Genomic DNA, 72,089 nt, shown 5'->3' with positions numbered 1-72,089 from the left:
ATTAACCAGATAATTACCAAAATAATATCCTTTTCTTAAAAAATAGGAAAGTTGTCCTTGAATCTTTAAGAGAATGAATCTACTCACAATCCCCAACTTGTATAACTCTACTCCACATCACACAACTGTGAAGAAAAGGGCAAAACACCACTGAAATTGGAATATTATTTTTTAAAACAAGAAACATTTTCATTGAATTATGACTTGTAACAAAGGGAATCATACATTTATATAAAGGAAAACAAACCATACTGACATATTTTATGTTGTAAACATTATTCATTACTTGTAATCTATTGTACAGTCAGTAAAAATGACATAACTAATTCAATTCTTGCTATCCCCTAAACCTTATCCCTTCTCTTAAACATTATTCTGCATGTGTTGTTCCCCAAATTGCCATTTTTTCTATGTAATTTGCTTCTACCCTTTTCTACAGATCCCACTTCCAGTTCCTTTATCTCTATTACTATATTCAGTATTTCAGGTATGGTTGATTTAGACTTTGATTTCCATTTTCTAGTAATTGTTTTTTTGGCAGACACCAGAATTAAACTCAGAAAGGCCGTACTATGTCTAGACAATTCAGATCCTGTATCCCAGCTCAAAAAATCGTTTCCATAGTTACACATTTGCTCACCCAGTATTTCTGAAAGAGCAGTCTGCAGGGAATTTTTAAAGTCTAGCATCTCATTACACTCCCAAAAAATATGTTCCCAATTACCCCTTTCTTCCCCATCACACCCCCGACATTTACAATCTACCTGAGGAAACATTCTGTGGATTCTGCTTTGGGTATAAATACACCTATGCAAACACTTACAAGCAAAGATCATAAATCTTAAAGATTTTGTTTGCATATTTGGGAGACATACATATATCCTCCCATTGCTTCTTTGTGAACTATTGATCCAGTCTCTCTTACCAATGCTTTCTTACATCCTCTGATTGATTCATATAGTCATCATGCAATATTTTGTATGCCCTACTAATTATCCCTTTTTAACAGTGGCTTCTGTTTCAGAGTCTACTAAAACTTCTACCAGTGCTGGTGTTTCACGTAGGACCCCCTTTTTCTATTTGTTTGCCTATACTCTGATATCGATCCTTGATAGGGTATGTAATCACTAGCCTGCAGTCCAAATGAATTATTGGTTTCTTCCCATTCTATTACCTTTTCCTTTCTAAGTTTTTACTTCAAATACCTTGGTTACTTTGCCAGTTTTCTCAAGTAAATTCCAGCCCCTCTTGCATATTCTTTGTATCCCTAACTGCAGTCCTCCCTACTGGCAGAATCGCCTTTCTCTGTTCCTGTGTCAGCTTTGTTTTTAGAGTATTTTTGCTACTTTATGAATGTAATATTCTGTATGGTTATTGTTATTCTTCTTAAGGATCTACATCCAAAATCACAGTCTCTTCTTATTTCTTGATCTTTCTCATTTTGTCGCCATCCCTTTCCACATTGAATTATAGCTTTCTGATTCTGCTATGTAAAGGAACCTTTACTGTGTATCTCTGCAATTTAATTGCATCTCTTAATTTGCAATCATTTGCAGATTTAGTCAGCCAGAGGCCACTAACATTGACCTTGACTTCAAGGAAGTAAATACTAAAAAGGAGCAGTCCCAGGACTGATTCTTGAGAGAGCCTACTTGTGAATGTCCTCTTTGTGGAGGTGGACTCGTCAGTTCTAACCTCTCAAGTTTGTCAACAGCACGCAAGTGGGGTATTGTGTCACTTGCCTCAGCCAGGTCAAGGTGGGTAGTGTGAAACATTTTGCCCTCATCAATTGCTTTGGTGACCTTCTCAAAGAAATCCACTAGGTGAAGTAGGCATGGCCTGCCCTTGATGAAACCAAATTGGGTTGGATCCAGTGTATGGAGGTTTCTGATGTCATTATTGATCACTTCCATGATAATTCTTTCCATGGCTTTGCATATGAGACTATTGACACTTATGGGTCTGTAGTTTCCAGGGTCTGGTGATGGCCCATCTTTATGGAGAGGGCTGACTGCTGCTGTTCTCCATTCATGAGGAATGAAGACTGTTTGTAGGCTATAGTTAAAAATCCAGAGGGCCTGATAGGTCATGTTTCATGCTATTTAGAAGGCATCCTAGGATATTGTCTGGGCCCATCGATAAGGTGCTCCTGGCCTTTGTGAGAGCATTAAGAACTTCTTCCCTAGTGATAACAAGGGGAGTTCTATTTATATTTAGTATTTCCTGATGGAAGGTTGAGGGGGAGAGAGGGGTAAAGTTGTAGCTGAATTTGTTGGCCAGTAGGCTTGCTATATCATATGGCTCAGTATAGGTGACTCCATTTACAATGGGGTCTGCACACACATATGTATTGCCTTTGGGGTTGTGGACATAACTAAAAAATGCCTCGTGGTTGTCCTTGGCCTGGGAGACAAAATTTACCTCAGATTTGGCTTTGGTACATTTTATTTGTCATGTGAGTTGTTTGTTTAGTTTGATGAGAATGCTTTTTATCCTCCTGGGTGCTGCACCTCCTAATTTTTGACATGATTTTCTTCCTTCTGTTATATAGCCTACTGATGTCATTCCACCAGAGTGGCTTATTTTTTGTGTTAGTTCTGTACTTCTACCTAGTGGCTACAGCTGCCTCTGTCCAGCTATTAACATGCCTGTATAGGGTTTCTGTGAACAGTTCTGCACAGGCAGCAGTGTTCTTAGGGTTTATGTCGGCTTGAAAATTTGCCAGGTTATCACTTAACAGTAGATAGTAAGTCTTATAGTTCCAGAATATTTCAGGGTTAAATGGGGTTCCAGAATTTAGTTTTACTTCAAAGGAGACCATTTTGTGGTCTGACCTTACCTAGGGGTGTGCAGCACTCTCCCATATTAGTGAGGACTAGATCCAATATAGTTGCACCCTTGGTAGGTTTATCGACAATCTGGTCCAGGGAGTTTGTGTTTACAAAATCCAGAAATCTCTGTGCCTGTACATTTGGCATTGTATATGATTCCTAATTAATATTGGGTTAATTAAAGTCATCCATGAATATGGTATTGGGTCAGATAGCGAGCATCTCCAATAACTTTAAATGCATGGCATGGGTTTCCTGTGTCTCATACATAACAGAAACCATGTCACTGTCAAGAAGAATGACACAGAAGCTGTTTTTTCTGTAGATAAACCTATTTGAGTTTGTGAAGCATTACCTGAGACCTTATACATTGCTCATGGTTTAACAGTCTCATGATCACAGGTGAGGATAATGGTGATGTAAATATAGGTAGTGATCAAAAAATGAGGAGTGTGGCAGAAAGAGGTAGAAATTATGCTTATATGCATGGTCACATGATTTACTCTCCATGACACTGTGAGGAGCTTGCTGATTCAGACCAGAGTGAAGGCACAGTAGTGGCTGCTGTGTGTCAAGAACCATGAACTGAAGTTGTCCAGGCATGTTATAGTAATGCTCCCCAGATGGCTCGTATTGGAGTAATTTTAGGCCAGCCTTCTGGAATGATGCCCAAAAGCAGAGGAGGTTATGCTAAATAAATCATATCCCTCAGCTCTGCTGGAAATATTGTTTGAGTCAGAATCTGTGTTTGGCAAAAGAGAACCTTAGTCTGCTGATGCTATATTCCTCACTAGGAGAAGCAAAAAAAAGTGATGCATGTGAATGAGTTATTTAAGCATGATGTTTGCTAATTTCTGTCTGGTGTGCCTTTTTTCTGTCTATATGTCTGTATACAATGGGCTGGGATGTATGTATTGGTGTACTGTGTATTTATTCATAGGGTATGTATCTGGTCACATAACTGCTAAGTCACGCAGCACTTGTCACAAAACTAAATCACTCAGGTATACACTTCTTTGTAAGACAATCTACTTCTGTGTTTATGTTCTCATTAGTGAAGATGCATGGTTTAATACTGCTACATGGTGTATATCAGAATTCTGTGGGAAAACAGAACTCATATTATACCATCTGTCTTAATGCAGTCATGATATAGCCTTATCATGCAAGATATTGTCTGGGTACACAACAAATCAGAGTGCAGCATACAACTCTCTATGTTGCCTGTGATCTCCACTATCCGCTTGTATCTCACTACATCCTGTTCCCATTGTCAGCAGGATAATGGCAGCATGGTGCATGGAGAATTTTACTACATCATGTCTGTTCAGCAGCCTATACATTGCATGTCCGCATGTAGCCAATGGTACTAGCACAGGAGCTGTGTTCTTTTATATATTTTATTTTTCCATGGCACTGCACTGTTCTACCATCATATGTGCTTGACTTACGTACCTCAACTCTCCATTGCACTTTATGATGTGATATGCTCAAAGTTGCATTAGAGTGGTGGCACTATAGCTGTCAGTTTTTTGTATGCATGCACATTTTATGTATCCTCCTCCATACTATATGACATAAAACAGTCACAGCCTGAGACACTGCTGCACTACTGGGAGACATGCTTTGGAATAATGGTGGGGACTATGATGACCCACTACTGGACTAGTAATCAAGGAGCCTCAGTCCTCACCACTGGCACCAGTGGGGCACATACACTGGGAGGATAACAGGTACATACACAGTATTTCCAGATGCAGCTCTCTGCATCAAGTGCAATTTCCCTAAAGAGCACACAGGAACCACAGTCAGTCCAGTGCCATTTTTGCCCTTTCTCCAGATCCCCAATAAGACTCTCTAGTGGCACAGAAACAGAGTTGAGATTGCAGCTGAGTGGCCAAGCCAAGACCTCCAGCACCCTCTCTGTCCAACCAGTGCTTCGTGTCTCTGCCCAAGTAACTGACACACACACACACTCTTTCAGGTTTGATTTACACACACACACACACACACACACACACCTGGGAAAGGTTGGCATGGGTTTACTAGCTATGCCTCCTTTAGCCCAGACTATAAAGTAGTTATCACTGCCACCAGCCAACTCTTATCAGCTACTTTAAGGCTCTTAACAAAGGGTGTCAAATCTTACTGTGTAATATTAATATTAATATTAATATTAATATTAATTCAAATGGTAGTTTGACCAAGAGCAAGGGTATTAGGAGTGGCCCTGACAGTGTCACCAAATAAATATGCAAGTACTCTCAAAACTTAAATATCTCTAGACAGATCAGCCAGAATGACAGGTTTAAATATATTTAATAATAAATAATAAAAAAACAAGAAAATACTCTGTATATATTTACAGTGATATCAAAGTTCAAAATCAAAGGAAATATTTAAAACAACATTGCAGGACTGTCTCAAATAAATAAAGAAATATATCTAAACTAAGCTTTGCTATATTCCTGACTATATCTAAAAGAGTTACTGTACTCTAAAAACTTATATACAGAGCAAGGCAGATGTGTGGTGAATGGTTATTGTCAGGTCCAAGACAGAATACAGAATGTCCTGTCTTTCTAAGAGAATTTTTAAATTAATATCTCAAATATTACTGTTGGGATAGCTTGCAGAAGCTGGCAGTATTTAGCATCTACCTGTGGAAATGCATAGACCTCAGATCTTTGGCAGATGATAAAATTCATAAAACAATTACTTTCCTCCACATTTCAAGACTACTTATTAGTCCACCTTAGAGACAATACAGAAAGCTCTCTAGTACAGACATTATGTTTCCAGCTTAGTCTATAAAGTAATTTAATTTCCGCTATTTTTCTGAAGTTAACCTCCCATATTCCAGTTTCCACTGTTAAAATATATACATTTAAACAATTACAATAGTGCATGTACAGTTCTGTTCTCTTCCAGCAGGGCACACTGTGATTGCATTTTAAGCACAAACACTTTATAAAATACCTTTCTAACATACATGTCTGTACAGACCAGTTTGATATACAGTACATATACCATACAGTTCTAATACAGTTGTAGCACAAGCATCCTATATAAATCATGTTGATATTCACAAATGACATATAATTATTTACAAAATTCCAGATAGCTGTGCTGGCAGTATCTCCTTTCATGACTAAGGCAAGTGCGCTCCTTTGTAACCACCTATATTCTATGCTATGCTGCATCCAACTATAATATGTCCATGTCTACATGCACAAGTGTGTATCATCCAGCAGGTCTCGGCCTGCACATCTCATAAGTAAGGATGTCATATCCATATCTAAGGATGTTATAAGTCTCCTGTACTCATCCCTCATCAAACCACTAAGAGAGTACACTGTTCCCTTCAGTATGTACCTTACTAAACACCTGCAGCAACTGGACAGACCTCAAAGGTTTCTCATCAAGAAAATTCAGGGCCTTCAACACATGACCTACATGGATAGACTGAAGGCCCCTGTCACTGTACTCTGTATCTTATAGGCTGCTGAGAGGTGACTTGTACCTGCCCTACAGAGCAGTCTCGGACCTCCCTAATGGAAATGCTGCACATCGGCAAGTCAAATGGGACAAAATTCACTTGGTCTATTGATCTTAACCTAGCATGCGACATTAACAGGACATGCTGGAGAGACAGATATGTCTCCCAGAGATTGCCACTCCTCTGGAAAAAACTCCCAATTCACGTAAAACAGAGCTCGTCAATGACCCTATTTAAATGTAACTTCGACAACTGGATGGGAGACTGTAAATTTACCCTGGAGTGTCACCTATGTCCCTGTTGGATAACTGCAGTCAGTGCTGATCATAGACTCATCCTGCAAATATAGATGCTACGACTTGATCAAGGGTATAACATGGCTAGGCTTATAAAAGCCCTAGGGCCAATAGACTAGTAACTTCCTATGAACCTATATTACATATATCCTGTTATATTAACTTTGTGGAGTCTTAACCGGTACTGCATTCAGATATGGACACACACAGTCATGCTTGATATATACTTCTCCATGCAATGTGGCCTGCTAGAATGTTTTGCATATTTGCTAGTATACATTAAACATGTGCAGTGTGTTTTTACTATGCGTGTCTCTTTGCAAGGTGCAGTGTTCAGTTCTTGCTCAAGTTATTGCATGCCCTGCACATTTTAAAATCCTGCATTTACTTAGGTGTGTTTTAGTATGTTTTCCATCATGTCTTTGGCTGCAGTACAGACCATCGGACCATAGTCGCTCAGTCTTCTTTTCATTTCTGTACTCTGAGCCTGTTTGGATACAATGCTGTTGTTCTGAGTCATAGATTAATGTCCACAAACTGATATGATGTAATCACAGCAATTACAGTTTCACTTTTTCAAATTTAATGTCAGATGCAAGCCAGGGAGACCTCTCAGCTGTACAGATTTTCACAGAATGTCCAGATTTTTGGGTCATATTTTTAGTCCATTTTTCATAAAATTATGTTTTTCTGGCAAGTACTGGCAAATTGTTAAAGACAGAAGTTAGAAAATAATGACAGACATTTGAGTTTCAGACTTCATACCCTTCAGAAAATTCATGCTAATGCAAAACCTGTTATTCTATCAACTTTGTAAGTTTGTAAGAGGTATATTTAAAAATTGTCCCTATTTTTGGGCCTTTGTTTCACTTTCATTTATGGCTTTGTCCAGATTTCTTGATCTAAGAGGTTGAGAGGTATGAGAGCACCCCCTATGGATATGTTACCAGATTTACTGATTTTGCATTTAACTGTAAAGAGATTAAATGTCAGCAAAGACACCAGATGACCATTGTCACATCTGCAACAATACTTGCCATTTAAAGTTAATTTCCTCCCTACAAAATGAACTGACTGTTCTGTGGGGCAGGCATGTTGCATTAAAACTGTACAGTAAGTTTTCCATACAGTTTTAAAAATATAACTTATCTAGCTTAATTAGCCAAGTCTGGCAATTAGTTAAGTTAAAGTATTCCCACTAAAATCTTAACTTAGCCAGACTTACTGTTTCTTTTTCCATGGATGATGCATGTGGTCTACCCGGATTTAAAAAAAACAGTCCCAGCATAAAGTTAATTATATTCTCCCTGAATGGTTTTAAACAAATCTCAAAAAGCAAAAAAGAGCAATACTATATGGAAAAAAAATCTTTATTATTAACACATATTTCTGAGTACCAACAATGGTAGAGCAACTGGTTTCAGTCAAATGGCATCTTCATGCAGAAATGCATAACTTTATCTAAAACGACATAATAGCTGGATTGCTGAAAATGCATACTGTGCAGCAGCAGTCGTTTGCACATTTAGTGTTGATGCTCAGAGCAGGGGAGACTCGGCGTGCAGTAGGTTGCATTACCCAGTATACTGTGTATGCAAACACCTGCATACAGAGATATAAAATCATGCAACCAAATGAGACCACAGTGAGATGCAAATTTCGTCTGACAAAACAGTGTCATGATTCATAGCTTTAATTTCCATATATTTCGTTGTGAGTGCATAATTACACACAAAGCACATGGAAAATATGGATGACATTACAGATAAATACAGCAAACAGAACATTTTGTAATTGCATATTAGAAAAATGATTGGAGTGGCAGCAGTCTTTGGTCAGCAGCACTAGATTGCTTTAGCTACAGCTTATATGACCAGCAGATAGATGACCAGGGGCGGCTCGTGGCATCGGACTGCCGGACTGCAGCCCCCTCAGCTAAAAACAAGAAAATGTAAAAAAAAAGTACCTTTTCTTGTTTGACAGCAGCAGATGTAATTTTTTTTTTGTTTAAGCAAATTTGTCTCTCCGAGTCCACGACTGGGAAGTACGCGCATGCGCACTTTAACCACCTCGGGTTGCGGCAGTTTTAAATAGATTTTTTTTTTATTTTTATTGCAGCCCGGTGGAGTCATTAAGGCATCATTGTGATGCCCAGAAGTCTATGCGGTTCCAAACCGCATAGAATTGGAAGGGGCTCGGACTGCGACATCCGCAGGCACGTCATGACGTGCTTGCTGCTGCTGGGCTAAATGCTGCTGATTGGTTGTCGCTCTCTTCCCGGGCTTTATGTGCTGGGAAAAGAGCGAGAATCAATCAGATAGATAGTCAGTGGGCTTGTGGATTAATTCGTAATCGTGATTCGTGACACACGGGATTAAGGACCGATTGTTTTATTAATAATTTAATTTGCCATTGGATTTTATTTTTTTTTTATTGGGTGGTATAATATTTTGTCAGCTGTGCTGTGCAGCCTGTGCTGAGCCTGAACTTGAAGGAAGAACAGAAGAACAAGAACTGAAGAAAGAAGAAGAAAGAAAAGAAGTTAGAAGAAGAACAGAGTAAAAGTGCCGAACTAAAGTAAGTATAAGTATGTTCCTTTGTAAATAAAGAGATAGTGACAGTTGCTAGTCTACTTGCATTTAGTCAGTAAAGTAACTCAATGTCAGGGTAACTCTTAAAAGTAATATATGTAAGGATGATTATTTAATCCTGATTAATAAGTGTAACAAACAGAGATAGGGACATTTTGTTTGCAAAAAAATAATAATAATAATAATAATAATATTACAATAATAATAATAATAATTGTTGTAGAACATCATTGTAACGCTAGTTACGTGCAGTTTTGTCTTTAACATTGTTCTTGAGATGGCATAGATTTGTATTTCTTCCAGCAAAAAAAACTGAATAGATGTTTAGTATGTAATGAATATATTCTGCTCCATCCTATATGTGCTGCATTTTATACAGGAGTTTAAATTGCATTTGACATATGCCCTTTATCCTGGTTTCTATTTTGTCAGAGGATGGTGAGAGGGGATTTTTTAATGGTATCAACTGTCACTGATTTTAGTTAAAAAGCCTACTCTGCATCCCTTCTAATCTCTTCTAAAACTGGCGTTTTGTGTAGAGAAATTGATAGACCGCACTTAATAAATAAGATACTAATTAGAGTAATAGGCTTATTTTACTTTAAAAATGCATATTAATTCACATTATCTTATTCTGTGAATTTATCAAGTTAATATTAGCAATTTAGAAGTGTTTCTGATTGTTTATGGATGTGGACATGACTGGAGGAAAAGGGTTGAGAGCTATGTGCAGAGGTATAATCAGAAATTCATATTCTGTACTCAGACCTCATTTTGCTGCCACCACCACCTATCATTTAAAAAATGTACTCAACCCTTAAAATGTTGCCCCTGGCCTGTACACTTCCGAAAAGATCCATTATTTTCAGATGCTGCCTCTTATAAGTATAAAAACTATTTTAAGACGGGAAATCCTATCATATAATTCACGTATTTCTGCACTGTCATGAGATGCAATGGTTTAGCCAACAGTATTTTGTTTTGAGCTGCTGATCTTGCCTTTGCATAGTTTTATTTAGACCTTAAAATAAGATGTGGTTTTACTACCAGCTGATCTCTGGTGGTACATAATGGGTGTAATGTGGAACACTGTGTTTTTGTCAGGCATCTAAAACTGTGTATGAACTTGCAAAACAAGGTCAACAATTGACTTAAAAAAACAAGGCTTAGTTCAGTCATAGAAAAGAAAGCAGTGGTAATTAGACAATAAATGTTTAAGTTACTGCTGCAGAAATAAACTGAGACACTCATGGAAGACTGGCAATATAGCTGGTATCCAGCAGGAGATTTCAGTCTGGCACACCAGATCTATCTCACCTATCCATTAAAAATAAATAAATAAATGGAATGCTTTTGCAGGTAGAATATGTCAGGCCAGAATGATACAGTCATCTGAGCAGGTAACCACACCTTTTATTTATTTTTTTAATTATATAAAGATCTGCTGGAAAGTTATCTGCTCAGATTTTTTCTTTGCATAAAGCCGGTGCTGTTTTACAAGTTGGAAAACTAAGCAACAGTGATGAGCATTTCTGCAACATTCTGAGGTTCACTGGCAGGTGTTTTGAGTTTCAGATTTCATACCCTACAGAAAATTCATACTGATGCAAGACCTACTGAACTTTCTAAGTTTGTAAGAGCAGCATTTAAAAATTGTCTGTATTTTTTGGACCTTTGTCCTACTTTTATTTATGGCCTTATCCAGATTTCTTGCTGTGTGTGTGTGTGTGTGTGTGTGTGTGGAATGCCCCAGGTGCTACATGGTGGTGGGTAGAGAATAAGGCTTGAACCCTGTATCTTGAGCCCAGGTGGCAGGAGCCTGAATTCCCTACCCACCACCATTTGTAAAAACATTGCAGATTTTTCCCTCATACTTGTTCTATTCCTCATAAAATCTGTAGTTTCTGTATTTGTGTCCTTGCAAAGCTGGTAGTACACTGGTGCAGTGGTAGCATTGTTGCCTGACAGCTATAGGTTCTTTGGTTTGATTCTTGGCTGGGGTGCCTTACCTTTTCTGTGGAGTCTGTATGCCCTCCCTGTGCTTGTTTCCTCTAGTGTCCTCCCATCTTACAAAGACATGTGTCTTAGCTGGAGTGTTTCTCCCTGGGTCTCTGCTAAAAATTAGCTTTTGTTCCAAGTCAGACTTTCCTGGTTAATAAATGTTAAAAATGACATGCATTTGAATATCAGACTTCATATTCTTCAGAAAGTGCATGGTAACACAAAAGCTTTTATTCTAGCAATTTTCTAAGTGTATAAGATGGATATTTGAAATTTGTCCCTATTTTTGGGATTGTATTCCCACATTATTGGCTTCATCCAGATTTTTTGTGCTAAGGTTGAGAGCTATGGTAAGAACTGAATTCACTGAATATGTTTGGGGGCTATATTCCCCCATTACTGGCTTTGTCCGTGTGTTTTTTGCTAAGAGATTGAGAGCTATGGTGAGAACTGAATTCACTGAATGTTTGGGGGTGGTATTCACCCATTATTGGCTTTGTTCAGGTGTTTTGTGCTAAGAGGTTGACAGCTGTGCTATGGTGAGAACTGAATTTACTGAATGTTTGGGGGCTGTATTCACCCATTATTGGCTTTGTTCAGGTGTTTCGTGCTAAGAGGTTGACAGCTGTGCTATGGTGAAAACTGAATTCACTAAATGGTAGCCAATTAAGTTTCTGTCTTCCTCTTTCACAAAACAGCTGATTTAGCATAGTGGTATTTTGCTCTGACTGTTTTGCACAGGGTCCTGGGTTTAAGGCTTGGTAGTGAAATGTATGGTGGTAACACAGCATTTTATTCTAGCAACTTTCCAACATTATACAAGCAATGTTTAAAATGCGTCCCTGGTTTTTGGGCTTTTGCCCCCCCCCCCCACAATAAACTTTGGCTTTTTCCAGATTTCTTTGTGCTGCAAAGTTCAGAGATACAGCTGAGTGAGTAGATTTTATAAGAAGTCGAGAGCTGCAGGGGTGCAAAAGTTTAGTGCTGCTTATGCTGAGTCTGCCTGCCTTGTTAATAGCACAACAGGTAGTATACTTGCTTTTGATGCAGAAGGCTGTGGGTTCTACTCCCACAGTAGATAGATGCATTGCTGATACTGTACTGTGCAAAGGGGGTGGATGCTGCACTCCTTTTTGGCGAATCTACCTAGTAACTATGAACCTGTTATCAGTTTGCCATCCATTCCCTATTGCAATAATACTAGCTTATCATTTTTTTAGTGTAAGATAGGCAATTTATTCCTCAAGGGTAACGGGCACTTTATTTGTAGATGAAACAATGAAATACAAAGTTGTTTGCTAGCAGCAGCCTCTTCATTAGTTACAGATCTCTTTAATGTGGAATTATTTAGATGACTTTTACTTCAGAGATTGTGCATATGTACTGATACTGGTGGACTGTAGAAGTTTGAGTAGACTTTTATGATGGAAATCTTCTGAATTGGGCAGTTTTGTCATTACTGGTGCATGCTTTGTTTCATTGTTTACTGGACAAATTTCAAAACAAATTTAAAACACCCTCTAAAACTGTACTGTATTGTACAAGGAATATAATTTAATACAATCAGGAAGGTGTATGAAAGAGCATGTGTATGTTTCGTGTGCAAGGGGCCTGTGATTTGAAAACAGTCCAAACCCAAAGTTAATCTGCCACTGGCAAAATGTATTTTCTTTGAATGTGGGTTTCAATGCTGTTTCAGTGAATGTGAGTTTTCAAGGGCAGAGAAGTTTTAATGCTGTCTGTTTTCATTGTGAGACTGCATTGCTTTGTTTAGCAGATATGATATCTATTAGTGTTTGCGCTGTAAAATGCAAAATAAAACTTTCAAATGAAGTCCAAATCATTGCAGAAGTAAAGCAGTATGCACATGAGTGTTTATGGTTTTTGTTTTTCGGCTTTTTCCGGTTAGTGTTTATGGTAAATGGGGTGAAATAGCCAAGTAATGATTCATTGGAATGGCTATAGGGGGGAAGCTCCATTCGACCATGATTTTGTGAGGGGGGGAAGGGCATCAAACTCAGACAGCCCCGGCTGAACTATACCCCTCAACTGTCCAGATTTTTGCAGAGTGAAGAGATTTTTGCTTCTTATTTTTGGTTTGTTCCTCATAAAATTTGTGGTTTTCTGTCAAATCATTTAGGAATTAAGTCACTAAATAATGACAGACACTGAGTTTCAGACTTCATAACCTTCAGAAAAATGCATGCTAAAGCAAGACCTGTTATTCTATCAACTGTCACAGTTTATATAAGAGCAATTTTTAGTACTGTTTATAAGTTCCCCCAGTATATTTAGCCTTGTCCAGATTTCCTGCATTAACAGGTTGAGAGGTACATGCAAATAAATTGCTTTATAGAATTAGGCATATCCAAACCTCTCAACTGTACCTGATTTTGGCTCAAAATGTTGCTCTTCCCCTAATAATCTCTCCGCAAAATGGCAATTTTGGAAGAAAACATGGAGGGTTTACAATTAATAAATTACTGTAATAATCAGTTATAGATTGCTTTTATTTCAGAAATGCATGTAGATTCTTTTATTTTGTCAGCTGCTCAAGTTAGCAGTACTAATGTTAAAAAGTGTCCCTTCTTTGCAGGTTCCCAGCTGTATTGTGTGGCTATTTTATATTTTTGAATCACATTTTTGGTCCATTTTTCATAAAATTGTGTTTTTTTTGGCAAATTAGTGGCAAATCATTAAAGGCAAATTAGAAAATAATGACAGACATTTCAGTTTCAGATTTCATACCCTTCAGAAAATTCATACTAATGCAAGCTATTCTATTATCTTTCTAAGTTTATAAGAGCAATATTTAAAAAATGTCCTTATTTTTTGGCCTTTTTCCCACTTCTATGTATGGCTTTGTCCAGATTTATTGCTCTGAGGTTGAGAGGTATGACAAATGTGTCAGGGCCATCGCAGTCAGCCAGAGACATTTCAAATTGTGACACACTTGTTGCACCCCACTCCCCTATGTACTGACTCTGCATGTGTCCATGCAAGGCAAGGAACAGTATGCAGTGTAAATGTGGAGACTATCCCCCCACCCAAGGTAGACACAAGTACTACAATGGCTTTTCATCTGTCCTTGATTTTGCAGAATGTTCTAGTTTCTGTCATATTTTTATACTGTTGATTTATGCTTATTATCCAGAAAGTGCCTGTTGCTCTGTGTTTAAGTAACAATGCTTTAACGACCATCTGGTAAGCTTGTCTGAGATTGTAAGACGCAAGTAAGTTTTAATAAGCATACTGTTAACGAATTTCCAACATTGAAAGCCTTTCTATTGTTGCCATGCAGAGAATACTTACATAACTAGATAACATGTAAGCCTTGGGTATTGAAATGCATATGACAGTATTTGTAATAAAGGACAGGATTACATTATTTTAAGAGCTCATTACAGGCTTTACCTGCAAACTAAACAGAATGCCAATCTATCATGTGTGGTCCATATCCTATGCAGTAATCCTTTAAGCGATGTATGTTGAGCTTGTTTCTTGTTTGCTTTTCATTTTTTACTTTGATCATGTTTTCCCATGAAACAAGTAGATAGTTGTTGTCAGGCAGCAGGTCTTTTTTGGATAAGAAACATATTTACAAGTGGGGGTATCACAGAGATTGCTACTTTCAGCATGTTACTTGGTACTTTAATAAAGCTGAATATAAATTATAATTAGAACCGCAGTGCAAGGAGAAGTGGTTTGACTTGAGTGCTGCTTGTTTTTTTATACTTGATTTTAACTGGCATTCCAGTAATGTATTTAAAAAGTAATTTATTTTTTTATGCCTCACAACCTTTTTGTTTCCATCTAGATAATAAGTAAGCTGCCATGCAGCCAATGGATTGAAATATTTTTTTTCTTCTACACTTTCCTTTTTTCTTGATTGGACTCTCATAATGATAGTTTGGCACCCAGGGCAGCGTATTTAATTAAAGTTACAGTTTTTGTGGTTTTGATCATAGCCCCTCCACTTTCTAGTTGGTCACACCCATTCCCATTGACCCCACCCATTCAGCTGTCTCGTGCAGCCCCCCTTTGATTTGAAATCACCAGCCGCCACTGTAGATGACCACCTCCATGTAGATTAGAACATAATAATGAGTCTAGTAGACATGCATTGCCAGCATGTGGAGTCTATGGGAATGCATGGCATTCCTATCTTTGTGAAGACCAAGGTATGTTTAGCACTTACCATCCTAGCTACTGGGACCTTTCTTTGACCAACTAGATAGGTATATCACAGACATCTGCCAAATGAATACTTAACATGTTTCTCAACATTATGCTTCGCCTGATGTAATGTATATAGTTCTGTGGAACAGCAGAGGAGAGACTCACCACTATGTGTGGCTTCTATAGCACTGCATACCACCATGAGGTACTGGGTGTCACAGACTGCATGTTTGTAATAATAAAGCCACAGTCCTTCCCACTCAGACAGTTATGCGATCTATAAGGGCTAACTTTCCCTGAACTGCCTGGTAACTTAATGCAGAGCAGTGAGTGTGTGTGTGAGTGTCTGTATGTAAGCGTGTGCACTTGTGTGCGTGTGTGGGTGTGCATTACCCTCCCAGTTCCAATGATTCACATACCTTGTTTATAGTCTCCAACTTTTAGTACTTCTACCCACAGTGTTCCCAGAATCAACTCTTTCTTCTGGAAAGTGCATGGTCTGGTAACCTGTATTTTTGCTTCTGTTAAGATGATGTAGTCCAGGACATCCAATTGGTAAGAGCAACATTTTAGCAATTCAAAAAAAGTGCATGCAACCCAACACTAAGTCCCCCTAAAATATTCTGCTGTGAGTTACGTGTAGTGCCAGATACCTGCTTGAGCCTTGTCTCATGACTTCTATCTGCCATCCCAAAACTGTGGATGAAATGTCACACAATACCATCCATGCTGAGGCATGAAATATCACTGAACATGTTTTTTGTGTGCTGAAGGCATATTTCCACTGGAAATCACTGCACATCTTAGGGGAAGGGACAAGAAAGACTTTACAGAAAGACAAGAAAATAAATGGATATTAAAATTTAGAGCTGAACATTCATCTGGCCTGAATGATGCCTATACCCTTAAACCAGAGTTAATAGATCTTACAAATAAAGTATGATGTATGATTTTGTATATGTTCTTATGGGTCTACCTGATAACACCGACACGCCAAAACACCGACAACTAAATAACCGACACGACAAAACCGAAAGAAACTGAAAGTTCAAAAACACGAAACTTCACATGCCCGACAAACCACAATCCCGACAATCAACAAAACAAATACCTTTCCCGAAAAACATACACACAACATAAGCACACAAGAAACCTTACAAACCTACACTAAACCTTACCTACACAACTATCTATGCACTAACCTTAACCCAAACCCTAACCCTAAGGTCCATCACTATCGCACACTTACTTTACCCGCACCCTAACCCTAACTCACTTAATCCGCCCCTAACCATTAAGTCTGTCACTATCACACACTTACCTTACCCCAACCCTAACCCTAACTCACTTAATCCACCCATAACCCTCAAGTCCATCACTATCACACACTTACCTTACCCGCACCCTAACCCTAACTCACTTAACCTGCCCCTAAACCTAAAGTTCATCACTATCGCACACTTACCTTACCCGCACCCTCCTCTAATGTCCATCACTATCACACACTTACCTTACCCACACCCTGACCCTAACATCCGTCCCTATTGCACACTTACTTTAACATGTTGGTGTTCTCAGCGTCGGTATTCTCAACTTTCGATCATCTCCATTGTCGATCTTCCGGTGTCGGTGTTCTCGTTCTCGGCATTGTGGACTTTCGGCGTTTTCAGGTAGTCCCGTTCATATACAGGAATATACTGAGGCTTTTTAATATACATATAGGGAACTATTTGTTTGTATGTATACATGTAGAATATGATTGTATATAGATTTATATAGGTTGTTTTCTAAGTATATTTTAAAATATTTGGGCATTTAAATGTTTAATTGCATAATGGTTTAATTGATCATGTGACTTGTGCTATCTGCTTCTGTTGTATTATATAAGGATGAGCTTTTTACTTGTTTTTTACTCTATTTCATGCCTGAGGAAGCGGTTTTACTGTGAAAGTTTTTACTAGCAGAATAAACAGATTTATTACTACCAGTGGCTCTGGGATGCTCTGTTTTTTGATGTGTGCTACGTTTGTGGAAATGCCAGATTTGCTGCCAGTTTCCTTGTTTCTGCTGTGTATTAATTCATTTTGGAGGCTTGGCTGGACACTAGTAGTATGTTTTACTGGGTCAACTTCATATGTTCAAAATTCCAGAACATCGAACCTCTGATCGTCAAAGACCAGAGGATTGAAGTTCTGAAATACTGACCCTTGTGAATGGAGATCACCATACAGTGCAGAGCAGAAGCTTTCCCATTCTCTTCATTGTAATCTGATCTTGGAGTTGATATATTTAAGTAGCAGGTGGTGTGTGTGTGCGTGGGGGGTGCAGAGATCTTGCCCCCCTGCAAAAACATGAAATCTGAAGTTTTCATGTTTTAAAATTTTTTTGTCGTTGGTTCAATATTTTGGAACTTCGATCCACTGGTCTTTAATGATCATAGGTTTGATGTTCCGGAATTTCAAACATATGAAGTAGACCCGTTTAACTTCCCTTCTGCAAGTAACATACTACAGATGCCTATACAACATATTAAAGATTTAATAGAAATCAAACACAACCCATCGATTCATGAATTGACTTTAAACTGTGATGAACTAGTGGATGAACCAGATATACGACTATCTGTTGAACAATACAAGGTAAAACTATGACATTTTAAAAATAATATATATAGTCTGAAAAAACTACAATGTCAGTGCCTCAGGTTTAATGCATATTTCCAAATACTGCACCTATAGGGCTATGTGTTTTAAAAAACATACAGTGATGTTTACCCAGATTTATTAAAACAGTGCCAGCATTTGAACTTATCCTTTCAATATATGAACCTAATGAATACGTTCTTTTGGCCCATACAGAAGCCCTTAAAAGCTGAAGTTATTAAATGATAAAATGAGCTTGTTTTCACTGTGGAAAATAATGTTCATTCAATACTGCTAAGCCAAACTATTGATGCTATTTTTGTTTTTGAGCAGAAACTTGCAGAAGAAAAGAAGAGAAAGTTAAAATGCGACTTTAATGATTTTAAAAGGGGGAGATGTTTTTTCCTGGCCAAATCCAAAGTGAGTTACTAAGCAACAGACTACACCTTCACAGTTAATCAATTAGGAAGTGATAAAAGTTCCAGCCAACACATTGAGTTCCCACCCTGTGGTATCATTGGTAGCAGAGCAGTCGAGCAGTGTGTTTGGTGCTCATGAACAACAACAACATTCTACTAAACCTGTGGAATTACCTACAAATTCTGCTAGTCAGTCTGGTACTACTGTGGATGTAAATGACATTACAGCACTGGATCCAGTAAAATTTCTAGTTTTTCAACATGATTTTTTTATTCAACTGAATGGAACCCTTTCTACTGCCTCCCAAATGGAAGAGAAACTTTAGGCAACAAGGAAGGAAACAGAGCAACATCATGGAGGTACATTACATATCTTATCAGGTTCAGAAGTAATAAATATTGTTTTAAGTTATCAAATTGCCAACTAACTGAAACTGAAATTAAAGTTCTAAACAAAGTAAGGAACTTTATACCTGCTGATTGTATTGATGTAGCACAAGCCTTAACTGAACTAAAATTGTTTTGTAAGAAAGCTGAATTTAAAAGTGTTGCTTTAACAGACTGTAATGAAACTAGAGCTATTCAGAATCATAGTAGTATCTTTATGCCTTTTGCAAATTAAATTGTTATTGTTTGAGAAGCTTGTTGAAAAATATGACTTGTGTATTAGTGATAGTAAGAAAGGTTTTCATAATTTAAATTAAAGAGTATCAAGCAATGCAATCTTTATGCACGAATGAGGGCGCTGCAGTTAAACCTGCTGACAATGGTGCAGTTAAACCTGCTGGCGATGGGGAGCCGGGTGTTAGTAGTAAATCAAAAAGCAATGCATGCATGAAATGAGGCGCTGGTTATCAAGCAATGCAATCTTTATGCACGAATGAGGGCGCTGCAGTTAAACCTGCTGACGATGGAGCGGGTGTTGTAGTATTGGATAAGTTAGGTATGCAAGCAAAATGTATTTTATGTTAAGTACTGCAGACTATAAGTGTGTTTGTTTTGAAAAGGCAAAACAGTTTGTAAATATGTAAAAATGCAGGTTAACATGTTAAAGCAGAGGTGTATAACACAAGATATTTTCAATTTACATGTTGAAACACCTATAATTCCTTTTATGATATTTTAAGGTGCACAAATGCCTTCGTGAACCTTCATCACAGCCCATAGTTTCAGCAAGAGGGTGGGTGACAGAGCCTATCTCTAAATACCTGGAAAATTAACTTAAGCTGGTGTTAAGTACATCATATACTATTATCAAAGAGAGTACTAACTTTTTACAACAGTTATACAAGTGGACATTAGCTTATACCACTCTCACTTGCTATATGGTCACTTTAGATGTGGACTCACTTTTTACTTGCATCCATAACAATGAAGGTATAAGAATGGTCAGCGATTATTTTTGGAGACAACCTGTATTAAGAAATATTGATGTGGATGAGGGGTGAAGTTGCCTTTGCCAGTATCCAAAAACCTAGAGGAGACAGGTGAACTCCATCTCTGGCAGAGCAGTGTGGTCTGTCAACCATGTCTCCACAGGCTAACAGATACTGGATCCCCCTGAACTGACATCAGAATCTAAGCCAATTGTTGAGGTCAATCATTTTTTTGTCTGTATTGTGGCATCCTCCTAGATGAAGGTGGAATGCTGCTTAGGGCTAGAGACATACCTTCCTGGACATATAATCAGAGAGTTTCAAGAAGTTCATCTTCATGTAGCCCAGAGAGGTATGTCTCAAGTCATTCACCCAATGTGTATTATGACAGAGTCATAATGGTAATTGTTGTTTGTGACTTGAATGTGTGTGTGATTTGATGGCTCCTGGCTCCTGACATGCCACTGACAGTGACCTTCTCCTTGTCCAGCCTGGTGAGCGGGACATCTGTGTGTCTTACTATGGAGTTGAGTATGACCAGGACATTTGGTTTTGAGGTGTTATGCCTTACAGGTTTGTTTGCTGAGACATTAGTGTGTGTGCGTGTGTGTGTGTGTGTGTGTGTGTGAGAGTGTGTGTGTGTGTGTGTGTGTGTGTGTGTGTGTGTGTGTGTGTGTGTGTGTGTGTGTGTGTGTGTGTGTGTGTGTGTGTGTGTGTGTGTGTGTGTGTGTGCGCGCACGCATGCGGACAACCTATTTGTTGCCCAGTTTGTTACATAAGAGAATTGATTCCAATTCATAGTATAATTACATCTCTCACATATTGTATTTGTTTGTTTTAGAAGTAAGCAGTTGTCAGTATACATGAGACAATTACTACATTGCCTCAGGATACCCATGCTAATCAGGAATCAGGTTGGCTGGAGAAATGGTCGGAATGTGACCATCCATTATGGAAGGTTTTTACAGTAACTACTATTGGGGAGTGGGCTAATTTGACTAGATTTTGTTGAAGACTAGGGGTGAAAACAATGGCAACACGTCTAAGTGCACAACTGAGTTTGCCACAATGCAGCAGGGAAGCTTGGGAGGGTTCATTAACATGTATAGAAGAAAATCGTCTTTCAAAGCGTTTGTGTCTATACAAGGTACCACCGAACCCTGTTGCATGATGAGCAGCTACATGCAAAAATGAGTCTTAAATACATGTGAAATTAAACACTTTAAACTTAACTGCCAATTAGAAAGCACACAATGAGTTTCCTCCAATAATCTGCAACTCAGGTAAGGCTCTGACTACATACTTCTGCCACAGGAGTGCAGGCAGGGCCCTCCTAATGTAAGACGGCTGGATTAGTGCTGAAGTGTAATAATGCAGTCTAGATTCAGCAGATCTGAATCTAGCCTATGTTATGTACTATCTACTTAAAGCAACCGAACGCTTTTTTAAAGAACAGAAAAATACAGTAAAAATCAGCAAAATGATAAAATACAGTCAGCAAAGTAGAAAGAAAACGCAACAACTACTTTTTTTTTTATTTTAGCAGTGGATGCTTTAGATTTCAGCAGAATCTAACCAGACATCTAGCAAAAGTCGCCAAACATTGAACAGCTCCAGTTAGATGACCTGCATAAACTGAACAGTGGGAGACTATGGAGAGCATTTCCTAATTTTAAACTGGAGAGGCTTGCTTATATAAAAGCTAGGGGAAACTGTGTTTTCACAGGATGAAAGACCATTACACAGTTAATCCCTAAGGCCATTAGGATAAAAACACAAACTTTCCACCAGCAGTTTCCAACTTGGATGGGTTGAATTCAGCTCTGCTCCCACCAGTGTGGAAATGGACACTCAATGTAAAACGGACTGGTTTTGAGCTCAAGTGCAGTAAGAAATGCTTTACAGCAAAAGTCAGAATGTCTGCAATATCAGGAATCCTTGGAAATAAGTTCAATAACCCTGAGAAATGTTCAACAAAATACTAAAAAAATGCACAATGCAAGGTAACAATAACACAGAAAAGCTTTGCAAAACTTAGAAATATTTTGGCAGACTCAGGAGAATGGAGAATATTAGCAAACTCAGAACAGCTTTTGCAGTACCTGAAAAGGTTAGGAAATAGACTACTGTTAAAACAATCTAACGGCAGTACAGCAGCAAACAGATGGTGTTTCTTTAACAAGTGCAGGCTGAAAAATACTAATAAATTCAACAACATCCATAGATGCAGCACAGAAGTGTTATATATCACTGGGACAGTTAGAACAAGTACAAAAAGTATTTGTTTTAGCTTTGTAGGTCCATATGGTTTTAGAAGAAATCAAAGTCTTGTAATCACAGGTGTAAAGCCAGACACAGGAAAGCTCTGAATAAATGAGCACAGTCTCACAAAAAATGTAATTCTTTTATACCAGGGGAATGAAAGACTTTTACACAGTTAATTCCACAGGCCCCTCAGATAAAAACACAAACTGTCCAGCAGCAGTTTCCAACTTGCATGGGTTGAATTCAGCTTGTGCCCCATAAGAGTGCAAAATAACCCTCTTCATGTAAAATAAATTGTTTTTGAGCTCAAGTGCAGTGACAAATGCTATACAACATATGTCAGAATTCCTGCATTATCAGAAATCCTTGGAAATAAGTTCACTACACCTATCTGCCCTACCAGTTTATAAATACTTGTGCAGCTGAACTCCAAATCTTTATGATATCCAGGCACAGAATGTAACCAATCAATTCAAGCCATCAGCTACATGTATAAATAACAATATGTTAAGCCATTTCATTAGATTTCCCAATCATTTCTTTTGGCAAATGAGACATTAACTAGAAAATTCAAACTGATTCCATCTTCCTTAACCTTTCAGAAAGATTACTGACAGACCCCAAAACAACTTGTTTCAAGCCAGTAAAAAAATAAAAGTATAAGTATGATGCTGGATATATGTGTATATTTCATTTTCTGCATCTTTGTTGTTGTCATACAACCATATCCATCCACCTACAACCGCTTTTCCCCCATTTTGCACATGGTGTCAAGATGTCACTTCAGCAGTGACAATAATCTCAAGCCAAGGTTTACACCACCGGGTGGCTAGACCTGCCGCAGTAGTTCATTCATACTACTCACTCGTGCACACAGTCTCATCTATGCCCAACTTAGAGTGTCTAATCTGCCTACTGCATATCTTTGGAATGTGGGAGGAAACTGGAGCACCTGGAGGAAACCCATGTGACTGCAGGGAGGACAGGCAAACTCCACACACAAAGCACCCCAGCCAAGAATCAAACTGGAGAACCTCTTGCTGTGAGGTGACAATGCTAACCGCAGTATCACCGCAGCCACCCCTTGCAACCATATATATTAATTCTTCGTTGTATGCACCCAACTTCAAGATACTCTGATTTCAGAGTTAGTATGCATAAGTAGCAAAAGTAGGGAGGAGAAATACTGTATCCCTCATACTGGGAGAGTCACATAGGGCTGGAGGAGAAGTACTGTATCCCCCATACTGGGACAGTCGCATAGGGCTGGAGGAGAAGTACTGTAGCCACAATACTGGGAAAGTCGCATAGGGCTTCACTCCCACTGCAAAAAAATGCTTAAAGGTGCAAGAATGAGTATCACAATTTATAATTTCTTTAAACTCCACTTATTTTTTAAAGTGTCAGAACTCACAACAGCAGGTTTCAGACTTTATAGGGAGCTGGGTGGCCAGCTTTGTGATCAATTGCCATGAAGCATACTCGCATATCATTTAGTCTGGTGAGGGCAAGTAAAGCCTTTTGCATTCTATAAGGCATCTGTTACAAGTCTGAGATATGGCCTGGGAAGCTGGTGGTATATTTTTCATATTCAAAGGGTTTGTCTACACACACACACACACACACACACACACACACACACACACACACACACACACACACACACACACACACACACACACTATTAAACACACACACGCAGCTAAAGAAGCTCATATATAATTTTATGTAAATGTTATTCACTTTTATACTTGCACTAAGCAGTTATGCATCTATAACCCTGCTCCTTGCCAGATGCTGTTCTCAGCACTGTAAATGATAGTCTCTTGGAAAGGTGAGACTAACAGTGACCCCACATAAGGTTTTGCAGATACTCGCACAGTAACTGCTGTGTGCCAAGTGTATTAATGGTATAACATTTAAACTGCTTCGGCAGTAACTGTATTTTAGTAAAAGACAGTAACAATAGACTCTTTAAATGCCTTTGTCTTTCTGCATTTGCCATCTATAAATATACGCAACACTATTCATGAGCTGTATGCTCTGGATATATGAAAAGTCTGCACTTGAATGGCAACTGCAGTAACTTGAGCTACTCTCAATGAAAAATGTATTGCAATCTAATGCATTTAAACAAATACACATACAAAAAAAGCATCCCAGCAAATTTATACAATGTACAGTTTTACTCACACTCTACCTCATTTTATAATTCAAACTCTGAAGTCATCAGTGCCTTTGGGCAGTAGCAAAATCAGATTTGGTGTTAGGTGACACTCCAGCAAAGCGTGAAGTTACTACCATGCAGAATTACACACATTTGCTTAAATGTCCCCTGGAAGATTGCTTTCTTCTCAGAGAAGGTATCAAACAACTGCAGTTTGATCACTGTTCCTATAAGGTTGCCTATGAAGCAAATGCTCCACATATATTTAAGTGCTTTTGCAAAACACTTGCACCATCACCTACTTATAGGTTCATAGGTTCATAGGTTCATACTAGGCTATCTGCCCGAGGGCATTTACAAGCCTAGCCCATCGTTTGTGGCTTACGCCACCCCTTTAGTATGGGGAACTATACCCATTATTTTGCTGTGCCTCTGTCGAGCAGTGACACTGAGGTAATCCCTGGGGTATATCTGCGATCTCCCATCCATTGGTCAAGATTTCTCTTGAACAAGGCCAGCGAGGTGCTCTGCCTCACATGTACCGGGATTCTGTTCCACAGCATAGGGAGTCTTTGGGTGATGAATCTATCCCTCCAGCACGTCCTATTAATAGCCGTGTCGAGGTTTAAGTCTCCCGCCCTTGTGGCTCTGATGGATCTAGATTTTTTGAGGTGAAGCATATTCATCAAATCTGGGTTTGACATGGCCTTGTATGTTAGGCAAAGGTCACCTCTGAGCAAGCGGTGGCGACTGAATAGAGCTGGAGTTCTTTCAGTCGGGCAGCATAGGATAGAGTTTTGAGACCCTTTATCCTTTTGGTGAGGAACTTTTGTGGCCTCTCCAGCTGCTGCAAGTGTCGGGTCAGATACATTCCAAATGGGGCATTGTACTCAATCATTGGTCTGATGAGTGATGAGTAAAGGGAGACTATAACCTCCCTTGATCTAGATGAGAATCCCTTCATGATAAGGTGGGCAATGTAGAAGGTCTTCCTAACTACTTTAGCTACATGGGTGTCGAATGACAGACTACTATCAACCTGGGTCCCCAGGTCCCTGATAACTTCTTCTGTGCTCAGTGGATTGCCTCCTATTTGGTAGCTAGGGGTAACCTTGTTTTTCCCGAAGGGTATGACTATGCATTTTTTGGCATTTAACTTTAGGCCGTGGCTCTGGCACCAGTTATCCATTTCTGTGAGACCCTTCTGAAGGATATCTGTGTCAGATGTGTTTTCCACTGAGGACCCCAGTTTGCAGTCATCTGCAAACTTTGTCAGCCATAACCCTCCTGTGTTTGCTTGTACTTCAGAAAAGTAGATGCCAAACAAGAGTGGGCCCAGGACTGAGCCCTGTGGGACACCACTTGTGACAGGCTTTGAGTCTGACATGGCGCCAGCAACTCTGACCCTGTGAGTTCTGTCACTCAGTCAGTTTGCAACCCATCTTGTGATGTATGGGTTAACATTTAAGCTGATGAGTTTTTCAATGATACCCGAGTGGGGTATTGTATCGAAGGCCTTAGCCAGATCGAGGTAGGCTGTATGGACTGCCTTTCCCTCATCAATGGCTTTGGTGACTGTTTCGAAAAAGTCAACCAAGTTTAAAAGGCATGATCTGCCTTTGACAAAGCCAAACTGGGTTGGATCCAAAGTCTGCAAATTCCCAATGTCTTTATTTATGAGGTCCATTATGATCCTCTCCATGGCTTTGCAGATAAGGCTTGTCAAGCTAATGGGCCGGTTATTACCAGGGTCGGTGGAGGCACCGCCTTTGTGAAGTGGGACCACAGTTGCAGTCGCCACTCCTGGAGTGCGTATCCAGAGGTAAGACTTTGATTAAACAGCTGTCCTAGCTGTGGGTTTAATTCCTCATTGAGTTCGTGGAGCAAACAGCCGGGGACACCATCAGGTCCCATGGATGCTGTGTTTTTTGCTTTGGAGAGCAGTTCTCCCTTGGGCGCTGGGGATGTTTGGGGGCTGCAATCATTTGGTATAGGTATCTATCCTTTTGGGGGAGAGGGGGGTGAGAAGTTTGCACTGAACCTGTCAGCCAGTATGTTGGCAATGTCTGTAGGATCAGTAATCTTCACATCATTTTGAACTAGTTCTGAGCATATCTGGGAGTTTCCTCCTAGGTTTCTAACATAGCTAAAGAAGGCCTTATGATTGTCTTTTGAGTCTTTAGCTATTTTTCTCTCGAAATTTGCTTTGGATGATTTTATGAGAGCTCTTAGTTTTTACTTATAGTGATCAAGGGTGTCTTACCTTTTAAGGATTTTGCTCTATCTTGTAGTAGCTTCCTCCTTTTGTTGTAGAGTTTGTTTATGGCTGGGGTCCACCAGACTGGGCGCTTGCCTTTGGTACAAAGAGTCTTTGTTTTGCTTGGGATTGCCTTATCCATGCAGTCCTGCAGGTGCTGGTAGAAGGCATTTGTAAGTGATTCAGCGGCTTGAGTACTGTTTTCCGCCGGCTCGGGGGCCTTAAAGGAGACCACACTAGTCTTTAGAAGTGTGAAGTCGGCTTTTGGGAAGTTCTTTACTGTGGTCTTTTTTATTTCAGGTGGGGGTGGGATGAGGACCTCCAGCGAGATTAGTTTGTGATCTGATCTCACCAGTGAGGGGTATACTTCCGGTGTTGAACATTGTGCTCCCATGTTCGTGATGATGAGATCAGGTATGTTATCTCCTCTTGTGGGAATGGTGACTAGTTGTTCCATGGCATTTGAGTTTATGAATTCCAGGAACTTTTGGGCTAGGGTGTTTGGGCTTGAGTAGTGTTCCCAGTCTATATTTGGGTAATTGAAGTCACCTAGTATGATGGTGTTTGGTGATACATTTATCCCCTCTAGTGTTTTCAGGAAGGCCATGTGAGGTTCCTGAGTTTGTGAGGTGGCCTGTAACATGCTACTATTTGCAGAGCAGTCTTGCCTACAGTTAATTGCACCTGGATGGTCTCCGATGCATCATCGTTGCCACCAGTCTTGAGGTGTGGGTGTCCTTGATGAATATGGATACCCCCTCCTTTCTTGGTATTTTCCTGATTTTGGGGCGGAGCATGATATGAGGTAAAACCTGATAGCTGGGGTGCTCTCAGGAGCCTTGAACCAGGTTTCTGTCACAGCACAGACATCGATGTTCTCCATACTGAGAAGGGCCTCGAGTGCGTGCATTTTGAGATTTAGACTTCTGGCATTGAGCAGCATTACCCTTAGTTTATTTCCTTTTGTGTTCTAGGGTGGTAGGTTTAGAATTTGAGCCTTGCCTAAAAAGGCACTATGGGGTGGCAAGAGCCTTTGCCAATATCCGGAATCCCAGGGGTGACAGGTGCAAGCCGTCCCTTGCGAAGCAGCGTGGCTTGTCCAGCATGTCATCCCAGGCAGACAGATACTGGATCCCCTTTGAATGACACCAGTGTTTAAGCCAATTGTTAAAGCTGATCATCTTATCTCTGTATTGTGGCATCATTCTTGGTGAAGGTAGGATACTGCTCAAGGTCAGGGTCATACCTGCCTGGGCTACATAATCAGAGAGCTCCTCAATGTCTCTTTTCATGTAGTCCAAGGAGGTGCGTCTCAGGTCGTTTACACCAGCGTGGACAATGACTGAGTCATATTTGTACCTGCTGTTGAGAGACCTGAGTGCTTGCGTTATGTGGCGGATTCTAGCGCCCGACAGACAGCTTACTGTGACCTTCTCCTTACTCAGTCTGGTGGGCGGGACATCAGTGTGTCTGACTATGGAGTCACCAATGACTAGTGTGTCTGGCATTGTGTTTGGCCTTAAGGGCTGTGACTGTTTGACACTCTGACTGTGAGGTCTATGTGTTGCAGGTGTTGTGTTCTGAGGTGGTGGTTGTTGGGTGTCTGCTTTGGTGGCCTCTGCTGTTTTGGTAGATTTTTGATCAGAGCCTCCAGTATGTCTTTGTGTGTTTATGTGTATGATTTGAGGTTGTAATGGTACTATGTGAGACTGGGTCTATAGTGTGTGTGGTAACCTTCCCCTCCTGACTGGTCTTGCCAGTCCTATGTTGAAGAGCTCAGCCTCAGTTTGGCCGTATAGTTGCATCTCGCATGTATTTGTGTTTTGTGGGAGGAGGAGAGGGTTGTCTGTGTACATGAGGCAATTGTAACATTGCCTCAATATTCCCAGGTTCACCAGCTGAGCAGGAGATGACACTAGCAACTGATCCCTCGACATGCTAGAAGGATAGACAAAAAACTTTAAAAAGATTCGGGGATGTGGGTGACCGAGAAATGGGGGTTGCCTTTTGGGGTGCTATCTATAAGAGTGCCGTATCAAGGTAATAAGTACTGTAGGAGCAAGTGCTAGGTTTAACAGATAGAGAATAGTCTACTTAGAGTCAAGTAGAGATGATCTTTTAAGTTATAGGATACGCTGATTAGATGAGTAGTATAGGTCGAGGAAGGTAGTTTCAAGGAAAATTTGAAGAGTGGACTTTAGGTAGCCCGAATAGTTTAAACCTGCTTAACCGGCGCTGCCCTAGTGTGCAACAGTGGCAACTCCGCTAAATCACGCTTCATCCGCTAATGCGGCTAAAGCGTCTTTATAGCAGGGGGCTGGAAAAGACAGGAAATGACCCAAAATGGCCAATAAACTACAAGTTACTGCCTTAAACCACTCCTCTGAGGACAAACAGGCAGTTCAGTACTCCCTACTCCCACTAGTGAGTAAAGAAACTACCCCTTGACCAAACAAGGAAAATGGAGAAAACAGGAACCAAGACAAAGCCCTGTGATTGGATGCTTGTGAGAGGGGGTGGGCAGTCTTCCACCCACAGAAATGTGCAAGATGGAATGATCACAACTCAAAACTTTCTGCAGAACAGTTTTATTTTTTTAAGCTTTATTGCATTTTAAATCAACTGCGGTGGTGGTGCTGTGATAGCGTTGTCGCCTCACAGTAAGACATTGTCCTGTTCGATTCTCAGCTAAAGCGTCTTCTGTGTGGAGACGTGTGAATGGGCGTACCTTCATTGAAGGTTGTGCGTCAGAGCTAGCAACTCGGCACATAAAAATCTACTGCCAATCATTAGCAGACCAGAGTTCAGCTGTGGCGACCCCTAACTGGGAAAAGCCGAAAGACACAACATTGCATTTTAAATCAGCAAAATTTCATTATACCAATACAATCAACTAAGAACAAATAAAACTATATACAGAGTCCATAACAAAATACATATTATACAAAACTTTTCCAATAGACCTTTAAGTTTTAGCCATGACAATTTTCTGAGTAACATTCTCACATGAACAGTTTGTATTTCTCTACTGCATACATTTTTTGCTAGACAAGTGAATTCTGAAAAAGAGGGGATGTTTTTTACATTCCCAGTTTATCGTGATAACCTTTCTCGCAATAGCTAGAAGAGACCTAAGGAAAGGCACTGTATTTTTGGAATGGAATCTGGAATGGGAGCATTGAACAAAATCAATAAATTAGTAACAGTGTAATTGTCTGACCATAATGCTTTAACAACATTTCTGAAAACTTAAACCATTTATGAACATACTGTAATTAGTACTTCCAGACTTCCAGTATCAGGGCACTATGAGTTCAAGCTAACAACTGTATGATAGCCTAAAATAAACTAAAAATGTTGTCTGATTTCTATATATATAAAAAAATCTTAAAAAAGACCTTTGTCTGAGTTATGTGTTCAGCTATTCACACATTATTGCAGTACAAGCTAGATTAGAAACATTCTACCTTTATTAATGCCATTACCAGTGAATGTCAGGATGTACAGAACTTCTGAATGGTATTTGTCACGTATAATGGGAAACAGCATCTGTCTTCAGTTTCATTTCTGAAGCATCATTTGATTTCATAATAATACAGCGAATGCTGTATTTCTGAAGAACCAGAAAATGGAAACCATTGAAGAATAATGTACTTGAAAAATAATCACATCAAAAATGCCAAAAACACGTTTCCTGTATTGTATGTATAACCCACTGCCCTTTGCTCTTTTCAGATCTGCTCAGTGAAATATAAACAATTTCTGAATCTTAGATATCAGTGACAAAGGGCATGAAGCCAGTAGTGCAGTCAAGCACTGGGTATGTAATTTGCACATTTTCTTCCTGAACTCACAGAAGATGGGGCAGCCCTATCAATGTGGGCGATATACAAGAGTGTGTTTCTGATGAACAAACGGAACGGTGACACATGATGTGCTATATATGCTATGAAATCAGTGAAATCATGTCCTGGATGTTTCTTCTTCTGTGAAAAATCAATCGTCCATCTGGAATATGGTTTTCCTGTTTGTTTGGAATGGCAAAGTAAATTTTAGATATACTGTCAACGTGAGTTGTGAGATCCATATTATGCTTAGAGCATGTGCTTACTAAAGCATTTTTTTAAAAAAAGGAAAATGGAGCTACATATTCATTGAACCCATTTACATTCGAAATAATCTATCAAAAAAAAAATCTGTGTTGTTATTTCAATATAGTCACATGTGAAAACATGAGCTGTTTGTCAGCATGGAAAAAAGTAATTTGATCCCTATTTCTTCGGGAGCAGCAAGCCCCTACCCTGCACCCCCACATTCTCTGCTACTTATATATACTAAGTTTAAAATGACACAATAGGCCAGGAAGGACACTTCACCCTTAACCAGCACTTTTTGTGATTGCACATACCAGTAGTCCCAAATAAAGAAGTCAAAACACCAGACATTATACATAAAAGTGCATAACTACAACTCCTACCACATTCTGCCCCCTATCCCAACCAAGCTATCGCCAATGTACACAACAAAAAACATTAAAAAAGTCAGTGCAGCAGGAATTTGTTTAAAATTCACACTCCCGTTTCTCAACTGAAAGACAAATTAGGAATCTACATACACACACACACACACACACACACACACACACACACACACACACACACACACACACACACACACACACACACACTGCAGAAATCATCTAACATAATGCTACACCACCTTCAGACTGCAAATGTAAAGCACACAGCTGGCCACTTGTGATCAGGCACCCTCACCAAATCCTAACAAATTTACACTGAAAAAGTATACTACCAACACCAAAACACTCCAAACTCCCCCACACAACAGTTTACAGACTTAACCAAACATGCATGTAAATAACTCACATTTTCTTTACTTATGTATCTCCACTGTTGTGCAATCCAACTACATTAAAAAACCCTTCAAAATGCTGTAGTCAACCTCTGTGTTCCATAGAAGTGCAGAGGTCAGCTAAGGTATCGTGTAACAGTGAATGCCAAAACCAGTCGAAACCACTCACCTTAGCTATCAGAAGCATTCATACACTCCTGTTGCCATCTGTCTCTCACAGCAGTACCTTCTTAAGTTTTGGATCATTCATACATATTTACCCAACATACACGTTTATACTGGCATTTATTCCATTTTGTAACCCACTACCCTTTATGTTTATATGCTTTGTAACATTTTAATTTTGTTAACCGTCAAATGTGTCTATGTATGTATATGTATAGAAATATTGAATTTGCGGAGACAAAGATGGCCGCCATTCTATAAGCACTGCAGTACTTCAGCTCTCCAAAGACCAGAAACAAAAATCACCTCTGCGGATGTACATTTGGAGTTAATCAACTAATTGACAGCAATTAATAATCTACTAGAAGTCAGCGATCTCATCGAGGAAAAAAAATTGAAAAAAAATACTTGGTGACAACAGGATTGGAACTGATTGCTTGGTTGATTCTGAACAGAGCAACAAACAAAGGACTGAATTACCACATTACTGAAACTTTTACTTGGTAATCATCTCTATCTGCAGCATTTCAAAATGTCAAAAGAAGATAAAAATATGGACACTACAACTACTAAAACTAAACTGTCAGCATTACAGTCTCCAGAGAAGGAATCCATATTTAAGAGACAGAAAACATTCAGACAGCAAGAAACTGCAAAAACAGGGGCATCAGCGAAATCTGATCAACAGGTTATGATGGAAGAAATTAAGTCTGCATTGTTGCCTATACAAGATGCATTACAAGACCTAACATCCCAAACACCAACATTTAGTGAGACATGTAATCCGGTTCTAACAAGAATGGAGAAAGCAGAAACCAGAATAGCAGCAAATGAAGACAATATAGCATTGCTCACTAAAAGATCTGAATCACAAGAGGCTGATATACAAATGATGCAAAACAAAATTCTGGACCTGGAAGCAAGATCAAGACGTAACAACATAATCATCAGAGGGATCCCAGAATCAATCCAATATAATGAGCTGAACACTTCTATCATACAAATATTTGAAACATTACTTAAGGACTCTGTGGATGTTCAGCAAATTGTCATAGAAAGAGCACATAGAGCTTACAGGAATTCCCAAGCTTCAAATACACCAAGACCTGTGTATGTCAAAATATTAAACTTCCAGGATGTGAATAAAATACTTCTAACCATAAAAAAATCTGGAGGATCTATAATGTGGCAAAGTTATAAAGTTTCTATAACACAGGATGTGCCAGCACAAATAAGACAGTCTAGACAAATGCTGGCTGCATACTGTAAGTTTCTAATTGACAAAAACATTAGATTTCAAATGAAATATCCTAACAGTTTAATCTTTACTCTTGATGGCATTAAATACACTGTAAATACAAAAAGAGAAGCCAGACCTACCTTTTTGAAGCTGTTTAAGGCTCTGCCACCGTCTGAAAATTGAACAGTACATCCTGGCTTTTTCCTGCATTAGAGTGAATGGGAGACTTCATTTACGAGAATCGAGGCTTCAAAATCCTTTGTGTGTTCTTCTTTCTTCAGCAGGCCTGGTAATTCTCCATTTTATCTTTTAATCTCGTCTTCCTAGCTGAAACACGAAGATTCCACGAAGTTTTATGGCTACAAGTGCTCCTGACCCACGAGGAAGCAGGAAACAAGGTAAAGGAAGCAGGGGACCGTTTTGAGTGTGGTACAGCTGAGAGGTCCGTTCGAATTGGTTCCCCGTCATGGCGAAATTCGAAAATTGAACTGCCTAGACTGCTGCAACTGCTGGGAAGCAAGAAGAGCTGCTGTAAATCAAACTAAGCTTTTTGGGACTTTTTTTAGGCTAAAATGACTGAGAAACGATCAATGAGGTAAAATGTGTCTTGTATGGACAAAAATGTATGGTTTGGCTGTTGCTGTATAAGAGTCTATGGCTTAGTGGTAAATCCAGGTAATGCAGTCTATTTTTTGTGTTATTTTTTTCTCTTTTTTTTTTTTTTCTCTCCTTTGCAGGCTTGTTTTGTAACTTACTGTGTTTTATTTAGTGAGTAAATAAGTGAATAAATAAGTATCTTTTATCTGTGTTCAGTTTGGGGAACGGGGAGAACAGAAAAAAGAAAAAAAAATATATATATATATATATATATATACATATAGTATAATTAGCAAACAGTAGTAGTAGTTGTGTAATATAGGTGATGTCTAACTGTAATGATCTATAAAAATTAAATGCAATATTGTAGGAATGTTTTGAAGATAAATAGCTGACCTAAATAATGGCTTGTTTTAAACTAATGTATAATAACTGTGTGCTTATTAGGTGAACTGTTAGTTAAAAGGTTTTGGAACAAGTAATTATAATGCTAACATATTATTGCTGTATTTAAAGTTTGTTAAAAGTGAATTATTTGACATGTCAGGTACAATTAGTTTACATGAATATTAGGGAAATGTTCAGAGCTGTAGTTACTTGAGTGCGATGTTTAGTAGGGAATGTCTGGGTTAGACTTTGTAGACGTAGATATAGTTGGTGTAGGTTTTTTGCATGCTATTTTATTGTTAGTTAATAGAATTAGTAGTTTAGCTACTTGGGGAATGTTATCCAATGTGAAAAACCTATGTTCATCCTGGTCCGGAGGAATAGTGGATAGGCACTGGGTAGGGATGGGATGGCTGTTTTGCTTCCAAAAAATTCACGTAATACCAACACTTGTCAATTTAAGGTGGAAAACAAAAAATAGATACCATTATTCATCAATTCATAGTTTAGAATGTGGATAATAGATTCCTGGAATGTTAAAGGACTCCAGAACATGAAAAAAAGAAAGCTGTTTCTGCATTTGTTTTTAAATCAAAAGCAGGTTTTATTTTATTACAAGAAACACATTTGACTAATGACCAGTGGGAAACAATGAAGGACAAGAAATGGATTAGGAAGGTTGTAAGCGGAAGGGACTACGAATAGTGCTGGGGTGGCAATTATAATCAAGAATCAGTTTCAAGGAGAAATTTTGGAGGACAAAATAGATAAAGAAGGCAGATGGTGTTTGGTGGTTCTCAAAACTGAAAGTTTCGATAAGCCGATAGTACTTTTATGTGTTTATGCCCCAAATGTGAACCAACATCATTATATAGCTTCAATTTACTCTATTCTACAGTCATATAACAACTGTTACATAGTGATGGGGGGGATTGGAATGCTTACCAAGATTCTAAAACTGATAAGTTGGGAGCTTCGACTGCTTTTAATAAGCAGGCAATGGTAGCGTTGAAAGAACTGAGAACGGATTTCAAACTATATGACCCTTTTAAACACAAACACATACAAGCAAAGGCAGAAAACTTTACTTTCTATTCTAGCTGCCATAAAATGTGGTCAAGAATTGATTTTTTTTTTAATTCCAGAAGTGTTCATTTCACTTGACCCTAGGGTTTCTAATCAAGCTAGACAGCTCTCAGACCATTCTAAAATAACTTTAACTTTAAAGACCGATATTTTGAATACTAAAAATCATGGTGGATATAATTGGTCCTTAAACCCATACCTATTAACCAAAGAAGATATAGTACAGGAAGTTAAGGAGATACTTAAACAATTAGTATACAATATACCCCATAATGAACATCCATTAGATATAGAATGGGCTACAACTAAAACTTTGTTAAGAGGATTATTTATTCAGAAAGCCACTTATTATAAAACCTCCAAAATAAAGAACAACTGGATCTGGAAACTAAAGTACAATTATTGGACCAGGAGCTGATGAGTAACTACACTGAGCAAACAGAAACTGAGTTGTTAAGATGTCAGAAAGAGCTGTTTCTTATGCATAACAGAAAATTGACACTGTACGAACAAAGAAGTTTAGTTAAATATGCAAATCACATTCAAACTCCCTCGAAAGCATTAGCCCGTATTATTAATCAGACAAAATCGACACGATTAATTACCGAAATAAATCATAATAATACGTTATATACTGATAAGTCAGATGTCATGAAGATTTTTTAATCAATTTTTAATCAGACATATGGTGAGCAACAAACTCATGGGCATGATGAAGAGAGAAAAGAGTTCTTACATAAAATTAATTTTCCCAAGATTGACGAGGATTCTCAGGGAGAATTGACTGCATTGATTACAGTTGATGAAGTTCTAGAGGCAATTAAGAAACTAAAGCCACATAAAGCCCCAGGACCAGATGGTATGACCTCTGAATTTTATAAATCTTTTAGTGGGATTCTGAGCACCGTACTTTCACAGACCTTTAATTATATCATTTCGAATGGCAGCAATGATCTTCATTTTAATGCCTCAAGAACAATTCTGTTATTGAAAGAGAATAGTGATCCCAAAAATCCAGACAATTATAGGCCCATATCATTGTTGAATATTGATATGAAAATCATGACATCTATTCTAGCTAGTAGATTAAAATAAATAATAAACTTGATAATATCAGAAGAACAGGCAGGGTTTATAGATGGGAGACAGACTACAGACAATACATTAACTCTTCATACTTTAATATCTTATGCAAAGTATAAAAACATGAACATATATGCTTTAATAATTGATGCTCAAAAAGCATTCGATAGAGTTAATTTGGCTTATTTATTTGAAACATTATCATATTTCAATATACCTCAGCTTTTTATTTCTATGTTAAGAAATTTATACAAGAATGCATACACTAGTTTATATATAAATCATGAATGTTCCAAAAGGATTCAAATTAAAATGGAACTCGACAGGGTGCCCATTGTCTCCCATACTGTTTAATCTGTATTTGGAACCTTTATTTCTTCATATGAAACAAAAAGTTTTTTATAATTCTCCTGTACTTCTTGGGATAAAGGTTAGGATGGCTGCTTTTGCAGATGATTTAAATATATACAGTACCACACGGTGTCAGATACGGAAAAAATACTAACAACAATACAAACCTTTCAGACAATTGCTAATTATAAACCAAATTTTAAAAACAAATATTCCCTCTAAAGACACCTACACCTTTTTCAATGCTACCATTGATAGGACGAATAAGGACAGAAGAAAGAATAAAATATTTGGGGATTGACTTTTCAACTGAAAATAGAGAATTTTTTATCAACAATATTAAGGCAACTGGAGACCGAATAACAATGGATTTGAAAAGATGGAGTAAGTTGAAGCTACTGATGATGGCAAGAGCAGCGATAATAAAAATGAACGTTCTCCCCAGAATGCTTTATATTTTTAGAGCAGCACAACTTAAAATCACGAAATCCTTTTTCAAGCAATTTCAGATAGGACTGGGGAAATTTCTGTGGGAACCCAGAAAAACGAGAATATCCTATGAAAAACTGATGGCTCCTAAAACGAGGGGGGGGTTGGATTTACCAGATTTTGAGATGTATTATACAGTGATTCAGGCCAATAGGATTTTAAGGGTGTCTTACTTGGATAGTGAAAATAGAAAATGGATACCCAAATGGGTACTGCTAAATTATAAACATATAAAAGGGAAGAGAATTAATGTTAAAGCTGTACCATTTCTGAATATAAAAACATTGAGTAAATATGAGTTAATGGAACACATCAAGGTATGGGCAGTGGCGACTCAAACTCTGTTTGCCTCCTTGAACCTTTTAAAATATATGATGATGTTTCAACCGTTTGATGGAAATCCTAATATAACTATTGGTAATCAATTGATAGACTTAAAGAAATATCCATTTATTAAGGAATTAACTGTAAGGGATTTATACCCCTTCCTAGGAGTAGCGGTACATGATATCTTAAAAGAGATGAATCTTCCCATCTCTTATTTAATTATAATGAGACAATTAAAAGATTTGGCCATAAATTATTTTACCAGTTCTGAAATAAAAAAAGAGGAACTAGTTATTTCAGGTCATCTGTGGGAAGCATTGCAACAAGATAGAAAATATATATCCTCAGCGTATAAAATGGCAAAAGAGAGAAAATATAATAATCATATTCTGTTATCCAAATACTGGAGAGAGAAATTGCCATCCCTAGACGACAGTAAAATAGTAGAGGCGTCTAACTTAACATTAAAATCCGTATCACTTCAAAAACTGGTCTTTTCTCCATTTATGATATTTTACAATGCATATTATACCCATCTTACACTTCATAAATTTGATTCCAAAAAGTCACCTAAATGTCCACAGTGTGTAGATCAGACAGCAGACCTGTTACACATGTTCTGGAGTTGCAAGTGCATTTATAAATTATGGAATTCTTTAAAGTTACAACTACAAAAAATGGGTAACCAAAACTCAACACTCTCCTAGGAATTTCTGATTTTACATATTCCACCGGAGAATTTGGACAAAACAAAAAAGATTGTAATTATGAATATTAGTTTACTAATGAAATTATATATAGCCACAAATTGGTTGAACCCAGCACAGGTGTCGTGGCAAAATTTCAGGCTGTTAGCGATTAAGCATATATTAGCACAAATTGTTAATTAGAAATAATAAGAAAAGTATAAACAGCATAAAAATTTGGGAACAAATCTTTAATATTATTTTGGCGTAGCGGTTCCTATCCACTTTCCGTCAGGACATTCTATATGTGTACCAACACATTCTTGGATTAAATAGAAAATGTAGAAATAATACAAATTATTGGCTTGAGTTGGTTTATAATTGTCTATTGTAGCTGCTTTTATGTTTAATTTTTTGTGATTTTAATTTCCTGTACTTGGTTAAAATGATATTTATTCTTAATGTATTACAGGGAAATTCAAAATGGAACTAAAACATTGGAAGCTATATTGTACATAATGTAAATAGTGCGTGAGATGTATAATGGTTTGGCAAAACAATAAAAATGATTATTGAAAAAAAAAAGAAATATTGAATTTGCCTCATCATTTTCTGAATTATCTGTATATGTTTAAGTATATAATTTAACTACCTTTACATTTTTAACTTCCACTTTTAAGCTGCAAACATAGGTATGTGTATAAATACTTTTTTATGCATTAGTGGAACTTTTCTTCCTTGGACTCCACAGAAAAGAAGCATCTTGCCCTGTATGAATTATCCTGGTCAGTAAATATAAATAAATAAGTGAATAAATAACTATATATACATAGCATTAAATGAAACAAATGCGTAGTCAGTACACTATATTGCCACTATCTATATATCTATATAATCACTTAGAGAGAAGGTCCCTGAAGCAGCAATTTCTCCATAGCTCTCTGACCAAGTGCACTGCTTTGAGCTGCAAATGGTTGCGGTAGAGCCATCCCATATCTGAAGACCATATTGCTTTCATCCTATTGGTGCTCAAATGATTTTTATTGAACTATATGCAATGCAACTGGCATTAGGATCTGTGACAATCTTGAATGCAAAAAGAAGATACCTAGGAGTATAGTTCAACAGTCTAGGGGACCATGTCAACAGTCTGACACCAAGAAAAGGTCCACAAGCACCTGATGACCCAAGCTAGTGACATCACAGTTAAATTCAATACCCAAATTTTCAGGTGTGCAAATGGCCCATGAGGATCATGGCAGCCATCAAGACCAGAATGTGCAGTGGAATCTATGCCTGGAATCTATACTGCATTCTGAAAGGTGACCAAAGAAATAACTTTCCCAGCTTTCTCTGTAAGGGCAGCAGTGGCTACCAATGGAGAATGTGGAACACCACTCCAGTGGAGGAATTATTCTGAGCAGGAATCAGCAGGACATCATAAACTGGAAGAAGTCTTCTCTAGGTACTGCATCCACAGAAGGACACAAAGGAAGGGCTGCATAATACCTGCACAGGACTACTTGGAACCAGTTCACTAGAAACAGGAAATGCCAAGAGATTCCTTGCAGGAACAACTTGATCTCATGCTAGCTGACCATCCAGAAGTAAATGTACTCAATGTGCTGGTTAAAGGTGCTAGAGTACAGATTGGAACTGAAATCATCCCATCCTTTAGGACAGGGTAGAATTGGAAGCAAATCATCCATCCTTCAGCACTGAGAAGGTAAGTGTTTGCCTTTCCCAAGAGTTCCACTTAAGCAGACTAATCTCCCATTATAGCTCTTATGAGATCCAGAGCATGGCTGAAAGCAGTCACATCTGGTACCTGTCAATCTTCTATCATTGCTCTCAAGCCAGAGTAAACTCAGAGAACCACTGCCTCAAAGACAGTCCCAGGGAAGTATTAAACTGTAGCAGGACTACTGGGGGGAGGACATAATCGTATGTGTCTGTGCTGATACTAAACAGCACAAGAACATATAACAGGGATCTTGCTCAGATAATAATGAGGCCTCATCCACTTTGGGAGTTGGTTGGGTGAAATACAAGATGACAAAGTAACAAAAGAGAAGTTTTCTGCAGAGGTGACCGTCTGCATCCTCTTTGGAGGTTGTCAGTGAGATTCTGGCCAAGCTGGATAAAGAATAAATTCCTAAAAAGTGTCCATCCAGTATTCCCAAGTGCCTCTTTGATGTAGGACATTAGTAGTCATGCCATCCTTTACAGGTACATACACAAGCTTGTGACCCTAACTACAGTACCAGCATAGTCAGAATTATAGTGGTCACACTGTATCCCAGTATCCAAGCTACAAATGCAGTTTAATGAAGATTCTTCCTGAGTCGAGACTCAAGGAGTCCCTCAAACTTCTCCAATATCTTCCTCATCAGATCAGTCTAGAAGTGGGATAGGCATGGCAAGTAGTTGAGTGCCCTGACTTCAATGTGATAGAGAAGTTAATGATTTCACTATAGCCGTCCAAAATTCTGGACTAATTCTCCAATTCCAAACTGGATAAATGTCATGGTCTATGGAACCTAGGATGGACCAAAGAAACAACAAAGAAGTGGTGGCTTGCAAAAAGTGTCACCATATCTTGGGTCTGAAGGCATATTCAGGCTAGGGAAATGAACATGACAGCTCAGGCTTTTTCCTTATAAACTTCACCAGGTACTTCTGAATGGGATAATAAGGGATTGTTTTTGCTACTCATCATTAGCATATGGACGAGGACACCCAGAAGAGATATGAATGGGGTTAACTACAATGGCTGTTCATATCATAAGCAGTGGCAGTGAGATTCTTCAAATCCTCATTGGATCCTGGACTTAAGGGAGTACCCCAACCCACAAATGTGTACCCAATGTCAAACAGTGGGGCTGGGTATTGGCATATAATGGCTAAGTTATTTACCTCGCAGGCAAGAAGTACAGGGTTTGATTCTCACTAAGGAAACTTGGCTAGGCTTAAAATGGTCCATGATGGACAGTTAGTCTAGTACTAAACTATGAACATCTGTTTGGTGCCAAGACACAAAGATGTGAACTCTAGCATGGGATGGCAGAGGGACCTTCCTCAACAGTGGCTTGTTAGGTTACATGGATCTGTGATTCAGACACAGGAAGAAAGTCCCTGTTTATATGTGCTCCAGAACTAATGACCACATCAATGAGGAGTAAGATATCTAGAATCAGGTTAGCTGCTAAAGTGCACTAGCCAGTCACTCGGTGTCAAATAGGCACAAGAACCTCAGCAGATACCGTGGAACTTAAGGGCATGCCTCCTCAACTACAGTGTTTTTGTCAGGGGCCATAAACCACTTTGGCTCAAGCACTCCTTAGTTGGGAGTGAGCTCGGTACTTGAAGGGCTGAATGAGCTGGACTTGCACTGGGCTTTTACTTCTATAAGATTTAACCCTCAGTCTGGTCTCTAAGTAGCTGTCCCTGTGCTACTGCTACAGTAGGTTCATAGGTTCATAGGTTCATACTAGGCTATCTGCCCGAGGGCATTTACAAGCCTAGCCCATAGTTTTGTGGCTTACGCCACCCCTTTAGTATGGGGAACTATACCCATTATTTTGCTGTGCCTCTGTCGAGCAGTGACACTGAGGTAATCCCTGGGGTATATCTGCGATCTCCCATCCATTGGTCAAGATTTCTCTTGAACAAGGCCAGCGAGGTGCTGGATGCCCAGGACTGTGACAGAGACTTCCTGCCAGTCCCCATGTGAAAAATGCACAACCAATGATATCTTTTCAAAGTGGGCTAGAAGGGTTTCCTATTCTCAATAACAAGTAATCAGGTCAATTCTGATATTTGTGCCAGTTATAATTATTGTGGTTTTCTACAAGACAGCACAAGCAATGTTAATGCAGGTCTTGGCTGGCAGTTTTGACAGCCACACAAATAGTTGCCATGCTACTTAGGTATGTGAATATTTATTTATTTTATTTGACATTTGTATACTGAGAAAGTCTGATGTGCCCATTTTGACCTGAGGCCTGGGGAGAACAGCTCCACAATCACTACTTCAAAAATCAAGTACAGATATTTTAAATCCCAAAATATGTTACACTACAAAACATATGAGTAAAAAAATGTTGAAATGAGAAAAACATAGAATATGTTTCATAGTAGAGTGCAATGAAAAACAATAACATTAGCTGGAGAAAATATATGAGGAAAACTCAGTAGTCATATTATTTGTTACATAGATTCGTATGTGGTAAATGAGATCTGAGACAATTCTAATAAGATATTTAAAGAGCTATTGGACATTACATGATTAGAGACAGGGAGGGGACATTAAGTGACATCTTAGTATGAGAGAGGCGTTCGTATTATGGTCATAGGATGAAGAATGGAGAGAAGGAGATGAGTGCAGGGTAGGGTGTCTTATTTATTTAGTTTACGTTTGTTAACCAGGAAAGTCTGACTTGGAATGGGTCTATATTATAACATCGAAGTCTTACAACTTCGAATGTTATAATATCGAACCCAGCAGAGCGAACGCTGGAAATAGAAAAGCTGCAGAACACCGAATACTTTCCTAGGGAAAGTATTTGGTGGGCCATGTCTGCAGCTTCGCTATTTACTCGACTGTGGAGCGAAGGTTACGGACCGGGTTAAGGTAAGTGTGAACGAAGGTGAGTGTGTGATTGGGCATGGGTTAGGTGAGTTAGGGTTAGGACGCAGATCAGGTAAGTGTGTGATTGTGTGGACATGAGGGTTAGGGTGGGGTAGGTGAGTTAGGGTTAGGGAGCGGGTAAGGTGAGTGTGCGATAGTGATGGACCTTAGGGTTAGGGTTGTGTTAAGGTAAGTGGATAGCTTGGGGGGGTTGAATAGGAGTTGTGCTGCTGTAAGCCAGGTTTCAATGGAGATGAGCTTGTTGAGTGATTTCTTGGAAGTGAGTTAATGCGTTTGTAAAGCAGATGATGGTAGAGTCATCTGCATATTGAATCAAGGTGCCTTCACAAGAAGATGAATGTAGCTTATCAAAAAAATTGAATAGTAGACTGCCAAATATGGATCCTTGTGGGACTCCTGTGGAAGTGGGAAGGTATGCAAAGATGGATCCTTGTCATTTTACAGCTTATTGCCTGTTGGCAAGGCAGCTAGAGAACCATTGAATAGATGGAGATGCTAGACTCAGGGTAGAAAGTTGATTGAGGTATTTATACGTGTTTACCACTGACAGTAAGAACTAAGATCTGAACTCTATTAGTGGCAGGAAGGAAATGGGCAGGATCCATGAATTATTTGTGCATTTATTTATTAACCAGGTAAGCTCACTGGACACAGATATTCCTTTTCATAAATGACCAAAGAGCACTCTTCAATTAAGTGATTTGCTCAAACAGCGTTTAAGAAGAAAATGAGAGAATCACACTTAGGACTACAGGATGAAACGTATTAATGCTTGATGCCTTAACCCCAGAGCTAAACTGATAGACTAAGTTTAGCTCATTTACATGGCTGGTACCTTACATCATGGTTAGTATTCCAAAATTTGTGATTTTTGTCACACTAATGATGAATTCTGATTGCAGGATCACTAACAGTCAACCAAGAACCAGGCTGCTCTGGTGGTGTACAGGGATAAAGCTCTGACTACAGCCCAGTCAAACCAGGTTCAACTAGCAGCCTAGGGATAGCCTGAAGATTGGCAGGGAGGGATGGGCATACCTGTCCCAGGTGGGAAGGTTTTATTGATGATGCTCCCTTAGGGGAGTTGTCTTCGGATGTAATCAACGAGTGTGTAAGAGTGGGTCGGTCATATAAAGAAAAAAAAAAACAGAATGGATGCAAAGATGGGTGAGCCCCAGTGATGTCCTTAGGATCTACAACTGGACCAAGAAATACTTGAGTAGGTACAGGGGGAGGAAGGTAGAATATAAGCTGGTAGACCCAGCATGGAAGTGAGGCACTGAGGAACTGGACTGCTTAAATGATGTCACAAAGGCACCAAAAATATAACATGTTGTATTTCCTATTCTGTTGAGCAGGTTAATTTAATTAAATGTATGGCCTGCTGAGTGCTGGTCCAAATTGTATGGATACTCTGCAAAGCGTGGGGTTCATGGAATTCCTGAGTAATACAAATAGAATAATGAAGAAGGGGTTAGGCAGGGAATGGAACTGATATTTGTATATGAGCAAAAACTGACAGTCTGAGAAACTGTGGAAATTACATGACATATGGGGGGCTTAAATTTAATTATGTAGTATGAGGGTGAGGGAATATTAAACAGATGGTACAACAAATGAGAAAATTATCTCTGCAATGTTGGAATTAAATACTCTTGTTTAATAAAGCACCCTTTTTCTTTTTCAGTGGGGAAGACTTTAACAGGTGTACTAAGATGCAAGAGGAATAATTGCTTGTTTTAGCAAAGTGCTGATGCCAAAAATGATATGTCACAACCCAAGGAATATGCTGCCGCAATAAATAAAGTGATATGAGGTGGTTAGGATGATAGAACTTTGGCTGAAATGTTGAATGAATATGAAAGAGATTATGAGGCCATATTGATTGGGATGAAGCTAAGGAGAAATGCATGCCACTAGCCTAGTACTTACCCATGAACAAATGTTATCTGGTGAAATAAAGAATGATACAGTGCATCACATGCTTTTAATGCCAGAGCTCCATGAACCAAAAGCAAGTGACTGAAAATACTTTTCTCTAAGAGGATTAATATATGAAAAGGGTGCACATTAGAAAGGGTTTCACAGAAAGCTTAATTGCATAGAATGATGCTGCAAAATGTGTAACAAATGGGGTGGTAGGAGGAATAAAAAAACAACCACAGCAGGTAACAAACAGTAGAAGCGTTAAACAAAAATCAGCCCTGATGAACATATTAAATGTTAAGATGGCAACGTGGTTGATTATAAAGTTTGCGACATGAAGTACTGTAATTTATTCACTTGGGAAAATAAATATTTTGTGTGGCTCCTTTTGAAAGTTTTGTTTGGCAGTAAAGTTTGCTCTTGTATGTGAAAAGAAGCAAAACGAATAACCTTAGATGAAGTATATATATATTTTTTCAATTCTAAGCATTCAATGCTGTGCAGGCTGATTTTTGAATTTTGGACATGTATTAGATCACAAGAATGTAATACATTATTTTTGAAAGAGATATCAGATTGTTCATTCTTTGTGAAAAAATGTGGATAAGTGTTGTTTATGGATCGGTACATGGGAAATATTTGTAACGTTATATGTAGCTGATCAAAAATTATGCACCTACCCAGTTGTTTTCCAAATATGAGGACTGCAGGATAACCCTGTACTGGAGTTAACCCAAAACGTATTTTGTGTTTGGAGATTTATCACATTCAAAAATGATTGCCCTAAGAGAAAACGTTTCCTGTGTGATAACATGGAATATTCAATGTAAAACTATTTTTAAATGTAGGAATTGTTCACAGTTAGGTCATCTATGGTTTGGCAGTAATTCATTTACCCAAGAAAATGAAACACTGATGAGGAAAAGACAAATTAGGAAACTATTACTGTAACTGATGAGAATATTGAAAATGAAAACTGAATGCATATTAATATACAGTTTCATGAAAATGATGTTGAAACAAATAGGAAAGATATTGTCATAAAATATTATTTTTATTATTTGTATTTACTGTATTTATTTACCAGGATTGTACAGCTGGGCCATGCATGTTTGCTTTTCAGCAGAGACCTTGGGAGAAGAGCTATATAACAAACACACACACACACACACACACACACACACACACACACACACACACACACACACACACACACACACATTTATAAGTACATTACATTTGAGCTAGCAGAATGATTAGGCAAAAGATGTGTCAGGTAAAATATTTCATAGTTACATACAGAAATAAACATACCTTACATGATCAGTATGTTTTTATAATGACTTAAAATGTTAAAATACAAATCAGTCAGCAAATGTCAAAAACAGTTTTCAAATATCTGTGTTCCAAAGTAGTAGCAATGTAACAGGTTCCAATGTAGTAGTGCTTTGACCATTAGGAAGGCATATGGGGTGGACGCATTTGTGGAAGAAGTGAGCTGAAACGTTAAAAACTAAGGGAACAATGCAATTTGAGTTGACTACTCAAGAATGATGGTAAGAAAGAGAAAGGATGTAAGCAGAAAGTGTAGAATCAACTAGTTGGGACTGAGTATTGACATAACCTAGCGTTTGAGATGGGCATGGAGGTTTCTCTTAAAGCTACCCTTATTGTCTATTTCCTTAAGTGGGCTACGTATGGTATTCTATATTGTGCAGATATAATTGGAGTAGAGAGCATTCCCTGATGAGAAATCAGATTTAGATTGAGCTAGAAACAAATCTTTAGAAGAGAGAAAGTTTGCCATTAATGACCAAGTACAAGTAAAATGCAAATATAAAACATTAAGTAGAGATGAAGCAGATAATACAGAATGTGAATAGCAAAGAGAGTTCAGGAAAGAAAAAGAAGTCAAAAGAGAAACTTCTTTCTGACAGAAAAATAGCACTTGTTTCTAACAATGAAAACTATTAAAAATGAAATAAGAAGACTTCCACAACAGTGTACGCAGTTAAGAACAGATATGTATTTGTTACACTCATTTATGACAGTTGTTAAATAATTGTTTTTGCAAATCACTAACAAAAAAGCACAGCAGGTGTTTTATACACACACACACACACACACACACACACACACACACACACACACACACACACACACACACACACACACAGACACGCGCGCGTGCGCTCGCACACACACACAGGTCTACTTTGAAAGTTCACAGTTTCAAAACTTCTTATTTTTTTTATGGTTGAAACCATAAGATCGAAGTTTTGAAAATTTGAACTGTTTCAATGAAGATTGCCCTTCCTTGACTACTCTTTCTACTGTCTTTTAAAATCTATTAAGCAAATTGCCTCAGAGAAACATTCTATTGTAATTGGCTTTCCTTCATGCAACTACATAATAATAAAACTGGGTTTTTTAACCACTTACCCCAAAAACGATACTCATCATAATGACCTATTTTTTTATACATCTTGAAGTAGTTATGCTATACTCCTGGTTATTGACACTGTATAACATTGTATTGCTACTTAATGCCTTGTAATAATTCTGTAACATTGCTGTTTAATGTAAAATAAATAAAATAATATAAAAATAAATAAATAAATAAATAAACGTGTGCAATGGGAAAGCTGCCATTTTCATTGCTGTAGTGTGAGCTCAGAGTTGGTATATTTCATTAGCAGGGGGTGTGGTGGGTGCAGCGGGGTTGCCCCCTGCAAGAATGCAAAAAAAAAAATAGTTTTTCTTTTTTTTCTTTTTCGAAGTTTCAGAACATCAATCTTATGATCTCGACCATAAAAAAATAGAAGTTTTGAAACTTGGAGCTTTAAAAGTAGACCTATACACACACACACACACACACACACACACATATAAATATATACATATATATATATATATATATATATATATATATATATATATATATATATATATATACACACACACACACACACACACACACACACATATATATATATATATATATATATATATATATATATATAGATGTATAGATAGATAGATAGATATATATATATATATATATCTATATATATATATATATATATATATATATATGTATATATATATATATATATATATATATATATTTATAGGGTCTATATCAGTTGAGCGAAAACCCCTTTACGCGAATACGAATAAGTCGAACTGCATTGCGCAAAGTACGTAAACCTCAAACGTCCAAAACCACGAATTTCAAAATGTCGATTTGTTTTGGTTGGCCCATCTGCAGTATAGCTCCGTAAGGTAAGTGTGCGATAGATAGGACTTTAGGATTAGGATTTGGGTTAAGGTAAGTGCATAGATAGGTAATGTATGTAAGAGTTAGTGTAGTGTTAGATATAGGTTTTTTTTTAAGTGTATGTATGTATGTGTGTTATTTATTTTGTTTGGGTGTATGTCTGTACGGGAAGTGTGTGGTAGTTACGGAACTTAGCGTTAGGGATGGGTTAAGGATAGTGCATAGAGGGTTGTGTATGTGGGTTTAGTGTAGTGTTGGAAGTACGTTTTGTTAAATATATGTATGTGGATTATTTATTTTGTTTCAGTGTATGTCTGTAGGGTTTGGTTAGTGTATGTATGTGGTTTATTTATTTTGTTTGGGTAGGTACTAAGTAGCAGGTGGTAGGGTTGGCCGACTATGATAGTTCGATATTTTATTTTTCGTGGTTTAGGTCATTCGGGATTTTCACGGTTTAAGGTATAAGGTTCGATGTTTAGGTATTCACGTAAAGGGATTTTAGCTCAACTGATATAGACCCTAAATATATATATATATATTTATATATATATATATATATATATATATATATATATATAGAGAGAGAGAGAGAGATACATATATATATATATATATATATATATATATATATATATATATATATATATATATATATATATATATACAGAGAGAGAGAGTGAGAAAAAAGAAGTCAAAACTGCAGACATCAGAATCCAGGTGGTATCCACAGAAGAACACGCTGAACCAGTATATTTTGAGTGAGGTGCTTTCGTTCCTTTTATTAATGGAGCTTCTTCAGAAAATAAAGTGCAGTTGAGTTGCAGTGCTATAACTAGTTACAGTGACCACTGAAAATGTTATAGTGACCAATGGAAAGGTTAAACAAATTATTTAACATAGTACTTACCAAGGCTGAAAAATAGGTGGAGCTGTTTGGTGATTAGGGAAGTGTAGAAATAAAATTGTGTAAGACAAATACCAAAGGTGAGATACAGGTGGTGCTGTGCTGAGCGGTGGTAGAGGTAAAGTTATGTATCTGAGCTACAAGTGGAGCTAAAGGGGTAGGTAAAGTGGCAAATGTTTAGTACCTAAGTTGAGATCTAGGTAGTTTAAAGAAGTGGACCCTAAAGTAGGAGGAATATTAATCGTTGTGTTGGCAAAGGGGTGGTGCAGTGGTTCAGATGAACCACTTCAGAGCTCATTTGATGTTAATGTGATTATTGAGGCCTGGGAAAATGTCTGTTTGAAGCAGCTGAAAATTGAGTTCCCTGACTTGGAGGAGGTTATCGGTATCCCCAAGGACGGGGTATGGCCCTGTCAAGGATAAGAAAATTGAAGCCGGGGAAGTGAGTGCATTTTGTGCTATGTCTCACTAGCGCATTGGAGAGGCTCTGGTGTTTGATGGCTAGAAGATGTTCTTTGGCTCTGTCTGCTAGTCTTCTGGCAGTTTTACCAATGTAAAAGCTGCTAGAGGTCGAGCAAATCAGCATAAACAGAGTTGGTGCTGCAGTTAAAATTCTCTGTGATTTTAATTCTGGTTTTGTTGTGGGGGAAAATGTACTTGGAGCAAGTGAGTATACATTTGCAAACTGTGCAATTACCATAGAACTACATCAAGGCAGGGAGGGAATTGTGCCCATCAGGGGGATCAAGGACAAATTTCTCTGATTACTGGAAAATGGATTTTAGGGTTTTGGTTCACTTATAGCTGAAGGTGGGCTTGTCTCCTAGGGTATGGTGTATTGTCCTATCATTTTGGATGATGCACCAGTTTTTATTGACAATATTGCTGATATAGGACATGTCTAAGCTGACAGGAATGTGGAAGTTCAGGACAAAGTCCATCTTGGGCTTTCCCTAGGATTCAGTAAGGAAGCCATGCTTAAGAATGGGTTTAAATTTGGTAGGTCTGGGTTTACAGATTTTTATGTGGATCTTGTTGAGCAGGCTGGCAGGATAACCTCTTTCCCTGAAAAGATCAAGCAGGAAAAAGCATTCATGTAGGAAGATGCGGTAATCACTGATGATGAGTGAAAGCCTGACTAACTGCCCTAGGGTTACCACCTGTCCCACTTTGCGAGGGACAGTCCCTCTTTTGGCAGTTGTGTCCTGACAAAAAATATTAAAAATTGCAAATGTCCTGAAATTGTAGGACATAATTATGTCCCTTATTTTATGTAATAGTTGCATAAAATAGTTATTTCTGTATCTAAAATACCTAAATGTTACAAGAAACAGAATAAGCAACTAAACTGCTACAAGAATAAGCTTTTATTTAGGCAAAAAAGTAAAGTTTTATCCTTTGTACTGACCGTGGGTATGTGTCGGCCTGAAAAATCTGATGTGTGTCCCAAAAATGTCCCACTTTGGCCATTTGAAAAGGTGGCAACCCTAAACTGCCCCTTTACTACATTAGATTTCATGAAGAAAGGGTGTTGGCTGGAAAAGTCAAGGAAGTTGTTTCTGAAAGTTTTCTTCTTATAGATATTAGAAGCAATGGAGTGGGTCTGTACATTGAGATATGTCAATGTCTGGGAGTTGGACCTTCATTCCAACTTCTGAGACTATGCATTTGAGGAATGCAATGCTGTTGCTGAGTTCCTGAAGGAAGAGATGAAGTTCATTTTGGGTTTTTTGCCAGACAAAAAAGATATCATCAATGTATCTTCTGTAAAGTCTGGCTTTGTGGAAGTTGGGTGTGTGGATGAGTATCTTGGCTTCCCAGGCACTGATATATATGCATATATATATATATATATATATATATATATATATATATATATATATATATATACACATACATACACACACACACACACACACACACACACACACACACACACACAAATATAGCATATATCTGCACAAGCACACCCACATCCACAAATATATATACACAGAGACACAAATATATGTATCTGTAAATGTGTGTGTGTGTGTGTGTGTGTGTGTGTGTGTGTGTGTGTGCATGCATATGTGCATGTGTGTATATATAGATTATAAGACCAGTTGGCATAATGGTTAAGGTCTTCACCTCCCATGCACAAGGTACAAGGTTCAAGGTTCGATCCTTGGAGCTTGCATGTGCTTCCTGTGTCTCTGTGGGGTTCCTCCCACATCTGAAAAACATACTGTTTCCATCTCAAACTCACCAATGAATAGAGCTGTTGGCAGCAGCTCAGACTCTACATGGTGCTTTATAGGGGTGGAGCTGTACAGATCAACCCCTTTGGGCATCTACTGTGGTGTGCAGTATCCTCAGGATATGAGAACACAGATCACAGACTGTGCATCATGGCAGGGATAGCCAACTGATTGTGTAAAATATGGCTCTAGGTGACTTAGTCATGTTGAGTAATGTTGCCAAAATGGGTATCGGTAGTTACTGGTGATAAGTGGTTTGAGGAACCAGAGTACTCCAACTTACACCAGGGACCCATGCTAACAGTGGGAGGGGTGTTTGTGCCCCTGTTGGCCAGTGTGGACCTGCCATAAAGCTCAGCAGACCCCTGGATCAATAAGCTACTGGCCAGCCCGTATCTAGTTGCCCAATGTGGGTTATCTGGATAGCTCAGATGAGTGAAAGCAGGAAGTAAAATTAATCATCTTGCCAAACATGAATTGAAATTTGATACACAATGTAAATTCATGGACAGGATGCAGTTTGGAAGTGGTGGACAAGATGATACAGAGAAGGCTTGGCATCCTGTGTATCCAGGAGACAAGATGGAACGGCAGTGAAGTGAAGCCGCTTAGCTTGGGATCCATAGTCTACTACTCAGGAGGTGGACGAGGTAAAAATGGTATGGGAATTTTGGTGAGAGAGGGGCTTCAGAAGCCAGTGAGGGATACCATCAGAATTAGTTACAGTCTCATAGCAGTCAGACTCCAATGGTAGGTCAGTATTCATAATCACAGCCTATGCCCCACAGCAGGGTTGTGACCAATCAAACTCCAATGTAATGGTAGGTCAGTATTCATAATCTCAGCCTATGCCCCACAGCAGGGTTGTGACAGTGAGGAAAAGAGTGCATTCAGACAGCAGTTGCAGGACCTACTAGATAAAGCAGGACAACATGAACAGGTGTTGAATGCACATATCCGGACAGATGTAACAGAATATCAGGACTGCCTGAGTCCACATGGGTGGAACATCAGAAATAAAGGACACCATTCTAGACTTCTCTTTGGCTTCTGGCTTGATAGAAGCCAACACATGGTTCAGAAAGGGAGACAGTCACATGACCACATACAAGACTGGCTAAGGAAAGGACACCTGGGTAGAATCAGTGATTGTAAAGTCATTCCCCAGTTGGCCCACAGCACAAACCAGTGGTTGCCACAGTCAGCTGTAAGCAATGGTCTGAAAAGGTTCCAAGGTTAACAGATACCAGGCTGAAAACCTGGAAGTTGACTAGAGAGAAAGCACAGCAGTTCAAGGAATTACTCAGGGCTCTAGTGTCCCAAGAAGAGGAAGAAATAGGTGGAGTTGAAGAAGAATGGCAGTGTCTCAAAACAGCATGCGTGAAGACTACAGAACTGATATGAGGCTGAACCGGGTACAGAAATAAGGTACATAAGGAAAGCTGGTGGTGCAATGCAGAAGCACGGGAAATTATCAAAAGAAAGGAGGATTTCAGGAAAAAGTGGGAGATAGAAAAGACAGACCAGGCTAGGAAGGAATACTGGTTAGTTAACAAAGAAGCTAAGAGAGGAGTTGCAGTAGCAATGGACAGGGCATGGGAGGCACTCTATCAGCTTCTGGAAAGTGACTTAGTAGGTGACACAAAGAAACTATAACAGGTTGCAAGGCAAAGACAGAAAGATGAAGAAGATAGTTAGATACCCTTCATAAGGGATGCCAGCAACAACCTTTTCACCAGTCCACAGGACATCAAAGGCAGATCAAAGGAGTATTTTCAGTAGCTTCTGAATGAAGAAAACCCTACAGAAGCTGCACTGCCCCAGAAACAGCCTACAATGAGAGAAGAAGAGGAGCCCACCCTAGAAGAAGTAAGAACAGCACTAAGGAAAATGAAGTCAGGGAAAGCAGCAGGCTCAGATGAGGTCACAACAGATATATTAAGGATGCTGGGTGAGACGGGGGAGAAATGGCTCCTGTGTACTCATAGCAGTGAGGAGAGAAAGGCACATCACAGATGACTGGAGAATAAACATACTCATGCCACTGTGCAAGAACAAAGGGGACATCCACAACTCTGGGCAGTACAGAGGCATCAAACTCCTGTCACATTGCATGAAAGTTCTGGGGAGGGTTATTAATAAATGGATATGCACAGTAGTAGAATGTAAGATGGGAGATGAGCAGTTCAGATTCAGATCAGGATGCAGCACAACTGACCAAGGTTTGCAGTGAGATAGTTGAGAAGAAGCTAGAGATGAGGAAAGAGTCCAACTGGACATTCCTAGACTTTGAGAAAGTACATGACAAGGTCCCAAGAAAGCTTATTTGGGCATTACTGTGGTGGTTCAAAGTTCCAGAAACAGTAGTAGAATTAGTGCAGGCTATGTTCAAGGACCCAGTTACTCATGTATGAACAATGGTCGGTCTCAAAGAGGGGTACCCAGTGGGAATGGGTGTACACCAGGATTCATCTCTGAGCCCACTGCTGTTCATACTGGTGATGGACTATATTAGCAAACAGGTTGGAGGGGACAGATCAACAAAGTTGCTGAATGCAGACAATGTGGCATTACAGGCAGACTGAGCAAGAACTTCAGCAAAGGATAGGGGAATGGAATGGAATGCAAAACTTAAGGTACATGGGATGAAGCTAAGCAGAGATAATACAGTGGTAATGGCAGTAAACTGGGGAAATCAGAAGAAGCTGAGAATTCAGATAAAAGGGAAGATAGTGGAACAGGTAAATAGCTTCAAGTATCTGGGAATGGTGGTTGAGCAAAAGGGAAGTTTGAATGAAGAAGTCAAAGCTAGAATCAGCGGGGTTGCAGCCAACAGGCATATAATCTCAGGTGTAGTGTAAGACAGAAGAATGCCAAAGAAGCTGAAAATTAAGGTGTACAAGACAGTGGTGTGACCAGTACTACTCTATGGTACAGAATCCTGGACGGTAAAGGCAGAGCAGATGAGGAAGCTAGAGGTGATGGAAATGAAGTGACTGAGAAGGGTGGTAGGATGTACATTGTGGGACAGATGAAGAAATGAGGATATAAGAGCAGAAGCCAAAGTAGCTCCAGTAGCAGAAAAGATCAAAGAGAACAGATTATGGTGGTTCAGACATGTGCAGAAAAGCAGAAGACAATCTGGTAAAGATGATTTGGGACAGACAGGAAGAAGGTAAGAGGAAACAAGGGCATCCAGCAAAGAGGTTGCTGGATTGTGTAAAAAAAATTCTGCAACAGGCATGAATGTCGAGGAAGGCAGGAGTGTGGCATTGAATCGAGAGAGATGGTGACAGTTAACACGACACCCCAACCCCATGTAGAAAATGGGAAAAAGGGGGCTGATGATGATGATGATGATTTATATTTGCAGATATATCAGTATGCCAAAAATGTTTGATTTTGGATGAAGGTCCTTAAGGAGAATAATAACTATATCAACTATTAGATTTATGCAGCAGCATAAAGTATATTAAGAACTAAGCCACTATGGAAGCAACACATAGCCCTTCTAAACCCGCACCACCAACACCCACATATAGCAACACTAAATCCACATATGCAGAGGCCCTTAACTGTAACCTGCCCAAGCAACAAAGACCTCTGAAGCTGAAACGCAAACAAACACCAATCACAACCAATGTGTCACATAGTTCACAACACCAGTGTGCCACCCAGCAACAGCCCCTAAGGCAAGACAATGTACCTAACACTTTAGTCATAGGTGACTCTATAGTCCAGCACACTGATGTCCCTCTCATCAGGTTGAATAAGGAGAAAATTACAGTCAGCTGCCTGTCGGGTGCCAGGATCCGCCACATAACGCATGCACTCAAGTCACTCCACAACAAGTACAAATATGACTCTGTCATTGTCCATGTTGGAGTGAATGACTTGAGACGTACCTCCCTGGACTACATGAAAAGAGACATGGAAGAGCTCTCGGATCATGTGGCCCAGGCAGGTATGACCCTAGCCCTGAGTAGCATCCTGCCTTTGCCCAGAATGATACCACAATATAAGGATAAAATGATTGACTTCAACAATTGGCTAAGCTTATGGTGTCATTCAAAGGGGATCCAGTATCTGTCTGCCTGGGATGACATGATTGACAGACCACGATGCTTTGCCAGAGATGGTCTGCATTTGTCGCCCCTGGGATTCAGGTTACTGGCTAAGGCTCTTGCCACCCCTATAGTGCCTTTTTTAGGCAAACTTCAAAGGACAAAACCACCATAACAGGTACAAGCATGCAAAATCTGAAGGTAATGCTACTCAATGCTAGAAGTCTAAACCTCAAAATGCACTCTCTCAAGGCACTCCTAAAAATGGAGAACATCGATATCTGTGCAGTAACTGAGACCTGGTTCAAGGCTCCAGAGATCACCCCTGCAATACCAGGCTGCAACTCTTACCACACTTTTCGGCCACCAAACCAGGACCGAAACACTAAAGGTGGAGGAGTGTCAATATTCACCAAGGATATTCACACCACCAGGCTAGTTGGCCAATACAATGTGTCTGAAATTCTCCAAGTGCAACTAACACTAGGTAAGACTGCAATCCAAATTGTAGCTTGCTACAGATCCCCCACCATACCCCAAGATTCTCACTACACCTTTCTAAATATACTGGAAAATATTAAGATAGAACCAAACATCCTAATACTGGGTGATTTTAACTACCCTGCCATTAACTGGGAAAACTACTCATGTCCCAACAACTTTGCGCAACGGTTCTTGGAATTCATAAATTCCAATGCCCTGGATCAACTAATCCATAGTCCCACCAGGGGCTCCAATATCCTAGACCTGGTCATTACCAACATGGGAAATCAATGCTCCATACCTATGGTCACCTTCTCGTTAGTCAGGTCTGACCATAAGCTAATCACCCTTAACATCCACATCCCACCCCCACCCCCAGTAAAGAAACCACCATAAAAACTTCTCCAAAGCCAAATTCATGCTACTCAAGTCAGAAGTGACAAACTTCATGACACCCATGCAGACGGAACTGAAAGTTCAACTGCTGAATCCTACACTAAGGCACTGTATGAGCACATCCACTCATGCATGAATCGTGCCATCCCAAATAGAACCAAAATGCTCTCATCCAAAAAGGAAGCCAATTTGGTGGTCCCCTGCCATAAACAAACTTTACAACAAAAGGAAGAAACTTTTGCAGAAAAGAGGAAAATCCCAGGATGCAAAAATTACTAGCCTCAGTAAGAAACTGAGTTGCCTCATAAAATCCTCCAAAGCTAGTTACGAAAATAAAATTGCCAAAGATTCCAAAGACAACCACAAAGCATTCTATAACTATGTCAAGAATCTAAATGGCAATGCTCAGATCTGCTCTGAGCTAAAACAGAATGGCATTAAATATACTGATCTGAAGGATATTGCCAATATCCTGGCAGATCGATTCAGTTCCAACTTCACCCCTCTCTCACCCCCTAAATGGCCCATCTCAATACCGGAAGATTGCCAAATTCCAGTAATAACGGCCACACAGGTACAAAACGCACTCTCTAAAGCCAAGAATACAGCATCAATGGGACCAGATGACATCCCAGGCTGTGTACTACATGAACTACAATATGAACTGGCACCCCACCTAAGTGTCATGTTTAATCATAGCCTCACCTCAGGTTTCATGCCCACTGAGTGGCGCAGAGCTACAGTTATCCCAATCCACAAGGGGGGATCCACCTTGGATCCCGGAAACTACCGTCCCATCAGTCTGACAAGCCTTATCTGCAAGGTCATGGAGCGTATTATCATGGAACTTATAAACAAAGACATTGGCAACCTTCAAACACTGGACCCCACCCAGTTTGGGTTTGTGAAGGGCTGATCTTGTCTCCTAACTGATTGACTTCTTTGAATCAGTCTCCAGAGACATGGACAAGGGTAAGGTGGTCCACACAGCCTATCTAGACCTTGCCAAGCCTTTGACAGCATCCCCCACTCTGGAATCATAGATAAACTTACTAAGTTGGGCATTAATCCCTATGTCACCCAATGGGTTGCTAAATGGCTTACTGATAGAACCCACACTGTAAAAGTAGCCGACTCCAAATCCAGCTCCAGACAAGTGACAAGTGGAGTACCTCAGGGTTCAGTCCTGGGGCCACTCTTGTTTGGCATCTACTTCTCTGAAGTACAGGTCAACACTAAGGGACTCTGGCTAACAAAGTTTGCAGATGACTGCAAACTGGGAGCCATTATTGAATCCCCAAATGATGTGGATACTCTACAAAAGGGCCTTACAGAAACAGATGCTTGGTGCCAGAGCCATGGGCTCAAGCTCAATGCCAAGAAATGTATTGTTATCCCCTTTGGGAAAAAACATGTATCCATGAATTACCATATAGGTGGCAGTACACTAAACACAGAAAGTGTGATAAGAGACTTAGGGACACAGGTGGACAGTGGTCCCACCTTCGATAACCACATCACCACAACAGTCAGGAAATCCTTCTATGTGGCAAACCTCATCACGAAGGGCTTTTCATCCAGAAAAAAGGAGGTCATTGTCCCACTGTACTCATCCCTCATTAGACCCATTATAGAATACAACGCCCCATTTGGTATGTACCTCTCAAGACATCTGCAACAACTGGAAAGGCCTCAGAAATACCTCACTAAAAGAATCACAGGCCTAAAGCAGATGCCCTACACTGACCACCTTAAAAAACTCCAGCTATACTCTGTCGCATATCGTCTACTCAGAGGCGATCTCTGCTTAACATACAAGGCCATGTCAAACCCAGAGCTGTTGGACATGCTACACTTAAAGAAATCCTAATCCCTCAGAGCTACATGCTCCAGGGATCTAAACCTTGTCATCACAATAAACAAAACATGCTGGAGGGATAGGTTCCTGACCCAGAGACTCCCAGACTCTGGAATAGATTGCCCATACATGTCAAGCAGAGTGCCTCTTTGGACCTCTTCAAGAGGAACCTTGACGATTGGATGGGAGAAAGGAAATTCACCCCAGGGATCACGTCAGTCGCCCTGCTAGACAGGGGTCCAGGAAAGTAAATAATGTGGGAAAAAATAGCCAGGGAATTGTTATGGCTAGGCTTGTATAGGCCCTAGGGCTGATAGCCTAGTACCAACATATGAACCTATGAACCTATGAACCTATGGAAGTGCTTGCATTGATACTTTATACCCCAATCAGACTCCAAATACTTTTCCTCAGATAGATGGCAAATTTTGAAGGTGTAATGGGGAACAAAGAATTACCAGTGAACATGTGTTCTAAGAGTGTAATGTGTTGGCAGACTAAAAATTCCCCTACAGAATACTCTGTCAGGAATACTGGATGAGCAAATGTGTGTAATAACTAAGGAAATGATTTTTTGAGCTGGGACACAGGGTCAAAATTGCCTAGACATAACAAGGCCTCGTTAAGTTTAATTCTGGTGGCTGCCAAAAAAGTAATTACTAGAAAATGGAAATCAAAATGTAACCCAACCATACATGAAGTAATGACTGTTGTAACAGTGATAAAATAACAGGAAGTGGGATCTTTAGAAAAGGGTAGGAGTAAATTACATAATAAAAATGGAAATTGTGGAAAGAATACATGCAGAAAATGCTTTGTAGAAGGAATGAAGTTTATGAGAAGACAGGAAATGAACAATTTATGCAATGTTGCTTAGACTATATAATATATAACAATATATATGGTGTATAATGGTTATAAATCTGAACTTGTTAATATGGTTTGAGTTACTTTTGTATGAATGTAAGATTGACTATATCACAAGTGATAATTCAATAAAGGTGTTAAAAAATAGAAAGGACGGGTATGCATGCACATTATGTCCCTATGAAAGATGAAATAAGGAACATGTCTTGGCAGAGCTTGTAATTAAGAAATCCTTCTGGCTGAGGTGATTGGTCACAAGGACATTAGAAATTTAACTCTGAATGTGATGCTGGTTTGAAAGGATAAACAGATTCTTCAGCACATAATTCAGATGCCACAAAGGGATGGGATCTTTTATAAGTGGTCTCAAGAGAAATGTATGCTTGGAGACTTCCAAGATGGCCATATACTGATCAAAAGTTTCCAACTCACCCAGTGTGAAAACAGAAACTGAGGCAACAAAGGATCTGTAAAATTGTAAGCTTGGATAAAATTCAGTTGCTAGCTAGAAAGCACACTACCTGAATGCCAGCAAAAAAAGAAATTTCGAGAACATGAAAGAATGTCAACCAGTAAAGGTAAATGGAAAGCACTGGTTGGGAAGAATCTTGCAGCTGTTAAAAAAAAGGCAGTTCAAGCTTCAGCTTTGGTTCAAGAGATTGCTTCTAGTAATTTAGAGGAATAAATACATATACTGAGTGGTGATTAAAATAAATGAAACACTGAAGAAATATATCAACTCAAATTGAAAAGGTAGTAAAAATAGAAACTTCAACTAGCTATGCAGATGAAAACAGAGGTAATCCAGAAAGCTCGAGTCAGGTCTGGTATCCCACTTGTGACCGAGAGGGTAACAGGACTAACAAGAAACAGAGTACAAAGGATAAAATCACTTTAGCTAGCAGATCTAGAAGACTATATTTCTCTAATACCTTTCCTACCTTCAGGCATTTTCAATTATCATAGTGTAAAGCACTCTATTAGATTGACCTGATGAAACAGAGGCAAAAGTGTTTTCTTAAATATAGTTCTATAGTGATAGCTCATTATGTATTGTCATCTTCTGTTTGTTAAAAATAAAACAAAAAAAATTTAAGAATGAGGTTCCATAAGCTGCTGAGCTGGTAAACCCTCACATGTCTTTTTGGGATATTCAAATAAAGGACTAAACTCTAAGCTTTGGGATTGGCTCCTTGTTTTTCTATTGCCTAGATTTTCCTCCAGTCAATTCCTCTGGCTCCTCTCACCATTGTCTGTAACAGACTTTAAATAACTAACCCTTTAAATATAATGCATTAAAACTAGATCACTCTCCCGTCTATCTACTTAACTGAATAAACTACTTGAAACTTCATCAAGATGTCTTTATTCCTCCACAGGGAGGGTACTAGAGAGTCTCCTAGATCTGCTAGTTAAAGTGATTTTATCTGACTTTTGCAGATGAAATGATAAAACTGCAAACTCAGAGTTTGAAATGAAGAAAAAGCTGTCCTACTATGAAGCTTCTCAATAAGAGTAAATTAAAAAAAAATAGTAGAGTTAAAAGACAGAGTGCACAAAGAAAGCCTGAGATTTTCTGATGTACCAGAAAAGCTGGAAGGAACAGACTGTATTAATTTTATGAAAGCATAAACAAGCAGCTGGACTGGACTAGTGTTCCAGAGCAGGATTTGTTAGTTGAAAGGGTACATTGAGTGTATGCACCAAACCTTGCCAGGAGAAAGCAGTTGAGACCTGTGTTAGTAAAGATGCAATCATACCAGCAGAAAGAGATGATCCTGACAAAACTGTGGCAGAAGGGATTCAGTATTAAAAACTGGAGACAGCGGAGTTTATGGAAAATGATTTATTGTACACATGGTAGAAGAAAAGCAAAATTATCTCATAAATCAGGGAATGTCAAGAGGCAGATGTGAGAGTCAAGCTGCTGTATTCAGCTATCTTTCCTGAAGGATCAAAAACATTTTTAATGTAGAACAGGCCATGGAGGAAATAAAAATGTTTACTCAACAAAAAGTGAGCAGGCAAACAGAAGAGGTCTCTCTTTCTCATTCTTCTGAGAATAAAGTTCTTGAGGAGGCTTTACCAGTGAAATGTTTTCCAATATCCCAAAGAAAAATGCCTTGAGAGACTAAAATAAAAAAAAAGGTATAGGAGCTGACTAGATTACTCAAGAGTATTATAGACTTGAACGAGAGTCTGATGTTGGAAGATAGAGATAAATCATGAAGTCCAGCAACACCAAGTGTCAATCACGTTTGTGAAGCATGGCTTTGCAAAAAAATAAATAAATACATTTTAAAAATGTGTCTGCGAAAAGACTGAACGTTGTTAAACTAGTGGGTGGCGTTGTTGAACTAGTGGGTGGACTACAAAGCATATACCATATATTATGTCATTAATGTTTAGGAGATAAAGAGGAAAAAGTAGTAAGTGTGAGTAAAACAATTTTTACTCAGTAGTATTTGTAAAAACATTTCATGACATAAAGTGCATATCACAGTAACCTCTCAGTTAACAGGCACCCACAACGATTGGTAGATGCCAGATAACTGCAGTTTCCAGTTGTTTGAGGGTTACTGTTTAAAATAGGCCTGACTAATACTGTACCCTATACTATTTGTTTGGTTTGACTTGTTCTCTGGAGAGAGGGAGTTTATTCCTATCTTCCTTTTTAAAACTCTAAAACTCTAAAAATGTAAGGTATATTTCTGGTGTGGGGGGGGGACAAAGTGTAAAACATGATTTTTTTTTTTTTTGCTGGTTGCTTGAGTTCCAGTTAACTGAGAGTTTATTGTATATTGTAAAGTATATTATGCTGTCACAGGTATTTTATGTGGGAGGGAGTCTTTTCAGTGACTGCTGTATTTAATAATATTAAACTAAGCAAGTTTTTTTTTTAATTTGCAAGAAATATGGGCTTTACAATATAATAATAGAAGGAAGACTGCAGAGAAGCACATTTAAGTTAATATAACACTGCGATCTTGGGCTGCTAGGGTTGGGGTAGCATGTAAAAGTATATTGATTATGTTACACATACCGTAGACTTGAGCAATTATTTGTGCAGGTCAAAAAAAAGGAGCCCCTAAAAAATGGCTCATGTAACATCAAGTGACTAGGGGAATCCAGGTAGTCCAGACAAACATAGGTGACAGTTAAAATATTCCAAATTTATATTGACATGTGCCCACCATCACCTTTTGAAATTGCATATTTGCTTCTACTACATGGTTCTGATGAAGTACTATCAACTTAAAGGGTTAAAGCGCTTGACCATTGTGACAAAATATTGGGGTTATTTTAACCCCGACCCATGTTTGTCTGCACTGCCTGGATTCCCATATTCATTTGACTCTGTTAGCTATTTTTGTATATATTATATGTAGAATTAAGTTGATAATTCTCTTGTGCTTACAGGGGTGGATGGCTACATTAATGTCCTTGGTTAAAGTTATGCACAGTTTTTGTCAAGAAATAGGCTGGAATAAAAAGATAAAAATGACAAAAGCCATAAAAATGCTCAGCTTATACCTTCTGCAAAAATACTAACTGTTGTTGTAATTAGCAAATGTTTTCAGTCAAATACAGGAAGTTTGTAGCTGAAGGAATTTCACTAGAGCAATTATTTATATTGTATCCTAGATGAAATTTACAAAGATTCCTTCATGCATCTGCAAAGTTTTTAGCTGTTTTTTTTTTCCTTTTCTCATTGGTGACAACTGTTATGTAGAGATTTGCAGATGAAATTAAATAATCCCAAGAGTTCTGAGTATCCTTTGCTGAGGGAAATGCAAAATGTAAGGGTGCAATGACAAGCAGTTCAGTGAAAAATAAAGTCTGAAATTATGGGACATGAATAACAGATAATAGCCTTCCAATCAGCCTTTATATGTTAATCCATTTAGTAGAACAGTGCATAATTTAGCTGTATTTAGAAGCAGACACTGCACATTTTCTTAGAGCTAAAAGTTAATATTTTCTAAAAGTATATAAGCTGTTTTTTCACATCTGGGAGGGGAACATAGATACATAAATTGGTGTAAGTAGGAACACAGTCTGTAAGTACAAACCCAAGGATTTTATTAATCCACTCAAAAACAGTGCAATGGATACTAACATAGAGGACTTAATCAGAACTGGTATGCAACAAGTTGACAATCCTTGCATAACTTCACCTCATTACAAAATGGCACTTTTAAAACAGCCTGTTAAAACTCATACTAAAAATCACCAAAAGTAATCATATAGCCACTTACATTTTGAAAAAAATTGATTACAAATTTGAACTTGATTTCTCACATAACTCTTAATCAAAAGTCACCTTAAAACATTTACATCAGCTGTATCTTGTTTGTAAATATTAATATTAAAAAAAATATATATATTTCTTACAATTTAGCAGCACACACATATGAAGGACTGAAGTTATTAAAATATGTTCATTTAACCTGGGTGGCATTTAAACTAAAATTGCCATAATAATTCACTTGTTTTAAACATTCCATTGTGTGCAAAGGATTTAAAAAGTTTGTTGGCCATTTAGAAATAGTGGCTCCTAATGTCAGGGGTGGTGCATGGGAGACTAGGATTGATTATAAAGAAATATTATGTACATAGTTTTGTGTATGTATTCTGAAAATGTATTTAGTTTTTTTATTTGAGGTTTTCATTAAATCAAAAAGTCTTGAAAATTTAACACATTCAATGGAAATAAGAATATACAATTGTATAAAAGATCATCCTGCCAAACATTAATGTGTGCATTTAAGACAAGAGTTGGAAATCTACACTTAAAAGATGTCATATATAATAGGTGGGAACAACCGCTTTTTATCATGATGGCTACTCTAGCCATAATATCTTGGGATATAAATGGCCTTATAGGTACAGACAAAAAGGAAGGTGCATTGAATTATATTAATAAATGTAGAGTGCAAACAGTAATGCTGTAGAAGACACACTTGGAAAGAAATGAGCAAGTGAGTTTGACAAAGAAAGGATTTCAGGACAGATATTCTTGAGACTATGTGGGACAAAGGAAAAGGGGACTAATAATGCCAATTGCCAGAGGGGGCCCAAAAGTGACAGAAGAGAGTAGAAGCTAGTAATAGTTGATTTCTGGTAGTATAGCTTTTAGCAAGAGAGGAGAATTATGCTGGGATGTATTTATACTGTAGAAAAATGCCATTATGCAGCTTAAGAAAAGTTGAAAGAAATAATCGGCTTTCAGCTGGGTATATTACTTATAGACTGAGAATGGAACTTAATTTGCAATAGTGAGAACATATCAGGGGATCTATAAAGGAAATATAACAAAAAAGGGCACATCTCTGAAGAAATGTATTAAAATATTTGGTATGGATGTAAATTCAGCAGTAGGGACGTGGACAGAATGTATATATTACTCCCCACGGTACAATAACTAGGCTGGAGTGGATAGAAATTATATTTTACAGGAATATCTGTGATTAATTGGACTGCGGTGGTGGTGCTGCGGTAGCGTTGTCGCCTCACAGTAAGACATTGTCCTGTTCGATTCTCAGCTAGAGCATCTTCTGTGTGGAGACATGCGTGGATGGGCGTACCTTCGTTGAAGGTTGTGCGTCAGTGCCGGCAACTTGGCATGTAAAAATCTACTGCCAATCATTAGCGGACCGAAGTTCCACTATGGTGACCCCTAACCGGGAAAAGCCGAAAGACACAACAACAATCTGTGATTAATTGAAAGCTTTGACACACATCAATAACCATTTCAAATAAAAACTAAGATACAAAATGAAGGATAATGAAGCAAAAATGAGACACTGGTGCTTTCCCTCCAACATTTTAAAAAGAGAGGATTTTAAGGAATGGATAGTGGAAATTACTTGAGAGCTCTTAGGGAAGACAGAAATATCTTCAGAACGGATGCTAGAGTATGGGATAAAATGAATATGGAATTTTAAAATAGGATAGAAATAAGCGAGAAATATATGGTTAAGACACAATAGGAATTGTTTAGATGAGCTGACAAAGCTTAGACTAGTGCAGAATAAGAGGAATCTCATAGAACAAGAGGCACAACCAAAGGATGCTAACGGGAAAATAATCTGAGCATTTTAATACACATAGGTTTAGAAAGATTGCTGTTAAACAATTATTTTTGATAACCCAGGAGAACAAAAACTTTTAGCACAGCCACTTAAGCAACAGAAAGTTGAAAGGATTGTCACAAAACTTAAGAAGCTTATGACAAAAAAAGCAACCACAGATCCTATGGAGCTACTGGAGATATTACAGAAGAAATTGTATAAAGCAGAGGAAAGTGAAAACCAAAAAAAAAAAACATAAATGGAAGTATTAATGGAAGGCAATCTGCATTTCTTAATATACTCAAATACTCTTTACTTTTTCACAAAACCAACTGCTACAAACAATGCAGTAAATGCTCCACTTCAAAACTTGTATGTAAACAATCCAAAAGCAAATGGAGTCAACGCATGGCTAAACATACACTATTCGGTAATGGAAATGACAATAAAAGCGGTTAAAACATATATCTTTAATTCATATAAAAATAAAAGCGGTAAGCAATTTCACAACTCTCCTTGCTGCTTCATCAGACCTATTTAACAGTTCTAAAACACTTATTTTTATACTTAGCTCATTAAAAAGACACCAATTCAATTCAATAAATTCATACTTGGCACCAATAAAATAGCCTATTACAAGACACATATCAGAACATTGTTTTCATTCAGTTCGTAATGAATGCCTATCAGCAAACATTGTTTGCATTTAGTTCATAAAAAGTCAAAACCTTACCGATGTCTTCTTGCTTTCAGATGGGGTTTAATAGGAATCCTATCGTTGAGACCACTGCCTTTCGGTTGCTTGTAACTTCATATAATATAAATAATTTTATCTTGAGTTCATTCATAGCTGTGTCTGATTTTGAACAAGACTGTCAAATGAAGCTCCCTGTTCATGGAGTCATTTGAGTTTGAGGACTGATACAGAGGCCAGTGCTCCTCTAATTATCAGATGCTACCTACAGAAGTTTCTCAAAGCTTCGGCAGCTACATGAACCAATAACTGCAATTTGTAGTCCTGCAGTCATACAGAAGTGCAGAGGTAGATTTTTAGTCATGTATGAATGGAAGGGGCATGAGTCTGAGTTGTGGGTTTATAAGCTGGATAGTCTATAAATAAGTAATCTGCTCAGCAGAGCCACATCATGCAAGATGGGCTTGATTGCCAAAATAAATTAAGTCAGTGTAGATATGTTTGGTGGAGCTGGCCTGTTTAATAATAAACCAGTATATTAAGTTAAAACTGAATACTATTGCATACGTGTTAACCACACATAGGAGAATGCCATTTCCTGTGCTCTAATGTAGATGTAAAACTCAAAAGAATGCATAATTTTGGCATTAAAGAAAGTTTAACTGAACCTACTGACTATTGTTCTCCAATGATCCCAGTGATTAAACGAATGTCTGCATGTGAATATGGGTTGATTTAAACAGGTTTAATGATGCAGTGTTGCAATAAAAGTTCATTCTACTTGTAGTAGAAGACAGTGCATCAAAACCCAAGAAGTTAATCATGTGAAAGGTCTGTCTTAATTCACTTGTACAAGATGGACTCTCTATCTTGGTTATTAATCTGACCTTGCTTGCATGTGGTCTGATTCTACTAGCATTTACATTAAGACCAAACTACTGTAGTTCAGTCTTTAATAAAAAGCATTTGTTTTGATATAACTTAAACCCAGACCCCGGGTCTCTGCTGAAAATGAGCCAAAAGCTCAGCCAGACTAACCCAGTTAACAAATGTAAAATAATAACTAGTTAATGCCAAAATGTTTTCTATATTACATGCTTTCAGTGTGTTCTGCCAAATACCCTAGAGAAGGAAAACTTAAAGCTGACACCCTTCACTACACCAATGGGAAGGTTCTGTTTTAGAAGGCTGTTATTTGGTATAAAATCTTTACTTGAAATCTTTCAGTGTAAAATTAATTATTTGCTCAATGCAATCAGTGATGTTAATGTTATAAAGGACATTGTGGTATTTGTTCCACATAAAAAGATGCATGGAACTCTGGGTTTAAGTTATATCAAAACAAATGCTATTTAGTAAAGACTGAACTACAGTACTTTGGTCTTAACGTTAATGCTAGTAGAATCAGACCACATGCAAGCAAGGTCAGTGTAATAACCAAGATAGAGAGTCCATCTTGTACAAGTGAATTAAGACAGACCTTTCACATGATTAACTTCTTGGGCAAGTTTGTGCCTGCTCTCCTTATTGTGCTATGCCCATCAACTGACCCTTTAAAGAAAGATATCATGGGGTAATGTTCAAGCCCAAGCATTTATCAAAGTGAAAGAATAGCATACCATGATGTTACTAAAATGGAAACAGTAACTACAGATCCTACCATTTACAGCCTAGATCCAGCATTACTTCAAAAGCAAGAACACGTGTAATGTTCTGTTGCCTGATGCTCTGGAATGCTAATCGATGCTGAACAAAGATATTTGCAGAAAAAGAAGTGCCTTACGATTATGTGGACATTTGGAAAATTCACAATGTATCCATGAGGGCTCTGGAATGTCCAACTCCAGTCAGACCACAAAACATTGGTTCCACTACTTAATTCCTGTGATCTTGACAAAGTGCCACCCAAGTGTCAAAGACTGTTAATGAGGGTAAAAAGGTTCAATGACAATGCATTGCATGTGCTTGGAAAGCAGTTAGTTGATGCACGTGTCATCCATAAATCCTACTCATTACTGGACATGATCCAGCCACCTATGTGCAGAACATAATGATAACTAGGCTGTTGACTACCAAGAGACTAAGAAAGCTAAAACAATTTACCTAAACTGATTGAAAGTTAAAAGCAGTTATCCAATATGAATGAAATGGGTGCATAGACTGTTGTGCACAGCCCATCTCATGCATATGTACTATACAGGCAGAGCATGACAACTTGTTCTTTTATCAGGACGACTCATATAATCCACATTAAAGTAAGATGAAGTGCTAGTTCAAATGCACAAAGGTCATTAAAGTCTCACAAAATGTCAAAAATGAGCCAAAATGTTATTGGCCAAAAATTAACCAAGACCTTGCAAACCTTGTATTCAAATGTCAATTCTGTGTTGTTCTTAAGTAATCAGAAATAAGAATGCCATTAATACTAACAGCTATGCCACAAGATCCTTGGTAAAAGATTGTTGCAAACCTGTGCATGCTTGAAGAAATCCAAATTCGTAAGATAATGACATACATCTTAAGCTGGTTACTGTCAATGGTATAGAGTTCATGTCAACAGAGTTCCAACAGTTAGATGATGTTTATGGTTTCACTCATACTATGTCAATTCCTCACTATCCTCAATCAAATGGTGAAGCTAAGAGAGCAACTCTATCATTTAAAAAGATACTGAGCCAACCAGATCCTGACAAATCTCTTATGTCATACAGAGCTACCTCACATAGTACTACAGGAATAAGCCCTTTGCAGCTAATGTTTGGAAGGCAAAAAAAAATGACATACCAATGTTAGAGTCAAAACCTGAACCCAAAAATATTCTGTACAGTTCTGTTAAAATGTTCAATTAGCTAAAGCTTTATAGAAAATGTTTTACAAGCAATGTCATTCTGCACAATCACTGATTATCCTTCAAACAGGTCAACCTGTATGCCTAAAATTACAGGGGGGAGGGGGAAAGTGGGACATAACAGGTGTCATAGTGGAGAACACAAGATAAGATAAGATGGTGCCACAGTTTCACAAAATCAGATAAACACCCAAGTAGTTCCTGAGGAGATCAGTACTCTGAAGAGTAAACCAAATGAGTTTGAATCTGAATCATATAATGTTCAAGTTCGAGACTTTGTACTGTTCAAAAGCAAGAGAGTAACTGCTTCTAATTCTGCTAATACTGTTTTACCTAGTCACTCTCAAAGTAATACTGCTAGTTATAACCGATTCTTATAAATTTCTTTCCACAGGTTCTAGTTCCCTTTCTAGTGCCAGATCATGCCCAACACATCAGCAGAAGTGGATGCGAAGTTAGAGTACCTGTTCATTACCAAAATTGTGATAACGTAGCATGAGCAGATGGGTAACTACATAGTTGTTGTTCAGTGTATCTTTCTACTTCACTGAAGTTACTGTTTTGTAAATAATTTTATTAACTGTATTTATGAATATTAACAATGTGCTTTGTCAGTACGAGTTGAATGTAACGTGCATCAGATTCGCAGCTAGGTAAATTTGATTAGGGAGGTCTCCCTCTCTTGGGGGGAGGAGATATGATGATAAATAAAGTACAGCTGCTACAGTTTACATATACTATAAGTATCTAATATAATCATTTCTGTGTGAAGATTACTGTACAGCATTACTGTTTTAAGAATGCATGTATGTATCCCATAATGCATTGTATCCATGATGCTAGTGACACAGTATGTTTGTGGTTAATGAGGTGTAACATTATTTCAGTAGAACTACTATATTGTACAGAGTGAAAGTTACGTGAATGACTAAAATGCTGGTGTAGACTGTCATTTCTGACACTTCAATTAGTAACTAATGGGTAACTAGAGGTGCGTATCGTGACATACTGAATGGCCCATCCCTATATCTTTGTGACTTCCAGGCAGAAAGGGTAAGACCATAGCTTCACAGATAAATACAAGGCTATCTTTCTACAGTTTATTACAAGTCTAGCCAATAACCAGAAGTCAGAATCATAGTATGTACTTTGTATCTGTGAGATAAAGACCTTCACCATTATGCAAACCCTGCCTCATCGTAGCCTGTGTTGCCTTCTCTGTTCATTTTGATTGCTTGGGACTGATTCCTAGCTACTTTTCATCCTCAGTGGCATCATGGCAAGATACCTCTCAGAATGGTGGACCCAAAGGCTGCTCCACATCTGGATTTTGGATCTAATTTGTAATATTTGATTAAGGTACACATAGACTGCATTGCCACAGAAGAATGCCATCTACAGTAGAGTCTGAAAAAGGCAATAAAAGTAAACATGGACTTGATAGAATGGGCTTTAAGTTTGGAACAGAGACTCAGGACCTTAAAAGGCATAGATAAATATCTGACAGCCATTTGGAGAAGGAGGTTTTGGAATTTTTGTTAGAGAAAGAAAAACAAAGCTAGTCATCTTTTTGTATAGACTTCATTTTGTGTAGGCAAAATCTAATTTCATGATAAGCATCCAGAGTATGCAAAGTATATTCTCCTCAATTAAAATGACTGGGGAAGAAAACAGGTAGAATAATGGATTGATTCAAAGATATCTCTGAAGCTACATTAGGCACAGATGAAGAATTTTATTTAAAATTAACTCTGTCTTTATGAAAGGCCAAGAAAGGTTGTCTGCAGGATAATGCTTGAAGTTCAGAAACTCAGGGTGGAAGAAAATGCTACCAGCAACATTTTTTTCAGGAAAGCTATGTCTAGGAGACAGAATAAGCTGTCACAAATGGGGGTTGTGTTAGTACTTGCAAGGCCAGTGTAAGGTCCGAAGGAGGGATAGGGTTTTTGACTGGATGTCAAGATAGATTTACAGATTTTAAGGGAGGCCACAGAAGATGAGTTTAAACTAGCATGATAAGTTATAGAAAGCAGCAAGCAGGACATTAAATAGTAGAGTATTGTGCCCCAGAAGCAAAAAGACTCACTAAGAAGTATAGTATGGAGGAAAGACGAGCAAAGAAATGGTCTAAACTTGTGGTAGTAGCCCACAGAGAAAACCGTATCCATTTATTCTTAGAGATTTTGAGTGACAGATTTTTAGAGGGAGATAAATCTGAAAAACCCTGGTAGGAAAGGAATGGAAGAATCATTAGCCATCACAGGAATTGGAGAACCCATGCAGGTAGTATGAGAGATCTGATTCCCAGCAAAGCTTGCTGAACAGGTGAGACAAGATCCAGATTGGGATCTAATTAGCACAGAGGTTATAGAAGAAGCCATAGGTAAGGGAGTCACATCTGCCTGGGCCAGAAAGAAGCAACAAGAATAACGTCAGCCTTGGACGGAATTGCTTTCTGTAAGAATTTCATTATGGAGGAAGAGGTGAAAACACATATAGAAGTCCAGGAGGAGATGGAAAGACATACAAAAGTCCAGCAGGAGAAAGAAGGACCAGAGCATCCCTTCATGGGAGGAGAGCAAAGTAGCTGCTGCACTTTGTACTGATGGGAGTAGCAAACAAGTTCCATCAAGGCTAGCTGCAGCAGCTGAATATCCTTGTTGCAACTGCCATGTTGCGGGACCACTTGTGAAGCATGAGAATGCATTGACTCAAGCTTCTCCTCTAGAATATTGCAATGTGCTTTGCTACTAAAAAGCACTATGAAAACATCTTCCATTGCCATACTCTCATGACCTCTCTGGACTCAAGCTTCTCCTCTAGAATACTGGACTGGGCTTTGCTACTATGAAAACATCTTTCATTGCCATACTCTCATGACCTCTCTGGACTCAAGCTTCTCCTCTAGAATACTGGAATGGGCTTTGCTACTATGAAAACATCTTCCATTGCCATACTCTCATGACCTCTCTGCAAAGTGAGTATGAAGGAATTCCCCCGACCCCTGGCTTGTTGATGTACCAAACTACAGGGATGCTCTCTGGATGGATGGATATCATACCATGGGTAAGGAATTCCGGAAGTGCCTGCAATACTAGGGCAACTACCCTCATCTCCAGAATACTGATGTAGCCATTTACAGACTGATATTCACATGTTCCTAGGACTGTACTCCCCTCAAAATGCTCCTCCACCCTAGTAGGGAGACATCCATGGTAACTGAGGCTGAAGGTAGGGGAAGGACAAGAGGACACCTCTGAGATGCCAGAGAAGAGATTATCCATCAAGTGATACCCTGGTAGCACACTGAGAGTCTACCTATGTGTGAGGAGGGGGAGTAAGCATTTCGTGATGGCACACTGATGAGAGTCTGACTAGAATGGGAAGAGGATGAGTAGACTGAGGCCATTGAACAGATAGTGCCCATTGAAGTACACTCATGCAGAACACGAACGACTGAAGTCAGGTTACATTGGACAATATCAAAACATGTCATAAAATGGCCAAATAATTTAAATAATTGTTTTATAAACAAGATCCTGATTATTTAAAAAGATGATGATTGATCTATGAAGAGAATAAGCGTGTAATTAAGTCAATGTTCACTCAGTTATTATTTTCAAGAATGAAAGGAGGCAGTATCTCTGTTTGACAAAGAATATTAAAAGTCGAGACAACAAAAATTATGAATGAGAATAATAATAATGATGAAGAACAGAAAATTGTAATGAAAGATGCAGAAGGATATATATGCAGTTTATATACACAACAAACGAGTGATGATAGAAAGAGGATGGGCGTTACATAAGCCAAGTAATTAAGCAAATGAAAATTTAGAAAAGGATGTGACAATGCAGGAATTGCAGATAGTGTCAAATCGTGTTAATAAACAGCTGTTTGACTTGGCTGGGCTAGATTTATAAATAAAAGGCAAAAGAATAATTTTATTTATGTCTTGAATGAATGGAAAAATAAGTATTAATATAGACAAGGTATGT

Source organism: Protopterus annectens, chromosome 7.part0 (genome assembly GCF_019279795.1).
Source record: "Protopterus annectens isolate FY-2018-M chromosome 7.part0, PAN1.0, whole genome shotgun sequence".
NCBI lineage: Eukaryota > Metazoa > Chordata > Ceratodontiformes > Protopteridae > Protopterus > Protopterus annectens.
The sequence above is the reverse complement of the archived record's forward strand: the minus strand, read 5'-3'. Positions refer to the sequence as shown.